This window comes from Phoca vitulina, unplaced genomic scaffold (genome assembly GCF_004348235.1).
Source record: "Phoca vitulina isolate PV1807 unplaced genomic scaffold, GSC_HSeal_1.0 scaffold41, whole genome shotgun sequence".
In the NCBI taxonomy this organism is placed as follows: Eukaryota; Metazoa; Chordata; class Mammalia; order Carnivora; family Phocidae; genus Phoca; species Phoca vitulina.
The window spans coordinates 13,841,433-13,910,273 of record NW_022589744.1 but is presented as its reverse complement, the minus strand read 5'-3'; the positions used below and the strand labels follow the sequence as shown (position 1 = coordinate 13,910,273).

Genomic DNA, 68,841 nt, shown 5'->3' with positions numbered 1-68,841 from the left:
CAGAGCAGTGCCATCCCTGCGGGCAGCAGTCTCCCTGGGCGACCCTCCCGGGTTCTCGCTGGCGGCTGCAGCCCGTGGGCTGGGCTGAGACGGGATGTGGCCTCTGCTGACATTGAGCCAGCCCTGCCACTCTGATCCGTGCACTGGTAAGGCTCAGATGATCCAGGGCTGGATTTTGACCTTGTACTTAGACGAGTGTTTTTTCTGAACCCCAGAGATTCCCACGACTCTTCTGGGCAAATGCGTGATTTTTCCCTAAGCCAGAAGCTCAGCCTCAGCTGGTACGGGGGCCTAGGGACTTAGCGTGAGTTGAGTGCATTGAAACAAGGCCACGAGGGTCTCAAAGTCATGTTTTAATATCCACAGCTTTACCTGGCTCTGGAATTGGGAGCCGGTGCCCAATTGGGAAGCGGTGCCCCATTGGGAAGTGTCCTATTAAGATATATTCGTATATGTAGCAGATGGGATTCCTCCGGAGAGCGGCCAGGCTCGCGGCAGGATAGTAAAGACGACTCAGTGGGTGTGAAATAAATGAACTCCTTAGAGGCCGTTCTCTTTCTGGGTCTGGCTCCCCACAGATTGTGGGGATGGCTTGCTATTCTCCGTTGCTTCCCCAGGAATGTCCACGGACGCAGGAGGACTCACAAGATGTCGGTGGGGTGCAGGCGGGATGATCTGAATCTCTGCCTGGGCTGGTCAAGCGTGCCCCCCCCACCCCGGGCCCAGGCCAGCCCAGGCCAGCCCAGGCCATGTTGCGTGCTGAAGACACCCTAGGTTTCCTGAAAGCCCCCTGCTCTTCTCACCCCACCCCACCCCCGCCGCCCGCCCCAGGCAGCAGTGGGACAGTCTGGCCTCCCTGGGTCTTCCCTGGGCGGGCGTCCTCTCTCATAGTCTGAACAAAGCTTGTGTTCCTTGGATCATCGTCCCCGACCTTGACTCTCCACCCACCCAGCTCTTTTCCATCCCAAATCTGGCTGGGTGTACCGGGGATTGTTTTTGCAGGCTGCTAGCAGGGGGAAGTGACATCATGTGGTGTCCGCGGCCCGAGGGGTGGGGGCAGGGGCTCTGCGGTTGCGTGTGCTTTGAATTAAGTTGACGGTTGTGCATCCCAGTAGCCAACATCTGGCGGCGAATCCATCAGCCAGTGTATCAGCCTTGATCTCAAACCCAGATGTTGTGTTAACGGCAGAAGGGAAAGAAGAAAAACAAAATCTGCGCAGCTCAGGGAGAGGCCATCATTTTTGAGCACAAAGCAGTTAAAACAAGGATCTTTATAAAGCCTCCTGCTCCCACCGCTGCCTCTGGTTCCTACAGCCAAGGGCAGGCCTGTGGGGCAGAGCCGCTCACTGCTGGGGGATGGACAGGATGTGGGCTGGTCGCCCACCCCAGGGCCAGACAGCTGGCCCAGCACATAGTAGGTGTTCAGCAAACATATGTCCATGCCTGGATTTTAATTTCCTCTCACACTCTTTGGGTCTCTTTGCTTTTCCCCAGTCCTGGCCTTTAAAAGGCCTGGGATTGAGCGGGGCCCATCCTTTACTTAGAGTGGCCTCCATCCCAGAGCTTTGGTGATGCCTGTCTCCTGGGGTGTTGGAAATGCCTTTCTGGAGAGCTCTCGGCCTCCTCCCTGTCCGCCGCTTGGGTTGGAAACGGTGTGCTTCTCTGTTCCCCTGTCCGTTGTCTGACTTCTTGCCTGGGTTGGATGCTCCTTAAAGGCCATCTCTGTTTTTCGAAGACCCTCCCTCTCCTTACGCCTTTCTCCCGTGGGCAGCAGAAGGAGGCCCACACTTTTAGGATCACTTGAAAGGCTCCGAGCCTCAACCTCGAGCTCCGAGTCTGGCTGCTAAGAAATCCCCACCCCAGCCTCATGCTGGGGGCAGAAGGCTGAGGGTCAGAATGTCTGCAGCCAGAGCTGGCTGGGGTCCACCGTGAGGCCGCCCCAGCCCTCCTCCCTGTGGGGCCCCTCCACCTGTGTCCCCCAGGTCTCCTGCCCTCAGCTTGCCTATGGGATCCTCCGGCTTTGATGAATTTATTTGCTAAAGCTTTGCTTATGCCCTTCCCCGCCTAGAGTGCTGAGCCCACACGGCCCCTGCTGCCCTGAGCGGGTCCACGGCATCTCCGTGGACAGATGAATGCGCAGCATCTCTCCTTTGTGTCCGGATGGTGTTGATGCTTTCGGAAGATTTCCATAAAGCTGCTCTTTCTTTGCTTCTCTTGATTCTCTTTCTTTCCTTCACATTCTCTCTCATTTTTCAAAGTGGGGAGGAGGTTCCCACCCCAAATTCAGAGACCCTGAAGAATCGTGAGTTCTTGTTTTGCATGGACAAGCCCAGCTGGGGTTCCTCCTGGCCCCTGCCCCCCACTTCCCTGCAAGCCGCGGGCAGCCTAGGAGCCAGTTCACATTCTAGTCTCAACCCGCAAGTCTGCCCTGGACCCTGGATGCAACCACTCCCTTTCCGATAATTTAAAAAAGGAAAGTGTGCCGTTCTGTCGTCTTGAGCTAGACGTGCATTGTGTGCCAGGCCCCTCATCCCCTACTCCTCCCGGCAGCCTGGAGGAGTGCAGGGGCTGGGGGGGTAGCTCAGCGAGGTCAGGGAATGTCCTTGGCACTACACGGCGGGGAGGGGGCTAGGGCAGGGGCTAGCCCGGTGCTGCCCCTCCTGAATACCGATTCGGACTGCCTAGGAGGCTTAGGGGCTTTTCTAGGACAAAAATGCATGGATCTGGATGCATGGAACAGAATGGAACCTGTTCACTGAGAGGAGCGTTGACTGGTGTTCTCCTCGCTACTGGCTGTTTATTGAGGACCTGTTTTGGGTTAAGCATCGTGTGAGGTAGTGGACCTCTGAAAAGCAGTTCGGAAAAGCATGCAGGACTGGGTGTATCCTAGGGAAATCCAGCAGCAGCGCTCCTCCCACAACTGCTGTCTCCCTTGGGCCTTCCTGGTTCCTTCGATACCACCAGCCAGCGACCGTGCTGACGCCCAGTGACGCCTGGGGCGTTGATCTGGGACGTTCCGGGATTTGCATCAACACTTCCCCGTGTGGGGGCACAATAGGGTATAAATGTGGCAGGTAGTGAGAGAGACCACAGACGGACTCAGCTGGGCTGCCCGGATGTCTCACGGACAGCCCAGTTCCATCTGGCAAGGACCTAGCGGGCACTGACTGGTCAGAACGTAGCCTCTGCCGGGTAGAAGCCCCCTGAGCACACAGGCGTACAGGTGTTCACGACGGGATGGACGACAGATGTGGAATGTGCCAAGTGCCACAGGAAGACAGGATCTCCCAGAGCAAGGAAAGGGCGATTTTACCTGGGTCTTGAAGGATGCGTAGAAGTTTTCCTGGCAGGGAGGGGTAGATGGCATTCGGGGCAGAAGAGCCTTGTCTGTCCAGAGGTGGGGACACCCCTGGGCAGGTTTGGGTTCAAGGGACTATTGTGGACTGGCGGAACAGCGGGACGGGAGCAGCTGGGGTAACGAGACAGCCGCTGGCTGGCACCAGGTTGCAGAGGGGTGTCCTATTATAGACGAGGGCAGTGGGCGGCTGAGGAAGACGTTTGAGCCCGGAGGGATGCGGCTATAAAAAGTCTGCTGGTGCTGGGGGTGGAGAAGGGTGGGATCGGGAGGAGCCACTGGAAACAGACCCGCTCCCAAGGGCAGAGCCCTCTGTTGTACGTGGCCCACTGGGTGGCATTTCCTAGATGTGGCTTTGCAGGTTGGGGCCTGGCTTAGCCTGGGAAATAGGAACCTGCGGCCTCTGCCCATCGTGACTCAGCTCCAACAGAAGAAGGCATAAGAATGGGGTTTGGTGGGCGCCTGGGTGGCTCAGTTGGTTAAGCGACTGCCTTCGGCTCAGGTCATGATCCTGGAGTCCCGGGATCGAGTCCCGCGTCGGGCTCCCTGCTCAGTGGGGAGTCTGCTTCTCCCTCTCCCGCTCCCCCCCTCTTGTGCTCTCTCTCTCTCATTCTCTCTCAAATAAATAAATAAAATCTTAAAAAAAAAAAAAAAAAGAATGGGGTTTGGGCCTGGGCGGGGCAGGGCGGGGGGGGGGGGTAGGGGGTGGGAGTAGGGGCCGGGGGGCGGGCAGGTTGTCTCTGGTGCCGCCTGGGGTCCGGGGGATGGGCACGGATGGGATGCACGTGCCCAGGCCTCCCTGATCTGTTGGGAAGACAGCCCCGGCCAGGGGCTTCCAAGATGCGAGTCGCCCGCCTGGGGGTGGAGGACAGAGGCGCCTCTGTGCCTGGCTCCGTCTGTTCCCTGTTGCCCTGTTTTGCTCACATCCACATTAGCATAATACTCGCCCGAGTGACCCTGCGCAGCTGGGCCGTGGGGGCCAAAGCTTTTAAAGCCATTAAAACAGGCCGTGCCACCAGCCGATAAGCCTCCGAATGAAACGAGGGAGGGCTCTGCCCCAGTGACCCGCGAACGGCTGACCCTCACCGCATCGGGGTGCGGGCCGAGGCTGGGTCCTGGCTTAATTGCTGGTAGGACGCCCTGTGGTGCGCGGCCCACGAGCAGCCTCAGGAGCTCTGGCAAACATTCCAGAACCTTCCCAGCCCAGCCTCTTCTCCTCTCCTTCATCTTGTGTCATGGTCTGGGATCATTTTCTTTCCATTTGGCCTCCTTCCTAGGCACCTGTCCCGTGGGTCTGCCGGTGAGGCCCGTGAATGTTTCCTTTGGGGGGCAAAGCACTCTGAGCCTTCCCCTGTCCTGCTCTTGATAGAATATGTATTGTTATTATAAAGAATCACCCACAGGACATTTTTCAGGGTCACTTTTAGGACAGATTAGGTGTAGCAGGATAGACCCTTCAGTTGTAAGACTCCCTAAACCTAAATATGATGGGACCTCTTGGGGAGGCAGTTACCCCTCAGCCTGAAAAAGCCCGTTTGCCAATCGGCCATGGATGGAGGCTGGGTGGTAGGAATCTGACTATCCTTCATTATATGGTGATGATTATGGCCCAGTTAATTTGCTTATCTGCTTCCCCAGCCACCAATGAATACACACTGGAGAGAATTTTCAAAAGCCCCCAAGCACTCAAGCATGGCATCAACAAAGAGCTTTCTCGGTGACTACCTCAGGAACCCCGCTGGTCCTGAGAGACCAGGCTTCTGCTTTTGGCCCCGGTCAGCATCCGTGAAAAATCCTGGGACGAGAAGGGGTCTCCGAGCTTCACCTCTTGCCCCTCCTGCTCGGCGTGTGTGGGGTGTGACCTGCTGGCTCATCTTGTCCCTCCTCAGAGCCAGGACGGCGCTGTGGGGGTTCTGCTCACCTCTGTGTCTTTGTTTCGCAGTGATAAGGGCGAAAGCGGTCAGTGTGAAGGAGGTGGACTCCGGGAATGACATCTACGGCAACCCCATTAAGCGGATTCAGTATGAGATCAAGCAGATCAAGGTAATGGGGACCACCGCCAGGTTGCTCCACCGGGCAGAGCCGTGGCAGGGTCAGGAGCAAGGTTGGGTCCTCCAGAGGCTGGAGACCCCGGGGAGGTGTCCTGCCTTCTCGAGGAACACCGTGCCCCCATCCCCGGAGCAGACACGAGTCGATCCCGTTTTCTTTAATCTGTAAATGCTTGGAAAGTTGTTCCCATTGACTAGGTTATTTCAGAAATGCGTTCTCCTCATTCTGGTGGATAGTAAATGTGTGGCAGAGCCTCAGTATCGTTACGAAGCTGGCCAGAGCTTCTGTGAAACGTTCGTGGGTGCCCGTCCTTAGCTGAGCTAGTGTGAGGCTCGAAGGCAAGAGAGCTCGGTCGTTGCGTCTGGGAGCCCTCGCTCCCCCACACTGTGCTGTGGGCTCTAGTCTTGCCTGGTCAGCTTTAAATTCTACAAGGAAGGAGGCCTGTGGGCAGGTGTGGTGGGGGCCAGCTTCCCAAAAGAGGACAAGGGGGAAGACGTGGAGACCACGGCCTGGCCGGTGGCGGGACAGGAGGGTCCGCCAGGTGGGAGAGGGACAGGCAGGCGTGGAGTTCGTGGACCGAGGGGCAGGTGGGGGGGTCAGTTTTCTCAGAACGTTGCTTGTGTTCGAGGGCGTATGGCGAGGAGCCCGTGTTTGAGAGCAGACGGCGTGGGGGAGGTAGGAAGAACAGGACCAGCCCTGGAGGAAAGTGATCATTGTCAGTAGTCACTACCTTGGTGTTCAGGAGAGAGTCGAGTCTTAGTCTCCAGCTGGAGAGACAGCTTTGTAAAGGCAGGAGCTGTCGCTGGCCGTGTTTAATTTTGTTACAAATATAAGAAGAAGGAGGAAATAAATGTTCTCAGAAGGTCCATGAAATGCTTGTTCATTGCATCCGTGTCATTTGAGGGGGTGACCTGCTCTCTCAGGACCTAGGTCTCTGTGGGAGAGAGAGCGTCTCTGTTCTTGCGGCCTCATCGTGGCGGCGTGGAAAGGCAGGACTTAACACCAAGGCAGCATTTTTGCCCTCAGCGGGAGAGGTCATTTAGGAGAGCACGTTGTCACCATCGGCCTCACCTTTCCTGGGGCGGGTTGGACCGAGCTCTTGCAAAGCTGCTTTATCATGACATTGGGATGACCCTGTTGCGTTGGGGTTTGCTTGTTGAAACAACCCCCTCCCCCGCAAGCCCCCCACTAGCAACCCTGGTTTAGGCACGGCAAAAATCCTCACGAGGTTCCAGCGGACTCGCAAGCCCGAGGGCGCCTGCGCTCTGCATCCTCTGTCTGTGGTCCCGGCGCGTGTGTGTGCTTTCCCCTCTCCACCACCTCCCTCCCCCCGCGCCCCCAGCCTCCGCTGGGCTGCACCCCCTGGCCGGGGTGGAGGGCCATCCTCCGCGCACACTCACGTCCCCGCCTGTCACTGTCCCCACCCAGTGGGGCAGCAGGAACCCTTGGCTGCGGCGGTCTTACTTCCTGCCAAGGTGTTGGAACGATGCACCCCCCACCTGGGCAGCAGGTGTGTAGATCAGTTGAGACGTCAAACCCCACTGGCCTGTGGAGTCCCATCCATGGCCACGGAGTTAAGGGTGCCTCTCCCATCAAGGAGCCAATGCTTGACCAAAGTTCCTGGCAGTCCTCAAAGGCGGTGGTCCTCCACGATGGGTCAGAGTCACCTGGAGATACACAGGCCTCTCCCTGGAGATTCTGATACGACCTTGTCGGTGGTAGGGAGAGCCCACGTGTTATGGGAAATGGGTGCCGGGGACCCCGTTGTGCCCAGCCTGCTGACAGCTGACCGGATGTGTCCAGAGAATCTCTCTGCAGGTGACCTTCTAATCTAGCTCCTCCGCTTTTCCATGCTGGGGGTCCCACAGGGGCAGGTTGGGCTGCCCCCCCAGGATGTTTTCGGGCAGGGGGGCCCCAGACTTCCTTAGCTGTGCAGGCCAGCTCTGCTCACGTCTCACCTTCGTCTTTCCAGATGTTCAAAGGCCCTGACAAGGATATAGAGTTTATCTACACGGCTCCTTCCTCCGCCGTATGTGGGGTCTCACTGGACGTCGGAGGAAAGAAGGAATATCTCATTGCAGGTGCGTATGTGGAGAGGCATGGGCATGCTCTTAGGGACTGTCCGGGGCGGAGTCTCCTGGGCTCCAGGGCTACGGCTCACGCGGAGCCTGAGACACTGTGAGGCCAAGCAGAGCCCTGACCCCGTGAGGCTGTCGGAAGTCTCCGGGCTTCCCTGCCTCTTCCCGTCCAAGAATTCCTGGTGCGTTCTTGCCTGCCCCCCACAACAGTGGAACCGGTGTGACTTGATGGGGAAACACAGTAAGCCAGTATTCACGGGAGACATGAGATCGGGTGGATGCCAAGAGTTGAGAATTTTTGCCTTTTGTTCCTGAAAGGGAGGCTCGTGCCGGACGCTAGAAATGCTCCCTAGGGAACCAGGAGTCAGCTCACAACTTGGGAGGAGACGGGGGGAGTGGAGGGGACAGCTCCCCTAGTCTGACATTATATTTTGTTATACAATCCGAATTTAATCATAAAAATACATTCTGAATCCAAATCTCTGTGACTTGGGGGATTTTCTTCTGTTTGGATTATTTGTACTTTTTCCCCCATTCACTGAGAATATTTAAAAAATCACATACTTAGCAGGTAGGTGCCCACTAGGTGGCTCGCGCTGTGCCCGGCGTGACAGGAGTTCAGGAGGAGCTACCCCGGAGGGAAGTGCACACACGCTCCCCCTGGGCGGGGCGGGCAGGAGAAGAAACTAGAGAAAATAAGACAGGGGTTTTTTTTGTTGGGGGGAGGGTACTGTGAGCAGCGAGCGAAAGCTCAGGAGGGAGAGACCGTCTCGGGTGGCAGGTGCACGGATCCAAGGATCCAGAGGATTTGGCACTGACCCCGGCTGGGCCGCGCACGTGGGGTCCCTGCCGGGGGGAGATGCAATGTGGAGTGAGTGGGACAGAGGACATGGCTGTCACCTCTCCTTGGGTAACATCCCCTCCCTCCCCTAAAACACTCTTGCCTGGCATCTGTGTCCCTGGCTCGTCGCTCCATCAAGACTTCTGTCCCTCTCCTTGGGGATGATGAGAGATTTTTTTTTCTTCTTTGATGGGCACTTCTGACCTTTCTAAATGTTTTCTTATGAGCATCCACGATTTTTTAAGTTTTATTGACTATAACTCACACAGCCTACCATTCACCCATTTAAGGGGCGCCATTCAGTGGTTTGGGTAATCCATCGGGTTGCAACCACGGCCACAGTCGGAGAACCCTGGACCCTTCTGCTCTTCCGCCTCCCCAGCCCCCACTCCCCTCCCCCCAGCTCCAGCAACCGCCAATCTATTTCTTTTTTGATCCCGTGGGTTTCCCTACTTCAGAGTCCTGTGAATGGAATCGTAGACTCTGTGGTCCTGTCTGTCTTGGCATCCCTCGCTCAGCACCGTGTTCAGCACAGCATTTTTTGAGTTCAGCCACATAGCGTGAATCAGAACGCCTCTCCTTTTTATGGCCGAATACTATTTCTTTGACAGGATAGACCACAGTGTGTTCCCCCATTTGTCATCTGATGGACACTGGGGTTGTTTCCACCTTTGGGCTCGTATGCACGATGCTGCTGTTAGCACCCGCCACCAAGTGTTTGCGTGGCTGTGTTTTCATCCCTCTCGGGCCGATGCGTAGGAGTAGAATTTCAGGGCATATGGTGACTATGTTTAATCATTTGAGGAGCTGCCAGACTGTTTTCCAAAGCAGCTGCACCATTTTACATTTGCAGTATCTACTATTTTTACAGTAAGAAAAACAAAGTCAACCAGAGAGACAGGTATGGGGACAGAATCATGAAGCAGGGACTTTCCTGACGGTGTTTGTCACCGTGACCTGGGGGAGGGCAAGGCAGGGCAGGTGCACAAAACACGGGGCGCGGGGTGCAGGCGCCCGGGGAGGGCTGGAGACGACCTGGTCCGCATGTGCCCAGGATGGACAGCATCAGTGTTATCTCCTTTTACTGCTTCCCTGTATTCATAAAATTTTCCAAATGACATTTATTGTTTTTATGGTCAGAAATATAAGCTGTGGAGAGAAGGGAAGGGAGACGAGACCTCCCATGGTTCAGGGAACTTATTGCCCTAAGGAACCAACGGCTTCCCGTTTTCAGCACCAGGTTGTGTGCTGGTCTCTGGGGAATAAACCCTTAAAAGGAGCACCTCGCCCTTGGTCTCTGGCTCCTCACACCACCCTCTAGAGGCAGCCGACCAGACTGCAGAGCTGCCGAAGCAGGCACGGATGGGAGGCAGGCCAGGGTCCTCTCCCGGTGGGCTCCTGGGAGGGAAGGTGACCTAGGTCTGGGTTCATGCAAACCAGCTTCGCCGTCTCCCTGTTAATAGAAATAGGATCGCCCTCTTCCTGGCCCTGACGGCCTCGGAAAGCTTCTCATGTGGATTCCGTTCAATCCTTATAACCCCTTACAATGAAGGCACTGTTATATGGTCCCCATTTTACAGATGAGGAAAACGGAGGAGTAGAGAGATGAACGATGTGCCCCAGGTCCGGTGGTGTGTGCCTGAACTTTCACACGTGCACTTTCCCAGGCCGATTGTTAAATTCTGGTTGATATCTCATTGGTACCTTGAAATCAGGGCACGAGCATCTGCAGCAGATTTTGGCAGGTGCCGGGCACTGCAGCTCTTTCCCCCCGGAGGGAGCCAGTTGTTAGGCATTTCTCAGCACACCCGTGCCTGGGCTGCACTGCCGGGCGTGTCTTCCTGACTCCCAGGCCCGTGGCACTCTGCTTCTTTGTTTGTGTGGTCCTGGTTTTAGTCTTGCCACCCCAGCTGCTTCGAAAGTGTGGGTCCAGAGTAAGAGCTGAGGATGGAGGCTGCACACGGCAGCTTGGTGGTGATTATCTTGTGAGTGGTTGCTTTGTGTTATTTCGGGGGACATGGTAGGAGAATCTCTTTATCTATTTTGCTCAGCCTCTTTTCTGGAAGGAAAAGGCTTCTGTGTCCAAATGAAGCATCGTGAGTCAAAGGCAGAGAGCCTGATCATCTCCGTTACTCTGCTAATGTTGATATTCTCATGCAGAAGCTCACTCGTTCATATTTGCCATCAGAGGTCATTTATCACGTCACATGTATGTGTCCTGCTCTGTTCCTACACACGGGTCCATTAAACTGTCCCCAGTCTGAACTAGAAGACAATTCTCCAAGTAACTGTAGCGCACATCTGCTAGGCTTGCTACAACTGAAACCGTCCAAATTGTAGCTCCACTTGTAAAAAAAATGAAGAAGATACATTTTGTTTGAAGATACATCTGCTTGTAACTGTGTGCCTATCATCTTCCACTGTTTCACGTTTAATACTGGAAGCAAGCAAGTGACATGGGGCACATCTGAGTTTCCTAACTGGCCCTGGAGTCTAAGATCCACAGAAGGCACGTCCAGCAGGGGCGAGCCCACCCATTATAGGGGGACCTCACTGAGCTGACTCCTTTCCCCAGCTCAGTGAGGTGGCTCTGGGTCAAATCTGGTGTTTACTTTCTGAGCACAGACTCTCCATCTTGTCCTGGAGTCAGGATGGGCCACCCAGAAATCACGGGGCACAGTAAACCACTCAGCCAGGGCTGGCAGCAGCCCCAGGAGTGACCGCATGGCCCGAGGCAGCCCACCGCCTCTTGGGCTGATGACTCAAGTTCACATGTTGAGCTGGGCACCAGGAGACGCTCATGTTCAGGAACTGTAATAGAATTGGCCCTATAGTTTTCTTCTGCAGCGTTCTCCTCCAAGAGGAAAGAGAAATCTACAGCCCTCAGTTACAAATTTTAATTAATTCCTGTTTTTCTCTCCAAGAAGGACTGTGCATTTTTCCAAGGCAGACGTAGGAAGATGTTGTAACAGATGTTCACATGGTGCGTGCCCAACCAAGTCTTAGTAACTGGACCGGTACAGAAAGGGTGTCCTTTGGAACATTCTGAGATGCTATGTCATTTATACGTGACATCCAAGGTAAACAGGAGCCCCGTAGCCAGGGCCATGGAAGACAGACAGTTTGCATTGCATCTCCGTGTCCTTCCATGTCCTACTCTCGGCGGGGAGCTTGGATTGGTGATGAAAAGATCAACAGCAAAAGAAGGTGGGTGATGAAGCAAACTGTTGGAACAAATACCCATGTCGTTGTCAGTAAACTTTTACTGAGCAACTACTACGTGCGAGGAACTGCAGATAAAAAAAGGATTCAGACTGAACTTTTACCCTTCATGCTTATGATCTGGTTAAGGAGCTGGAGGCATAAGAAAGGCAAAGACCAACAGGAAGCAGACGTGGATGGCAGCCTGGTGAGGCCACGGACGTCACTCTAGGCGTTTGGAGGGCGGAGCCAGCACGAACCCCGCCCCCCTGTCAAGCACGACAAGGCGGGGCCGGAGGAGGGCTACTGTCCGTATATACCTACTCTGGCCGTACATTCTGGAAGGAAGGAGACCCGAATGAGTTACTTGTCATCTGTCCATTTCCCCCCCCCCCCCCCCACCAGCTACTCTGAACTCATAGAAAAGGGCTGTACAGTTCTTAAAAAGAAAAAAAGAAAAAGCCAAATACTTATTTTGGAAGTATTCAGAGCCACCCGAACACTTCTCTTTCATTAGTTAGGATTCAGAATAAATGCTGCAGTAGCAATCCTGCTCCTTGATCCTTTTATTCACCTGGAATGTCATTTAAGTCCGAACAGACACAAGGGAAAATAGAGCTCCCAAAAGTAAGGGGAGTCGTTAAAACAGAAGAGAGAGCATCAGAATTCACATCCAGGGGGTGCCTCCTGCGACCTGCCCGACACACAGGATGTCCCCGTGCCCACTCGTAGCCTCAGGCCTGCCAACCCACGTTTCCCCTGGCCAGAGATTGCGGTGCGATTGATTCGATGCAGGGGTGCATTATTAGCACACAAGCAGCATTATTCACCGAACTCTGTTTCTATTAGTGGATTCTCCACGGCCGTGCTGTGCCTGAGATCATTAAGTTGGATGTCCTGGAGCTTTGTCAAGTGGAGAGCCCGGGGTGCAACCCGAGGCTCCTGTCTGCCCCTCGGGGAGCCTCCCTCTGCGGCTCATCACCCCGCCCTTGTGGCTCTTCACAAGGTGCCATCGCAGCCGGAGGGCTGAGATTTGACATGACCTCTCCAGCCCTCGTTAGGTTCTGCCATTCACCAGAATGCACTTGCCTGTCTTTGTGTCCTGCCTGGCTAATGCCAAGGCTGTCACCAGCACGAACTCTGCGGTGCAGGAGAGGGAAGGAGCAGAATCAGGAGCCTGAGGTCAAAAAGACAAACAGTGCCGCCTCCTCCCCCTGCCCTGAAGGGAATTCGGAGCCGATTTCCAATTTTATAAAATTCCGTGTTTTTGCTATTCATGGTGGAAAAACCCAGACAAGTTCAACATCAAATGGCGGAAAATGTGTGTGAAAAATAAAATGGGAAACAACATGATCTACATACAACGTGATCTCTTTTGTGCGAATACACGGGTGTGAAGGAGTATTGGAAGGAAATGCGTCTTAAGTGTTCGCTGTAATGAAAATGGGAGGTTTTTTCCAACTGTGTCCTTTCCTGTGTCTGCCAAGTGCTCTGGAGTGTTCGTTCTACTCCGCACAAACGATCCGTGATGTATCCGTCAGCTCACGGTGCTGTAACAAAGCACCACAGACCAGGGATTGATTCCCTGGCAGTCCTGGGGGCTGGGGATCCAGCATCCAGGCATGGGCAAGGCTGGCTCTCCCGAAGCCTCTCTCCTGGGGCTCGCAGGCGGCCGTCTCCTCCCCGTGGCCTTGATGCTTGTCCCTCTGTGCCTGTCTGGGTCCTGATCTCAGCTTATAAGGACCCCGTTCTTATTGGATGTGGCCCCCCCATGTGATCTCACTTAATCACCTCATGAAAGACCCATCTCCAAACACAGGCACATTCTGAGATGCTGGGGGTCAGGGCTCCCACACGGGGATTTTGGAGAGGCTGCAGCTCCGCCCACAGCCCACGGCATTGTGAGCAGTGAGCCCCCATACACCCGAGCTGCACTCGGGCACGGGGTTCGGCAGGAGGAGGGGGACCAGCAGCCTGCCTTGAGCTTGGTGATCTCTGTCTCCTCAGGAAAGGCCGAGGGGAATGGCAAGATGCACATCACCCTGTGTGACTTCATTGTGCCCTGGGACACCCTGAGCACCACCCAGAAGAAGAGCCTGAACCACAGGTACCAGATGGGCTGTGAGTGCAAGGTAAGCTGGTGCCGCCTCCTCTGGGCTTTCCCTCATCACGTCTGTCTCCAGGGAGACTGCCGGGCTTTGATCCCTGGCTTTCCAGGACCTCTCCATCCACGGGGTCCTTAGGATAGGGCTCTGGGGAGGTACGGCCTCTCCACCAGTGAGGCCATCAGGCCAGGGACAGAGCCCCAGGCATGCCCCTGCAGAGGGATATTTGGGAGGTCCGGGCAATCTAGCCGTGTGGCCTGTAGCTTCTAGGAAGGAGAGCCTCCCAGGGGGAGGAATTTTGTGGGGAGAACAAGATGCTTCTTGTGAGTCCTTTCTATGGATGCACAAGTGCAAAGACTTGAGTGCCTTGGGAAAGAACGTCCCAGCCATTTCCATGCCCTGGGGCCACAGAGAATCCTGACACCCGCCCCCTTCTTAAAAGCAGCCCAGAGGGGCCCCTGGGTATCTCAGTCTGTTAAGTATCTACCTTCAGCTCAAGTCACGATCGAGCCCTGCATGGGCTCCTCAGCGGGGAGTCTGTTTTGTCCCTCTCCCTGTGCCCCTCCCCCTGCCCACCCAGCTGGAGCCGTGCTAACATTACGCGCCGCTGTAGACGGGCCTCCGTGGCCCCAGGCTTGGGTCCTCTCTCTCCTGCCGCCCTTCGTCCCCACCGTCTGTGCCTCCGGCCCCGGCACAGGAAGCAGCGCCAGGTGCCAGGGCCGCTCTGCCCCCAGAAGTGGGTCTGGGGCCGGAAGGCTGCAGGGACTGGCTTTTGCTGATTAGCGCTCTTGCTTGTGCTGATACATCATCGCCAGCCGGTCCCTCAGCTCATTCGAAATGTGAATTCTGACCCACGGCAACGTGTATGTGGAGCAAACGGCTCCGTGCCCAACGTGAAATTAAAACTGAGTTCTTCAGCATCAAAACAAATGAAATCTTGCCACTTGCAGCGATCTGGATGGAACTAGAGGGTATTACGCTAAGCAAAATAAGTCAGAGAAGGAATTATTATATGATTTCACGCATATGTGGAATTTAAGAAACAAAACAGGAGCATAAGGGAAGGGAGGGAAGAACAGAACAAGACGAAACCAGAGAGGGAGACAAACCATAAGAGACTCAAGCATAGGAAAGAAACTGAGGGCTGCTGGAGGGGAAGGGTTGGGGGGGAGGGGGTAACTGGGTGACAGGCACTACGGAGGGCACATGATGGAATGAGCCCTGGGTGTTACATACAACTGATGAATCCCTGACCTCTACCTCTGAAACGAATACTACACTCTGTGTTAATTAGTTGAATTTAAATTTAAAAATTCAAAACAAAATAAAACTGAGTTCTTCCCTTTCCCTCTGTGGCCTGAGTTTCCTCCACTCCAGTGCTGCTTGCCGATCCCCCCAAAGCCCGTGCATGCTTCAGAGCAAGAGAGCATCCTTTTTATTTGACTAGAACCCAGCTCCAGGAAATTTAAGACCCTCTGTGGTTGTCGTTCTCCTCCCAGGAGGGTGCGGCTACGCTGAGGCCTTTGTGTCATGCTCAGAGGGGCCACCGGCCGTCGCTGGGGGCGCAGGGACAGTGCACAGGGGTCCCGCCAGAGCCCATCCCCCCCACCCAGGCAGCCTGCCTTGCTGCTGCTTAGAGAGTAGGGGGAGCTCAGGAAAGGCTGCTGATGGAATAGGTTCGACTCGAGCCCCCGTGTCCCGCCCTGCCACTGTGCTCATGTGGTCATTCATTTGACAAACCGCCCTTGAACGTCTTTGCCGGGTGCGTGGCTAGGCTCTGGAGATGCCTCCTTGAGCGGCCTCAGTCCCTGACCGGATCCGCCTCCGTGTCCCTCTTCCTAGATCACGCGCTGCCCCATGATCCCGTGCTACATCTCGTCTCCGGACGAGTGCCTCTGGATGGACTGGGTCACGGAGAAGAACATCAACGGGCATCAGGCCAAGTTCTTCGCGTGCATCAAGAGAAGCGACGGCTCCTGTGCGTGGTACCGCGGAGCGGCGCCCCCCAAGCAGGAGTTTCTCGATATTGAGGACCCGTAAGCAGGCCAACAGCACCCCTTTGGCCAACGGAAAAGCCTCCAAGAGTTTAGACTGGTCCAGCTCTGACATCCCTTCCCGGAAACAGCATGAATAAAACAGTCATCCAAGTGGGTCTAAATTAGTGTGAGTCTCCTCCCACCCCCATTTCCCTTTTAAACGTGGTCGTGGTCCCACACCCCATCCGCCAGCCTGGGCGTCCTTGGGTGCGGGCAGGGGTGGGATGCATGGGCCCAGCCCCAGCCCTGGCACCGTCACAAACACTGAGCAGGCGGCCCGTACGTAGGAGTCCCCCAGGCCTGGTCAGGGCAGAGCCTGGAAATGTGCATTTTGCAGAAACTTTTGAGGGTCGTTGCAAGACTGTGTAGCAGGCCTACCAGGTCCCTTTCACCTCGAGAGGGGCATGTCCCTCATTTCCTGCAGCTTCCACACCTCTGGCCCTACGGTGGCAGTCCCCGCCCCTGCAGGTGCCCGTCTCCTCGGTGCCCATCATGGACTCCCAGTACCTGTGACTCCCATAAATTCAGAAGCAGCCCTGGACCAGTGGCTCGCTCTCGAAGGAGCCCCAGTTAATCCTGCTAATCCGCAGACTCGCAGTGGGAGCCACGCTCCAGGGCCTTGTACGATGCGGGTGACAAGCTTCAGCTTCGGCCAAGTCCTTTTCAGTCCCCCTACCACACACCCCGACTCTCGGGCAGTCCGTGGCATTCTGCCCCAAGGGCAGACATTTGGGGGGACACTTGGCTCCCCTTGCCGTTTATTCCCAGGCTTCTGAAATCAGTCTGGCTTCCTCCTCCTCCTCCTCCTCCTGGCATCAGGCATGCAGCTGAGTTGCACACGTTGGCTTTGCAAGGGGTTGCCCGTGGCCAGTGGCAGGCTGGTTGTGCTCTGTTTGCACATCCCGAGGACATCGAAAACCGGGTCCTGCTGTGCCCCCCAGCGCACCTCAGAGCCCCTCCTGAGCAGGTGCCACAGCTTTACCGTGACACCCCCCTTCCCCCCGCAAAGACGGACAGTCACTGCGCTGGGCACGGATTTCTGGGAGTGAAGTTAGCTGGGCGTGTTGTGAAGTCTTACCTGGGAAGAGAGAAATTGGGGAGGTAGGTGGGTTCGGTGAATTTCTTTCTGGGCCTCTGGGATGCTGCGGCCAACATCTCATTTTTCTAAAGATCAATTCTCAGATAATCTGTGAACCCAAATCCCAGCTGTACCAGCCTCCACTTAGATTTGTCATATTCGATGTCTCGGTCAAAAAACATCCTAGGGGACTAGAGAACCTGTTCCCTGAGCACGGCTTTCTGCGGCCAGTAAAAAGGGGATTAACGCAAGCAGAAATCTCTCAGTAACAAAAAGTCATCTTTTTCTTCCTACTTGTATATGGTATAAACCGTTCTGAATTTTTCATGCAAATTAGGCAAACGTACATGGACACGAGCACATGCGCAAACACACGCACACACGGAAACCCAAGTGTGTCAGCCTGTGAGTGGTCCTCCTGCAGAATGCTTCCAGAGTCACCACGTTCTAAGCATTGCTGTACTCTGCGGTGACCCCAAACCACCCGTAAGACTCCTGACCCCCACGTGGCAGGTAGCCCCCCATGCCTGCCAGGACCTGGTCAGCATAGATTTTGATGACTTCCCTTTCTAGGGCAGACTAGGGGAATAGCCAGGAATCAGCCCCCGCGTTAAGGGTGCTTTCATGCTGTACAGTGATAGAAAGTTTGTAAGATGTCATGATGGACCAGTCCATGTGATTTCAGTATATACAAGAACACCAGACCCCTCCAATCAATATAACACCCCACCCCTGTTTGCCTCCTGTATGGTGTTATCATATGTAACATTTACTCCTGTTTCTGCTGATTTTTTAAGTGTTTTGGTTTGTTTCTGACATCAGCTGTAATCATTCCTGTGCTGTGTTTTTTATTACCCTTGGTAGGTGTTAGACTTGCACTTTTTTTTTTAAGGTTTCTGCATCGTGGAAGCTTTTGACCCTGAATGGAAAGCATGGCATGGTAGCTAGCCTATGATGGTGGATTCCTTCAGATCTTTTCTTTCCTTCTTAGAGTATGGTTGCTTTTTCCATCTGCTACCTTTTGTTCTCTGGTTCAAATCATTACAAAGTAAAGGATCTTTGAGTTGGTTGGTTTTAAAAGATGGCCTTTATACTCAATCCACACACATTGGTCTTCTAGCCATGCTGAGCAGAAAACAAAAACAGAAACAAAAAATTCAAGATGAAGTGCCCGGTGGCAGGCAAGAGACAGAGCCACCCAGATACCGTCAGAGTCAACAATTGCAATGTGCACGTAGTTGAAGAAGGCTCTCCATTCGGCATTGTTTAATTTATATGTTATGTTCTATGCACTGCTCATTCCTCCTTCCATTCTTGTCTTCATGCAAGCAACTCAAAATATTTAAAATGAAGTTTACATTGTAGTTATTTTCAAACCTTTGCTTGATAAGTATTAAGAAATATCGGACTTGCTGCCGTAATTTAAAGCTTTGTTTGATTGTGTTTGTTTTTGCTTGTTTTTTGGGGTTTTTTTTTTTTTTAACTTTTGGGCAATGTGTTTTTGCTGGAATATGAAGTCTGAGACCTTCCTGTGCTGGGAACACGTGAGAGCTGTTGAACGTTGACAAGCAGACTGCGCATGTTTCCGATGCTTTGTATCATTCTTGAGTGATCGCTCGGTCAATGGACAATAAACAGTATTATCAAGAACCCTGGCTCTGTGTGGCTGTATCCGATGCTCAGAGGAGCCTGTCCCGTGGAGGTGGACATGTGTCCCCAAGAGGAAGAGAGGCCTGGGTGCCTTGAGGGATCCACTGGCATCTAATCAGTGTTCAGAAGTCTCCCGTGGTCTCTTCAGTGCTTTCTTATGGTCCTCTGGCTTGCATCAGGAGCCTAATGAGGGCCATACCTGGCAATTGCTCTTGAGGCTCTTTTTTTCTGCAGGTTTTCCTCCCCTTCCCATCCCTGCTTTCCTTCTCTTAAGGTGGGAAAGATGCCCTCATCATAATTTAAACTTGACTATGTGGTGCAAATGAACTTCCCCAACATTTGTGCCCCTCTGGACCTGCAGGCCCCATGGGGTCTTAGCAAACAACCCACCAGAAGATAACTGCTACCCATTTCCTTTCTTTTTTTTTTTTTTTTTAAGATTTTATTTATTTATTTGACAGAGAGACACAGCGAGAGAAGGAACACAAGCAGGGGGAGTGGGAGAGGGAGAAGCAGGCTTCCCGCTGAGCAGGGGGCCCGATGTGGGGCTCGATTCCAGGACCCCGGGATCATGACCTGAGCCGAAGGCAGACACTTAAGCGCCCCCATTTCCTTTCTTTTATGTAATTTAGGTCAAATGTGACTTCTGAAAAACACTTCTCATTATGGAAGTTTTCAAACATATTTAAAAAATGCAGAGAATGATGTGACAAACTCCATGCACCCATAATCCGGTTATTATCCGAGCTATCTCCATCTTCGCAAACAATTTTGAATCGGTTTGAAGACCCACATATGGGGAAAGCAGACTGTTAGGGAGTCTCCAGACACCATTCATCCCCCCTCAGCCTCGCTCATTCTGTGAAAGGAACGTGCATGAGGGTTTGGGTCTGAACCCCCAACAGACACATGCAGGTTCAAAATGGAAACACGGCAACGGATACAGCAGGATCCAATGTGAAGGGTCCCGGGGCCAGCCACCAGGCCTGGTTAAAACCTCTAGAAGTTTGGGTAGCACTGGCTTTTCCCTGATCTAACTTAACGACAAAACAGTGAGCTACAGATCTTTTACTGGGGTCAGTTTTATTATGGACAACTTGCCATTACTGCAGATTCTACATGAAGACTTTGAAACTCCTGTATGAACAGGTTCTATCTTTAGCCTTGGGTTCGAGCTCAGAGCTGACCCACACAGCTCTCCTTGCCCTGCTCGGTTGCTGTGAGTCCTTTGCAGTGAAAGACAGCACTTTGATTTGGGGAAACCATCAGCTCCAATAGCAGATTTTCTCCTTTGGGAAACAAACTGGGAAAGAAGCCGTTCAGAAACACAATTCTGTTTTCATTCCATAACGACTGAGAGGAATATTCCTTTCCAATTAAGCGAAACAAAAATGTGAGGCAAATCCAAATCTGAGTCTGCAAAATGGTGGGGTATCAGGTGGGGGCCAATAACAGAGGTCGAGTGCTAAAGAGGGTTTGGGGATGGGATCCAAGATGGGGCGCAGGGGCAATGCCGCATACGGGACCTGGAAACAAAGCTGAAAGTTTCGTGTTTATTTTTAGCCTCCTCAAGATGTTTTGCTTTACCCCTTCAAGCAAAGTTGGTGGGCAAGTGGGGGGCTCCAGGTGCAAGATTCCAACCAGGGTGGCTCAACAGAGACCTGGCACCGGGGGTTTTTACTGGGTGCTCGTCATGCAGACACCCTCTGCCCAGCATGTTGCAGGATTCCAGGCTCCCGGAAGGAAAGCAGATGTTCGGCATAAACATTTGAGGCACAGGATCCATTCTTTTTTTGTTTGTTTGTTTTTGTTTTTTTAAGAAGGCTCCACACCCAACATGGGGTTCGAACTCAAAACCCCGAGATCAAGAGTTGCACGCTCCACCGATTGAGCCAGGCAGGTGCCCCAGGATCCATTCTTAGAGAATGGGGGAACCCTCCCGAAATCCAAGTTCCCAGACACCAAGACCGGACGCGGGCCTTCTGGAGGAGAGCAGTCCCAGGCCTGCTGTGGGACTCGCGTACACATCCTGCCCCTTTCCTGTTCACGACCTTTCCCCAGGCTCAGGAGACTCCGATGCTAAACCCCCATGGGCAACTGCTTAGCAAATCATTCTAATAATAATAACCCCAGTCAGAACTCACGTTGAGTCCATGCCAGGACTGACACCAAGGGTTTCACATCTGTTACCCCAGGTGACACTTGCCAACTCCAAGAAGTCTGTGCTCTCATCTCTCTTGGTTGGTTGATAAGGAGTCTGAGGCCTAGAGAGGTCAGTTTCCTGGGCAGTAAGCACTGGGGCTGGGATCAAACCCAGGCAGAGGCAGGGTCTGGCCTCCTGCAACATCCCACGAGGATGGACCACGAGGACCACGAGCCTCCTCGAACAAAGATGTGCCTTGGGTGCAAGCAGGTTACCCTCCGCAGGTTGCCTCCCACCTGGTGATGTTTGCCTTCCATCTGCACAAAGAGCTGTACAGTGCTTTCCTTTTGTTTTATATTGTTTTCAGAACAAATGCAAATTTATCCCCTTTTTATGAGATTTGAAGCAAGGATAACTATAAAATCCCAGTCTCAGTTAAGACACACCAAAACACCTGTTATAAGTGGTAATGTGTGAACTTAAAGAGGGTAAAATTCAGTTGTCTGGAAGATTCATTTCTATATAATTTATCTTCCAAACGGGGACGCTTTTGAGAGAGAAGGAGGGTGCTTTCAACGAGTGGGGTCAATAGGTATAAACCAGGACTGCCCCGAGCAAACCGGGGTATGGTGGCCCCCGTCATTGTAGGACAGCTTCCCCAGCACACTGGGTGTGTTGAACCCCCCTCCGCTGTGGTCCTCGATGCTAGGGCTTGGCGCTGGACGCAGCACCCCACAACACCCAGGCCCAAAAGACTTATCCTGACTTCCTGTGATCTGGGAGCAGAAGTACGCCAGCCACAGAGGCGCTGGGCACTGCAGCTGTAGCGAATAAACCCAGGATTTCAGGGGCAAACAAAAGGTGGGCATTCCTTGCCAAGACCAGTGAGGACGTTTGCTGGGTGACCTTCTACGGGCAATTGGGCTCTTTCCCTCTGTGTCCCCACCATCTCCTGAAGCTTCCGAGTCCTTCCTTTTCAGCCAGAAAGAGGGGGGAGGGAGGCCTGGCAGATTCTCAGCCTCTGGCTTGGGAGTGACACCTGTTACTTCCTCTCCCAGGCTCTGGAAAGAATTAGTCACTACTGAACTCACTACAGGCAGCTTCTGGCCTGGGCCCCCTGGGCCTGTACCACGTCCTTCCCAGGCAAGGCCCAGACACGGTGAGGAACAGTCTAACAGAGCCTGCTCTCTCTACCACCCTGGGCAGCGGTGGAGCTCGGAGCGTCCAGTGCAAGGTGGTGCTCACGGGATTTAAGAGAAGGTCTTGAACACTCTTGAAGAATGTATATTATCCGGTCCTGAGGCCAAACGGGTTACATTGTCTTGCTTCAAAAAGAACAGTAACAGCTCTGTGCAAAGTAACATTATGTTTCAGAGAACAACCAGTGGGTCTTAAGGAAGGGAACGAAACCGGAAAGAATTAAGTGAGAGGCGGGGCAGGGTGTGAACTTGGGGGGAGGGAGGTGGGTTTGTGGCAAGGAGACGTAGGTCTTGCGAGGACAGTGGGATAGGAATGGCCTCAGTAAAGGTTCAAGCAGGATTTTGGTGTCAGCAGCTGGGGACAGCTACTCACGTGCACACAGAGAAAATACACACCTGTGCATTTATGCCGGCTTCGTTTGTTTTTCAGAGAGAAAACTGCCCTGGGAGGGAAGGAGGAGGCAGCCCAGTGGCCAGCACAGGAATTTAAGGCCTGTTGGCTACTTTTTGGCCAAACCACCAAACACATTCATGAAAAAATAAGATCTGTATGGGCCAAATTCCATTGCGGCCATCTGTAGTCCAAGGAGAGACGGTCTAGAACGGCTCTGGGAATCTGTCACGTGGCTTTTCCTTGGTGAGCACAGCCAGAGGAGGGTAAGGACCTTCATTTGGCAGTATCTAGAAAAGGGGAAATTGTTAGGGTTGTGTAAGCCCAGCTGGAACAACTCATAGGAACCAAACTCAAAACAACTGATATAAAAGTCAGAATTATTAATTTACACTTAGAGATGTGAGTTAGGTCTCTCCAGAAATTAGCATGTATCTTTGGCCAGCCACAGGTGACTTCTGGGCAACAATACTGTTAATCTGTTAATGTACATTATTTCTTAAGGTAAATTCTCATTTAATTCATTTTGGTTATAGATTTTTTTTTTTTTTTTTGAGACTACTTTATTCTTTTATCTTCAGTGTTTCTCTACTTTTCTCCTTCAGGATTCAAAGATTATTCAGTTGTCTCATCTTGAGCATTTCATTTTCTGTTTGGTCGGGTTTCATAGACATTTATGCACAGTGTACCTGCAAAGCACTCAGATGAGTGAGACATTGTGAGAGCTTTACCAGTCATCACAGGGGAGGGAGAAGTCCAGAGAACATTCCAATTGAATGTGTAAGTGGAATGTGCAGCTGGCCCAAGGCAACACCAACCTAATGGCAGGGGTGGAGGAAATCCAGGAAGACTTCCTGGAGGAGGTAGTGCCTGAGGAGGTTGTAGAAGAGCAAGTGGGAAAGGGAATTTAGGTCAAAGACCAGCATGAGCCTGGAGCAGAGAAAACCTGATTAGGGCCTAGGGGGCATTTGGATTTAGCTAAGGGATCCAGGGCAGGGAATGGCTGGGGAATGAAGAAGAAAAAGCCTTCAAGGAGCCAGCCTCCAGGGGCCATTAGAGACCATTCTAAGGAGAGCTTGACTTTCCCATCAGCTTCGGGGGACCAGGAAGGGTTCAGACAGGTGCACAGTATTTTCAGGTAGACCTTCTAAACATATTATTCTATTTGGCAGTTCGAGTGTTAGATTTGGCCATTCCAGTAATGCAGGTGAAGATGGAGAGGCGCTGTATTTGGGCAATTAGATGGAGGGAAGAGAGTGGTTTGAGGAATATTTGAGAAGTAAAATTAGCAAAATTTGTTGATGGATGATTTACATGGGGTGAGGGAAAATAGAGGAGACCAGGATGCTGGCCAGTAAGGTGGATGTTGGGGTCTGTATCAACCTGGGTCCAATCAGGAACACCAAAACCACTCTGTACAGTCTTTGAAACAGAGGGGATTAACGCAGGCATTGGTTACATGGTGATGGAAGCCAACTAGAGAACAACGGGCAGCTGTTAGCACTTCTAGGACGGAGGGGCAGAGACAGGAGGCTGCCCTACAAGAGCCCAGGGAGGGAATGGTTTGGGGAGGTGGGAGGCTGGAACCACAGTGCACCTCTCTGGATGGAGCCAGAAACTCCGTTCCAAGCAGAGAGGGAGGGAGAGAAAGGTCCTGGCTTCCCCTTTCCTTCGCCCTCCAGTCTCGCCAGTGACCCCCAGTGGCTAGATACGCCTGGACACCAGGGTGCCTGGAAAGCAGGAAACGGCCAGGATTTGGTCTGAGCTCCAGCACAGCAGCCCAAGTGGGCAACAAGGTAGAAAAAGAGAGGCAGCTTAGGGGAGGTGGGGGGTGGGGGGTGCACCCGTTTCTGGGCATGGTGAGTTTGAAGTGCTTATGGATCCTGCAGGGAGATGACCAGCAGGCACTTCCTGGACCTACCAATCCAAAGATCAGGGGGAGAGAGGTTGGCATCTGCACACGTACAATTTACTGGACTACAGGCATAGTTAGAGTGGTGATAGCCACAGCCATGGATGCGCTCATGGGGTAGGTGTCTGTTACTTCAAAGAAACATTGAACTTTTCTTTCCAAAATGCTTGCATCATTTATACTCCCAGCCTCAGAGTCTACTTGCTTCACGTTCTCTCCAACATGTAGTCTTTTTAATTTTAGCTGTTCTAGTGGGTGTGAAATGTCCCTCAGTGTGGCTTTAATTTGCATTTCTCTGGTAACCGTTGAGATTGAGCACTTTAGGAAAGGCCCATGTGAACATACCTCAAGGAGATTCCACTCTGAGGCTTCTTTGAGAGACTCTGAAGGGGAAGTTAGGGTGGGAGTATGGCTGGCCAAAGGCTCCTCCCAACTTCTAGGTCTCAGATTACATTCTCAAGCAGGATGGAGGCCTTTCAGGCAATTCATCTGTCATCTCATCAAAATTTTGGGGTTCCTCTGAGGGCCTGAGCTATGGGTGTGAACTTGGAGCCTGACAAACCTGGGTTGAAACCCTCACATCACTGCTTGCTTGCAGGGATGGTGCACACTCAGTTTTTTCATCTGTAAAATGGGAAGAGCATCTTTTTGTAGGCTTGTCATGAGGATTAAAGCATATAATGTTGACAAAGCAGCCACCTAGGTATCTGACACATAATATCAGCTCAGCAAATGTCTTCAGTTTTGTTAAGACCAGCTGGGGATCGCCTTTCTTCCACAGATGAGTAAAGGGAGGTCTAGGTTAGTTAACTGTCCAAAGCAACCTGTTAATGAGGGCAGCTTTGGGATAAAACCCAAGTCTCCTCATTCCCCAGCCAGCTGCCCCCACACTTTTACTCATTCTCTGATACACAGTATCAGGCATGAGGCCTGTCTTTTGTTTGAATCATTGTTTTAGGGCATAGAAGGCTCACACCAGGAAAAAATCTCCATCTGAAGCTCTTGAGGATTCTCACAGGCTCAGTCTCAGCCTCCTACAGTATTGTTCCTGTTTGCTTTTTCAAGACATCAGCACCCACCCACGTAGTAACTCCAGGGTGAATGTTGTCCCAGTTACACCTCTTGTCACTCTCCATCTCCATTCCCTGCTGCAAGGACCGTGTGGGGTGGGCACAGAGACTTGCTCTAGATGGTTCACCCAGGAGCTCACCCAGCCCACTCCAGACCTCCCTGCCAAGAAAGACCTGGCTGATAGTGTTGTGTGCACAAGGTTGTGGTTTGGGGGAAAAGTCATTTATTCCCACCCTCTGCCTCCGTGAGAGGGCCGCGGGCGTCAGGCTAGGAGCCGCTCCCTCTCCCCCTGCCCAGGAGAATGGGAAGGAATGATTCAGGTGAAAAGGATTTTTTTAAAAAAATACTGCAGAAGCAATGCGTATTTGCAAGCATTCCACCAAAAGCTCAACGTCATCGTCATGGGGTAATGCTTTTGGAGGTCAGGAAGGGGGCCAGGGAATGGCAAGCGCCCCTGCACCCCGGACATTTCGAAGGTCAAACGCCACCACTCCCCCCACTCTCCCACCCTTCATCCCAACAGCTCTTTGCTTGGCCTCCCCTGCTGCCCTCAGCGCTCCCCATCCATGTCTTGGTCACTAAAGGGCCCCGGAGAGTGAGGCCGAGGCCCCGCTCCACCGGTTGGACGCGGGGCGTGCAAGGGGCCCGGGGTACGGGGCTGCGCCAGGTGCACACACGCGTTAGGGACCCGGAAGCGGACGCCTCACGTGCTCTCCGGGAACACGCCAGACTCCGGCCAAGAGGGCGGGGCGTCTCCGGCTCTGCGTGCTTGCGTCATCGCGTAGGCTGGCGGGGCCGCGGGGTGGAGGAGTGACGTATAGGCTGCGTAGAACGGCTGTGGGCGGGCCTAGGGAGCGAGGGCGCAGCTAGCCCCATCTCTTAAAGCCGCCACGACCTTTCGAGTCCGACAGCGTGGGCCACGAGTTGCGGCGCCTTTAAGCGTCGCCGTGACACGTGTGTGAGTCGCCCGAGGCCCGGATGGTGCGTGTGCAGGGCCCGGGCCGAGTAGACGCCAGCGCCGCGGCCCTGCAGCTGGGCCCGCTGAGGGCCGGGTAGGCTGGGGCCGGGTCTCGGCGGCGCGCAGGCCGAGGGAAGGCTGCGCGTCCGGCCGGGTTGGAGGGCTTCCGCTGGGCCTGAGGCGCGGGAAGGTGCGGCCTGCAGGGGGGCGCACCGGGGGAGACGGGCGCGCGGCCGCGAGGGGCTCAGGGACCGGTGGGGAGGGCCCAGGGCTACTTCGTTAGCGAGGAGTTCGGGGCTACGCTGTCTGTGAGGGGCCGGGGGTCCACGGGGAGGGCCAGGGGCGCACGGTCCCCGAGGGGCTCGGGAGTCCACGGGGAAGGCCAGGGGCGCACGGTCCGCGAGGGGCTCGGGCGTCCTCGGGGAGGCTCAGGGGCGCACGGTCCGCGAGGGGCTCGGGGATCCACGGGGAGGGTCAGGGACGCGCGGTGCGCGAGGGCTCCGGGGTCCATGGGGAGGTCAGGGGCGCACGGTCCGCGAAGGGCTCGGGGGTCCACGGGGAGGGCCAGGGGCGCATGGTCCGCGAGGGGCTCGGGGATCCACGGGGAGGGTCCGGGACTCGCGGTCCGCGAGGACTCCGGGGTCCATGGGGAGGTCAGGGGCGCACGGTCCGCGAAGGGCTCGGGGGTCCACGGGAAGGCTCAGGGGCGCGCGGTCCGCGGGGGCTCCAGGATCCGCAGGGAAGGTCTGGGGCTGCGCAGTCCGCGGGGGGCTTAGGGGGTCCACAGAGAGGGTCCGGGAGGTATGCTCTTTGCTGTTCCCGGGGAACCCGGACTGGTGGTGGATGAGAGAGCTGCCCCAGCCAGGAGCCCCAGGGAGTCGAGGGAGGCAACGGTCTGTGTCGGTCTTGGGCACAGTTGTTACCCAGAGAAGCATCACTAATGCAGGACCCAGACTTTCTCTGGAATAGCTTAAGTCAGAATCTGTTCTGTTTGGCAGCAGTGCTGAAATTTTTTTCTTTTTTCTTTTTTTCCCCCTTTTAGTAATAAATGTGGGAAAGACTTAACCCTGGAGAAGGTAACCTTCTTCAGGGTCATGGTCACGGTGAATGTGAGTGGGTGGGGACAAGATGTGGGGTTTGAAAATACCCTTATTTTAGTCGGTAGTGTTGAGTCTCTCCCCTGGGGTACTAGGAGCCGGACGGAGTAGCATTCTAAAACCCAGAGAGGTGAGAGAGGAAAGCATCGTGGCCATCCTGCTTTCTGTAAGAGATGCCTAGAATCCGGCCTCCAAGGAGAGGGAGGCTTTTCTGGCTGGAGCCTGGTGTTCTGCAGCCTCTGCGGAAGAGCCTGGAGGCCCCCTGTGAAAGTGCCCCAGGGAGGCCCGGGCTCTGTCCATCTGGGGCTCCTCCCCCACCAGCACGTGGTTGACCCTGTGAGTCTTGAGTGCATTTCATCCTGGAAAAGTGCATTTAGAGGGAGGAGGGAGAGAGAATATGCTTGAAGGGTGTTCTGCAGATGCTATATTTGCCTACTCTTGTTGGGAGAAATATGCCTGGAGAAGCCTGAGCTGTTCCTGGACCGCGGAGTGGAGGGAGCATCCTTCCCGAGTTCTGAAGAGCAGGTTGTCCGTTATGTACATCAGAGGGCTTGCTGATGATGACAAAGACATTTTCCTCTGGGTTCCTACACCTCAGAGAGAGATGATTTTTTGGTCATTGTTGAATATGTTTTGGGTGGAATTAGCGACAGAGGTTGATCTTCGTCAGAACTTGAAAAATTGTTCAAAGTCTCTGACTTTCACATTGAGGAGTGGGCTGTGGGATAGATGTTCTTTAAATTACTTCTCTCAAAATAAATTGGGTTATTATCTCCCAAGTTCTGTTTATCCTCTTGTTGTTTGGTTCCCGAACATTTGCCCTTGGACCCATGTCCATCTATGTCCTCACCTGTCCACAGTAAGGTATGAGTTTCGATTAAGACAGGGATATTGGAATCTTCACCTTACAGATTGGATTTTATTCTGAGATCATATTCATTATGCTCACCCTTTATTTTGGCGTTGGTATGATTTTATTTATGGATATGAGGAATGATGCATCTGAAATTTGCTGTCAATAATGTGGGTACAGGAGAGGAATCAGGAGTGGGCCTACATAGTAATTATTGATGCTGAATAAGGGGAATATGTGGTCCCTGTGTTGTTGCCACCACATTGTATATATTTGAACGTTTTCACAGCAAAAAATTTTTAAGTATTTTAATTTTATGTAATCATAGTGATTGTGGATGGTAGTTAAAGAAAATCTGCACTTAGCAAAGTGAAAATGTGGCAATTCTTACTGCTTCTTCGATTTTCTTTTCTTTTTTCGAAATTCTAGGGGCACCTGGGTGGCTCAGATGGTTAAGCGTCTGCCTTCGGCTCAGGTCCTGATCCCAGGGTCCTGGGATCAAGCCCCACATTGGGCTCCTGGCTCAGCGGGGAGCCTGCTTCTCCCTCTCCCTCTGCCTCTTCCCCTGCTCATGCTCTCTCTCTCTCTGTATCTCTGTGTCTCAAATGAATAAATAAAATCTTAAAAAAAAAATTCTACTGGTTTATGAAATCTGGAAGTTGGAGGTGAGGGGGTTATTACCTCTCACTCTAGAAAGTGATTTAGACTGGAGATCACTGAAGATTTTTGTTCATTGGGCTTGTCATGGGCCTGAAGGTTAAGATACCGAGCCAAGGGCAGTGTCTTCATATCACGCACGTTGTAATAACTTGTAGCTAGTCCGTTCAGTTCTTCTCCAGACTCCCTAAATCCAGCACCATCCATACTCCTTCAACCTGAATGCCGACTCTTCCAGATAGATAGCCTTCCTGCTCTGGTTCCGCGCAGTGGGGCTGAGGAAATACTGGAAGAGAGCGGCCTCACGTGGTGCTCCGTTCACCCCACAGATTCTGAACGACAGACTTGCAGCTTTGGTGATTTCACGGGGCAGAGCCGAGGAGCTCATGAATCGGAGGGTCCTGCCCTGCATCTGCCCAGTCCGGCCAAGAACCTGACCCCATGCTGCAGCAGCAACACGCCCAAGTTCAGACATCCCAGGTGAGCCAGCGGAGGCTTTAGAGTAGTTTTCCATTTCTCCAAGCTATCAGCTTGTAGCCCAGCAACAGTTCTTCAGTTGGTGGGAACACTTCGATAATTCCCCTTAGGAAAGGTTCTTTTATTTCTTCAAATCAAAGAACTTGTGCTTGCTTTTTAAAAAATAAGTTTCTTACATTTCAATTCGTTGCAAGAATTTTTTTTTTTTAAGATTTTATTTTTAACTGACAGCTGTAAATTTCAACATGGGGCTTGAATTTACAGCCCCAAGATCAAGAGGCACATGCTTTACAGATTAAGCCAGCCGGGTGCCCCGCAGAAATTTTTTTTTTTTAGGATTTTATTTATTTTTTTTGTCAGAGAAAGAGAGCACTCACACAAGCAGAGGCAGGGGGAGAAGCAGGCTCCATCCCAGGGCCCTGGGATCGTGACCTGAGCCGAAGGCAGATGTTTAACCGACTGAGCCACCCAGGCGCTCCCCTTGCAGAAATTTTTATAGATAAAGAAATTTGACCCGTGTGGGGAATGAGATGCTCCATAAGGATAAATTTGAACGGTTTAATAAGAGATCCTTTTGCTGAGTTACGGGATACACCTGCCTAATTGCTGCCCCTGGGGCAGGCTGGATGCCGGATACCTGAGGGAGTCCTCATTTTTCTGGTAAGAGTGAGCGGTTTGAGGAACATATTTTTCTAATTGTGACTCAGATTGCCCTTGAGCTCTGGCTGGGGTGGCTGAGTTGAGAGGTAGTGAGTTGCAATCAGAGGTGATGGAGGGGATTCCTGTTCAGTCCTATTTCCAGCAGCTGCAGCTCTCACCTAGGTAACCTCAGAACCTCCTTTGGTGCTGCTTTCAGTCCCTGTTTTACACAGAATAGGGAGCTGCGAAGTCACAGTGGTTTCCCCTGGAATTTTTAGCTGATAAGTGAAGGAATAAGCCAGGCCTGCCGCACTCCAGCCCTGAATTGTCACTTCCCTCTTAAAGTTTGGGCGTCTTGTGTGTACCATCCTAGTCCCGCCACCGTCCTGTGTCCCCTCCCTCACTTCCAGAAGGATCGTCTGTATAGGCACTGCCCAACAACACAGGCCGTACATATAATTTAAAATTTTACAGTAGCTGCATTAAAAAATAAAAAGCAAGTGAAACTAATTTTCACAACACGTGTTACTTAACCCAATATATGTAAAATATTATCATTTCAACATGTAACCAGTCTAAAAATTACTGAGATGTTTTATATTCTTATGCTAAGTCTTTGAAATCCTTTGCGTATTTTATACTTACACTGCATCTCGGTGTGGACTCGCATCATTTCAGTGATCACATGTGACCTCTGGCCTTCATTTTGAAGAGCACGAGCCCGAGCAGAAAGGCGTGCTTATGTAACTCACCACGCTAATTCTTTTATTATATGGATTTGTGTGTGCAACCAGCGTGTCTTATGAGCATCAGTGTTTCCCTGTTTTGTTTTTTTTTAAAGATTTTATTTATTTGACAGAGCACAAGCAGAGGGAGAGAGAGGGAGAAGGAGGCTCCCTGCTGAGCAAGGAGCCCGATGTGGGACTCGATCCCAGGACCCTGGGATCATGACCCGGGGCGAAGGCAGCCGCTTAACCGACTGAGCCACCCAGGCGCCCAGTGTTTCCCTGTTTCTGAGCAGACATTGGGACCACGTGGTCAGCTCTTGAGGGAGGTGGCATCAGGCCGAGGCCCGTCGTCCCACAGTCCCTCATCGAAGACACGCACGCCGCGGCCTCGCTGGTAGCACCTTTGTCTCTAGTGCTGTTTGTGAAAGCACCTTCTCTTCTTGGCAGGTGTGGTGGACTCTGGCCAGGTGGTTGGTAACATGTCTCCGTGCTTCACACTTCCTTTGTAGGGTTGGCATCCAATCCAGAGAAGCTTTTATGGTGGCTGCTAGCATCAATAGAGACCAGGGGATTTTCACAGAAGTGACGCTCTGTTCCTGGGACCTAGTTACTCGTCGCTCTGTGTTCCTTCTTGTCCCCACAGTGATGCACCATGCCAATAGTCGATAAATTGAAGGAAGCCCTGAAACCTGGCCGCAAGGACTCCGCTGACGATGGAGAGCTGGGAAAGCTGCTGGCCGCCTCCGCCAAGAAGGTCCTTTTACAGAAGATCGAGTTCGAACCAGCCAGCAAGAGTTTCTCCTATCAGCTGGAGTCATTGAAGAGCAAATATGTTTTGCTGAACCCGAAAACGGAGGGAGCCAGTCGCCACAGGAGTGGAGACGAGCCACAGGCCAGGAGACAGGGTACAGACACATGGTTGGCTGGCGGAAGGGGTCTCACTGGGTGTTGACCAAGTGGGTGGATGAAGTATTGACTGATCAGGAGGAGCAAAAACAGAATGTGGTCAGAGAGTAATGAAGCTTCTCTGGGGTCAGCGGCTCTGTAATTACAGAAGTAACGATACAGGGTTGGTCACAAAGAGATCTGTGTCCTTAGAGAGGCCGTGGAAGTTGTGTGTGTTTAGTAGGATCAGCAGCGGGGCTGAGAAAGAGGCAAGACAAATGGGCCGGGCTCCAGCTGTTCATGCTCTGAGGGTCGTCCTCCATGGAGGGCTCCGTGAATTCCAGACCTAAGCAGTCTGCAGGAGCCACGGGATGACTGGGTTTTCTCCTGGGCTTTCTAGTAACTTCCAGTCAGCGGGGACACCGGTTACCCTCTGACGCTGCGTCTTGGCAGGTGCCTGCCGAGTGTGCCTCAGCGATTTCTGTTTCGTGGCCCACCCGTGCATAGACTTAAGCCCTCCTTTCTTCCCTGTCCCTTTCTCTTGCAGGCAGTGAGCATGCCCACGAGAGCGGCGGTGATGGGGTCCCCGCCCCACAGAAAGTGCTCTTCCCCACGGAGCGGCTGTCTCTGAAGTGGGAGCGGGTTTACCGCGTGGGAGCGGGGCTCCACAACCTGGGCAACACCTGCTTCCTGAACTCGACCATACAGTGCTTGACCTACACCCCACCTCTGGCCAACTACCTGCTCTCCAAGGAGCATACCCGCAACTGTGAGTGGGAGCTGGTAGCCGGGGGGGGGGGGGGGGGGGGCGGAGTCGTGGGAACCAGACAGTCTCCTGATTAGACAAACCCATGTGCCCGTGGTGCTAGCAGCCTTCAGCCTGGGTCAGATGTAGGAGTGAGGTCCGTGATGTAGTAACTGATAAAACCTGAGTCTGACACGTGCCCGCTGTAGGCCGGGCCACAGAAGCCAGTCACTCGGGTAGAGCGTTGGTCCCAAACTGTTCTGAAAATGAGTACCTAGAGGGAGAAAGGTGTTTTCAAAAAATATGTTCATAACATGTACATTCAATGACTACACATCCACTGTTGTACCAGTGTTTTATGTACGTTATAAAACGTGCCCCGGAGGAGAAATGAAACATGGGTAAAGATGAAATAAAATGTCACTTACCAAACTGAAGAAAGTAGAAAGCCTTTTAACTACTAATAAAAGAAATTAAATTGATGGTCAAAAATCTTCACATGAAGAAAATACCAGGCTGAAATGATTTATGGGTGAGCTTTATGAACATTTTGAGAAATAGATTGTTGCAGTGCTTCACAGGTTCTTCCCAAGAATAGAAAAAGAGAACCCCCAGCTCATTTTATGAGGTTCTTATAACTTGGGTAACAAAATTAAACAAGTACAGTAGGAGAAAGAACAATTACAATCCCATCTTATTCATGAGTGTAGTTACAAACTTCTAGACAGAATACTACCACGTTCAAGAGTCTCTTAAACACTGTGAGCAACTCGTGTTCGTCCTAGTGATGCAGGGATGTTCTAGTATCAGGACCTCTCTAAGTGTGACCGTGGAGAGCGCCCAGCACGGCTGGTGAAACCGCTCCTTCGGAGGTGGGCCTGCTGGGTCCTGTCCTGGCTCTCCCCCGAAGTGCTGTGATCCCTGAGAATGTTACCTAACCTTTTAGAAACTTCCTGTTACTCATCTGCAGAGTAATAATATCATCTCCCTGATAGAGCTGTTGGGAAGCTTGAAGGAGTTACATAAAGTGCTCAGAATAGTACTTGGCACACACGGAGTGCTACGTAAGAGACTGCTAATTTTGCTTCCTTAATTACTGTATCAACAGATTAAAAGAGAAAGGTCACCTAAAAATAATGCCCCCAAAAAGAAACGTATGATAAACTTTTAGCAAAGGAGCAACAGGAAGGAGTTACCTTGTCTTGATAAAGGGTATCTACCAAACACTACAAAAAAAGCATTCTAGATAGGAAAATATCGGAAGCATACCCTTCAGAGTCCAGAGTGAAACAAGGGTCTCTCTCACCACTCGTGTTGAAGATGTGTCGGTCCTAGCCAGAGCAGTGACCAAGGACACAAAGGAAGGAGCGCACTATTGTTCCTTGAAAATGACATTCCTGCGTTGAAAAAGCAAGAGAATCTATAAATAAGAAATTTGGCAATGTGACTAGATACAACATCAACATACAAAAAGTTAGTTGAATTTCTCTACACCACACGACAAGGAGTTTTTTAAAAATTTTGCTACTATAAAAAAATTTTATGAGAAGAGGGGTGCCCTACTGACTATGTAGTCTTGTCAAGTTAGAGAAATTAAAGTGTCATAGTATTGGGTCAGGGAGGGGACCCACTGACCAGTGGAATGGAATAGAGCCCAGAAACAGACCTGCGTACATCTGGAGGTGTGTTACATGTTGGTTCTTCATGTGTCTCCCATTTGAAATTAATGGAACTTTAAAAGAACTCGGGCTTACATATGGAAAAAGCAAAATAGGGTCCCCATTTCACAGCATACCTGTGCACAAAAAATGCGTTAAAAATTTAATATCAAAAGCAAATTTTAAGCTCTTAAAACAAACATTGGCCAATCTTTTTCTGACCTTGGGATGGGAAGTTTCTTAAACAGAGCTCAGAAAACACCAACTCTAAAGGAAAAATGACAGATTCAGCTGCATCGAAGTTAACATTTGTTCCCAAAAAAACACTTAAAAGGCAGACAGGGAGCTATGAGCTGGAGACAAAACCCGGGACACATAACCAGCAAAGGATCGCTACCAAGAATGTGGAAAGAATACAGACCAACGAGGGAAAGACAACCCATAAAAAGGTAAAATTATGAACCAGCATTTTACAGAAGAGGAAACTCCTGGTCAGAGTATAGGGAGAGGTGTTCAGCCTTGCTGAAATCAGGGAAGTGTCATTAAAACCACGACAACAGCAGTGACGCGACACACCTTTGTGATGGATGCACGTTCAGAAGCCTGGTGGGACCGAGTGTCAGCATGAAGATGAGCGAGAACCTTCTATGCTCGCTGAGCTGGCCTTACCTTCCAAATAACGTGCCAGCCAGCAGTACTCCGCCTGCAAAGGAGCTCGGTGCGTGCCTGTCAGGACCCCTGTGTAAGCATACCTGCACGCAGCAGATCGTGAGCCGCTCCGGTGCCCGTCTGCAGACGGATGCGCGCGACACGGCGCGGGCCCGTGAGGAACAGCGTGCAGCAGGGCAGGGGAATGAAGGACCGCTCGTGCATGGGGCTGAAGAATCCAGTGAAGGAAAAGTCCCAGAAGGTTGCGGACAGCGTGAATTGCTATTTATAAAACAGAAAAACAAGACGCTATAGTGTTTAGGTATACACATATGGGGTAAGACTTAAAAAATATATATATATTTTTTTTTAATTGGTAAACAATGAAAATAAGTCAGGGAATCAGGATAGAACCAGAGGCAGGACCAGATAGGAGCAAGTGAGGAGCAGTGTTTTAGGATAAAAGTGGATTGTGTGATGTGTTCAGGGAGATTCGTTCTATTTTTTTAAATCCGTGAAAGGTGACATGTGATGGAAATAGCATTTTTTTTTTTTTTTTAAAGATTTTATTTATTTGACAGAGAGATAGCGAGAGCAGGAACGCAAGCAGGGGGAGTGGGAGAGGGAGAAGCAGGCTTCCCGCCGAGCATGGAGCCCGATGTGGGACTCGATCCCAGGACCCTGGGATCATGACCTGAGCCGAAGGCAGATGCTTAACGACTGAGCCACCCAGGCGCCCGGAAATAGCATTTTTAATAAAACATCTTGCGATTGTGATGGTTCTGTGGTGGCCAGAGTTCACACACTGAGGCACCGTGCCCACTGCAGGTGAAGTTGGTTATAAATCTCTATTTCTGGTAGTGACCTTGGTGATGTCGAGGGGGTTCTGGGTGGACTTTTAGAAAGACTCAACTGGGCTGTCTTTGTGGTTTTTTGTCTTTTTAAGCCATTTTTTTTTTGAGAGAGAGAGAGAATCTCAAGCGGACTCAGATGCTGAGCGCAGAGCCCAAGGCGGGGCTCAATCCCACAACCGTGAGATCATGACCTGAGCTGAAATCAAGAGTCAGACACTCAAGTGACTGAGCCCCCCAGCACCCCGGTGCTCTTGTTTTTTTCTCATGACTTTGGTGAGGAGACCCTACTCTCCAGACCTAGGTAGCTGCCTTTTTCTTGTTCACCCTGCTTCCCTGTGCAGCTGCCCTCCGGTTTTGCTTCCTCGGCAGGCCCCTTTGTCAGCTTCATTAGGGTTAGTGTAGGTAAACTAGGTGACACCCGGGAATCCCGTAATCCGCCACGCGTATCCTGCAGCCCGTGGGAGCGAGGGCGTGAGGCGGGAGCAGCCAGGATCAGCCCCTCTTGGCAGCGGGACGTCTCGCCCTGGCTCAGGATGCCTCTCCGGTGAGCGCCCCAGTGTCCGTCTGCATCACTCTGAAATGCTAACCTTAGTGTCTTCCTTTTTTTCAGAGTAAAAGTATTAAGTTTAGTATTTGTTGGCCTATACCCCCTGGCTCTCTGAGTGACCCCAGCTGGGCTCGGGCTGTCCTCTCTTGCTCCTCGAATGCCCGCTGTTTGAAGGCTCTTGAGGACTCCGAAGTATCACCGGGGCTGCCGTACGTGTGGCCTGGAGCGCCGAGTCCTGCTGCGTACTAGACCGCTTCCGCACCGGCACTGAGCTGGAAAAGAAACACTTGATTTTTAAGTGCTCTCCACACCCAACATGGGGCTCGAACTCAACCCTGAGATCGAGTCACACACTCCAGCGACTGAGCCGGCCGGGAGCCCCGAAAAGAAACACTTTATGTAAAATTTGCAGGAGGATTAAATTCTATCCTTTTGCACATTCTTCTCCAAATTGAAGTAGCAAGGTCCCAAAAGTCAAAAGTCATGGATTTGACTTTTATGTTCTTTTTTTTTTTTTTTAAGATTTTATTTATTTATTTGACAGAGAGAGGGCAGCGGTGGAGGGAGAGGGAGAAGCGGACTCCCCACTGAGCAGGGAGCCCGATGCGGGGCTCGATCCCAGGACCCTGGGACCATGACCTGAGCCAAAGGCAGACGCTTAACAACTGAGCCACCCAGGCACCCTTTGACTTTTATGTTCTATTTTTCTTAATTACCTGAAGAAAGTGTTTGTCCACATGCCACTTAAATCAGTCTTGCATATTGCCAACGATTTGGGAATCCCTGTTTCAGGAATTTCTGGCTAAAATTGTTCCTGGCCCTATTTAGGAGTGATGATTTATCAGGCTAACGGTCTGCAGTGTTGTACGTGATCATTAGAGATGTGATTCCCACACAGCTGACAGAGTCATGTCCTCACCTGAGTTAGATTGGGAAGGTGGGCACTCTCTGTTCAGCATTGGTGATGAATGCATATGTTTAAGTTATTTTAAATAACATGTTTTAGTTTTTTGCCTAAATTTGAGCCCCCTCAGCCATTATTGTCATTTTAAAAATAAAAGAAATAAATGGCTATGGTTAGAAGAGTCCAAAAAGCTCTAAAATGAGAAGTAAAAGCCTTCCCTTTATGTAAAGGTGCTCACATAAACCGTTTTTCCAAGATCCCTCCAAAGGGGTAGTGTATATAGTAGCATTTTTTTTAGATAAAACCTTTTTGTACTGTGGTATGTAATGTAAAATTTACCATTTTTAAAGATTTTTTTAAAGTAATCTCTACGCCCAATGTAGGGCTTAAACTCATGACCCCAAGATCGAGTCGCATGCTCCACTGACTGAGCCAGCCAGATGCCTCAAAGTTGACCATTTTTGAGTGTACAGCTCAGTGGCATTAAATACATTCACATTATCGTGCAACCATCCACCTCCAGACCTCCTTCCTCTTCCCGAACAGAAACTCTGCCCCTTAAACACTAACTTCCTGTCCCCCTCCCCTAGCCCCTGGCGCCCACCATCCTACTTTCTGTCTCTGTGAACCTGACGACTCCAGGTACCTCGTTTAAGTGGAATCATACAGTATTGATCTCTTTTTTTTTTTCCGGAAGATTTTGTTTATTTATTTGACAGAGAGACAGCGAGAGCAGGAACACAAGCAGGGGGAGTGGGAGAGGGAGAAGCAGGCTTCCCGCTGAGCAGGGAGCCTGATGTGGGGCTCGATCCCAGGACCCTGGGACCATGATCTGAGCCGAAGGCAGACGCTTACCCAACTGAGCCACCCAGGCGCCCCCAGTATTGATCTTTTTGTGACTGGCTGACTTCATGCAGCATCATGTTCTCAAGGTTCATCCATGTTGTGGCAGGTGTCAGATTTGCTTTTCTTTTTAAGGCTGAGTAATATTCCACTGTGTGTACATCCTACATTTCTTACCCATTCATTTGTTGATGGACACTTGGCTTCTGGGTTTTAGTTCTTGTGGATAATGCTGTGAAAATGGGTGCACATACCTGTTCAAGACCCTGCTTTCATTTCTTTCAGGTGTAAAACCAGAGGTGGGATTGCTGGATCATATGGGAATTCTGTTTTTGATTTTTTGAGGGAGCGCCCTGCTGTTTCCCACAGGCGCTGCTGCAGTGTGCATCCTCAGCAACAGTGCGCAGGGAGGGGTTCGCGTCCGTCCACGTCTTTGCCAACACGAGCTGTGTTCTGTTTGTAAATACAGTGAGCGGCTGCATGCTGCTTCGTTGTTGGCTTTGAGATGGGTCAGAGTAACTGGGTAAGGAGGCTGTTGCACAGGGGAGAGCGGTTGGTTTGTGGTGCGTTTTGTGTTACGACTGGTCTGCCTGGGCAGGTCTGGAGCATACCTGAGACAGCAGTAGCTTGCAGAATTGAAGATGTGCTTGCCCTTGGACCCAGAGGCCTGTTGTGGGGGTACACCTTCAAGAAGGTTCGATACAAGGAGACAGGTGCAGGGTTGTTTGCGATAGAAACATGCAAGGGCCCATGTGTGTTAGTGGGGAACACGTGAGTGAACTGTGGTCTCTCTGTTGGGTGAGGTCCTCTAGTCTACCAGAAGGACCCAGAGCTGCGTCAAAACCGGTCGCTGAGCAGTGCGTACTGCATGGCGTAATTTGTGTAAAGTAAGCTTAAACACACCGTGTGCGAGTATACACGTGGGTCAGCGCAGGAACCATGTTAATGGGAGCAGTCGGGACCTGGCTGGGGACAGCAGTACTTCCGGTGGGGGAGTGGGGGCAGTGCGGGCAGGAGACTTCACCGTGACAGCAGTGTTTACTTGCAGAACACCTCAGCTGGGTTGGAGCTCAGTGGTATAGGCTTTGTACTTCTCTTTGCTAGTTAAAGGGTCTCCTAATTTGCAGTAAAGGTTAAATGTACTGCTCTCCAGCCTGTGCCCAAGTAGCAGCAGAGAGTTTCAGACATGGCAGGGGCTGGCGGACCGAGGCCCGCTGGACCCCGTTTCCGTATTGTCTGTGGCTGCGTGGCGAGGCTGCCCGTGCTCTCCGGACGCAGAGCCGTGTCGCCGGGGACTGTGTGCGATGGGGCAGTTCCTGGAGCCGGACGCCCTTACCTCGTGGGTCTGTGTGCAGGAAGCTTGCCAAGCTTCGAGGTGCAGCAGCGCGGTGTTTCCTAGAAGCAAGAGTGGAGGTTCCCCCGTTGGAGGAGCAAACTCAGGGTTATCAGGAATCCCTAAAACATTCTCACTGACCACGTGACACAGGTTAGAGGTTAGAGAAAATTGAAAAGCAGACTTACTACTCTTCTTATGAGTAACTAGCACCAAGGGCATGCGGAGAGAGCTCACACAGGTCAACAGCGCGAACCCGGGGCGGTGGGGTGAGTGTTGGGATCGCAGTTTGGATGGGAGCTGTGTGGGGGCAGGGCATCAGGAGTGTGTCGGGAGCTCTGACGAACCAGGCCCCCTCGTCCCGCGTGCAGGTCACCAGGGCAGCTTCTGCATGCTGTGCGTCATGCAGAACCACATGGTCCAGGCCTTCGCCAACAGCGGCAACGCCATCAAGCCTGTCTCCTTCATCCGAGATCTGAAAAGTAAGAGTCGACTCCTGGCCGGATGACAGCTAAGCCCTAGTCTGCGGTGGGTGCGGGGAGGAGTCCTGACTCACGTCACAGTACTTCGGCGCACGTGGTAGTGCAGACTGAGAGGCTGGTGTGGGGCGGGGGCGGGGGGAGGGGAGTGCTGACCTCCCTTTGAAGGGTGGGGAAGCTCGGGCTAGCTGGGGGGCAGGAGCCGTGTCTCAGGGAGGAGGGTGAGGCCGGGGCTCTTCTGAACATGCCAGGACTGGTTAGCGCAGATTTCCTGTTCACTCGGTAGAAGACATGGGTCAGTTGGTTTCTGAAACCCTGTGCAGCGTCCTTGTGACCCGCCTGTGCTCTGTGCCGGCTTCTGGAAAACTGGCTCATCGGTGGGTTTCCCATCCTCAGTGCCCGGTGGTGTGCGGCACCCGTGCTTCGCTGTTAAGTCTGGAGAGTGTAGGCCCTCGGGTCTCACTGAGAAAACACCTGCCGTGTGGGCGGGGGGCTGGGACACACAGTTCACGCCGAGCTCTTGATCCCCTCACTTGCCGCTTACCCCCGGCACAGCGGGGGGTCGGTGATAAGCACACAGCAGTGGGTGACTGGGGGAGAAGGCATGAGCTCTTCCCTGCCAGGCTGATGCTTCTTTCTTTCTTTAGAGATTGCTCGGCATTTCCGCTTTGGAAACCAGGAGGACGCACACGAGTTTCTCCGGTACACAATCGACGCCATGCAGAAGGCCTGTTTGAACGGCTGTGCCAAGTACGTGCCTTCCGTTCACCCACTTTCCTAAGGGGCTTCAGACCCCGCCGCCGTGGAGGCGGCCACCCCTCCATTCCCCCGGGCGTTCTCTGTAGATACCTGTGTCCAGGTCCTGCACCTGCTGAAGCTCGGATGCGGGGCCGCTCCTGCTTCCCCGGGCACGGCCTCCCCCGCACACCCTCCTCACCAGGGGCGGTTTGGCGGGGCCAGGCGCTGGGGGGAGCCCTGTCCCAGCAGCCCCCTGCAGGAAGGATGCTGGCAGATCTTTCTGAGGGCCTTCGGCTGTTGTCCTAGACTCTTCCCGTCTTTTAAAAATCACCTGACTTTGATACAGAGGATGGGGCGGTAGGAATTCCAGCATCTTCATGAAAGCACTTGAAAGCACGCAGGGACGTTTGAGGGTGGGAGGTTTACAGTTTTTGAGGCTGCGTTCTGTGTGGTTACGTCTTCATTTTCGATTTGAAAGCAGAGACAAACACATATGACAGGTTGCTGACTTCGTGCTGTGCCTCCCCTTTTGTGAAACAGTTACGGTCAGGGATGGTTTTGTACCACTCCTGGCTCCTGGGTTCAGACAAAAGGAAATAGGCCGAAAATGCTCCCTGTTCCGAGGCTGTTCCCTGGGCTTAGGGTAGAACCGGATCCTGGACTCTGGAAATACCCCTTAAACAGCTTAAGAAACATCTGGAACGTCCTTCAGCAAAGTCGAGTTGTAGCAGTGATCGTGGGCAACCTCTGGTGTCAGTGATGCGATTCTTTTTAAACCCTGAGAAAACTTTCCATGGGTTCCTCTGGCGTCTGTCCCTTGCCGTGCTGAGATGTGCAGCGAGGTCCCTGCAGGCAGATAGACGCTGGTTCTGCCCTTCCCGTGCCTCTCCCCGCCCCGGGCTGCGGCTAACGATCTGAGCTCTCTGCTGACGCCCCCTGCGTGCCAGGCACTATGTTCACACTGGGTACTTCCAGGGAAAGACTGGGTTCTCGAGTTGGAGGAGCTCAGAGAGTGAGGGGGGAGGCAGATACTGGCCCGTGTCTACAAGGTCACGTAGTAAGTACTGTAGTGGACGGACTCTGTGGGAGCCATTCCCAGAAGAATTGTGCTGCGCTCCTACCCGCAGGAGGCCTCCTTCCTAGGAGGAGTCCCCACAGGGCTCAGATGAGGGGAGGGAGGAGGCAAGGAATGTGGCCGGTCCTAGGCAGGGCCTCCCTGCCATGCAGGTGGGTACAGCACGTCCCCGGCAGGGGTTCCCAGCCTTGGTCCCGCGGCGGAAACCCCTGGGAGGTTTAGGACGGCAGCTGACCCTGCTGCCATGCCAGCCTCGTTACCCAGACTCTCAGGGATGGGCCGGTAGGTGTGGTGGATGTTTGGGGTTTGCGTCCGGGTTTGTGGTCTGGGCAGCAGGGTGGGTGGCGCTGTGCCCTTCGTGGTCCAGGACACAGAAGTGGCCGTGCGTTGGAGGAAGGATGAGCGCGTCTGACGTCAGGTGAGCCGTTGCAGGGCGTTGTGGGATGCTTTCCACACACCCCTCCGTGAGAAAGGTGTCGCTGCTCTTAGTGAAATGAGAAAAAACAGGGGCGCTCAGGTGGCTCAGTCATTAGGCGTCTGCCTTCGGCCTGGGTTCGAGCCCCACATCAGGCTCCCTGCTCTGTGGGAAGCCTGCTTCTCCCTCTCCCGCTTCCCCGCGTGTGTTCCCTCTCTCACTGTGTCTCTGTCAAATAAATAAAATCTTAAAAAGAAAAAAAGAAGAGTCGCATCAGCTGAATGATTCAGTTTGATTTGCGGGTGGAAGTGGCTTTTTTTTCCTTTTGGTTTTGTTAGACATTTTTAGTTGAACTTGCGAGCAGAGAGTATTTCTAGTGTTTCTACTTTGTGGACCTTGCTGGAACCGGCTTTGTGACCCGGTACACGCCGGTGTTCGCACGTGTTCCCGGCGCCCCTGACGCGGCGTGCTGCCCTGCTGGCCGGGTGGCCGGGTGCGCGTCTGCTGTGAGACCTGCCGGCTGCCTTCCCTGCCCGTGCTCGCTTCCTGCCGCCTCGGTCTCGCCGGGACAGTGCTCGCTGTCCCGTCACTGGCGGGCGCCCGCCTCCTTGTGCCTCCTGGAGCTTTTGCTTTGTGAACGTGGCTGTGGTCATTTACCCACAACTATCATATCTTTGTTGAAAGCCCGTTTATTTCATAAGCAAGTTCAACTCCTTCGCATTTATTGTGACGACTGAGGTTTGGTCTTGACCTGGCCGTGATGCTGAGGTTTTTAATTATCACACACGGCGCATTGGCTGTGTTTCTCCCTCTCTCTGGTTTCCCTTTACACGTTAATTTTTAAGCTTTCGTGTGGTGCTCAGGAAGACCTGTATCTCCGTTCGGGTGACGACTCTCCACGCACCCTTGTGCATGGCCTTGCTCCTCTTTTCTGGTTCTGTTTGTCAGTGTTTGGGGGGGCCCAGCACCTCTGTCCTTCCCTCTCCTCTCTCACCCGCCTCTTAGTTACATTATCTCTTACCTTACCGTTCTCCCACGTTTGTCTCCACCTTTGCTTTAGTCTTTCCCCCATTAAATAGGCCTGGGGGGGGCCTGTCCTCCTGCCTGGGCGTCCCAGGCGGCCTGGGCTGGGCAATGCAGGGTTTCGGAACCCAGAGGCCAGTCCCTCTCTTGACCTTGCAGGGACCTTACTGAGAGGATTCAGGATCTTTTTTTTACTCTTTAAAGTCTGATGGTTTCACTAGGAACGTCTTTCGAGCTGATCGTTGTCAGTCAGTTTGGTAGACACCTGAGCAGTGATGAGAGCTTGAATCTGCGGCACATGCCGACTCCAGCATCGTGTGCACAGAAACGGTTTCTGCCGGCTCGAGCACTAGCATCCGAACGCCGTCACCTCCCTATCAGCTCGGCTTGAGTATCGTGGCTTGAGAATGCACGACGATGAATTAGGCAGACGTACGTCAGCATGTCGTGCTTGCCACGCGGTTTCCCACCTGTCATCAGCGGTGACACTCATCACAGAGTCCTGTCACCCCCAGAGCACATGATGGTATTGGTTCTGTGTTAACGGCCTGTGTCAGGGTCTCCAGTCACTGGCGGTCTCCTGCGGGACCCCCTTCTCTCTGGCAGCTCTTTTCCTCGACTTCCCCTCCGGCTGCTTTCCTGCTGTGTCGCTCCCCTCCCCCGTGTTCACTTGAATCTCTTCTCCCTTGGGCCCTTTGGAATTCCCACTTCATTCCTGGCGTGATTTCATCTTTTCCCTCCATGTTAGTTAACTTTCTCCATTTGCCCTTTTTTATTTTTAGTTTGAAACTTCATACGGTGGTCTTTCCTTCCCCAGACGCTTGTCTGAGGGTCTTTAGGTCAGCTTGGGATCCCGTATTGCTCTTTTCATCTGCCTTGGGCTTGCTTTCTAGGGGCTAATCTTCACCAGCTGAGGTGCTGTGATTCTCGTTCACTGTTTCCCTCCAGCAGTGCCCGTGTGGGACTGAGAACACTTCGGCACCGCCCCGGGCCTGGTGGCTCGCGTGGTTCTCAGTCCAGGGCGCCTTCTATCCCGGAGCCCGAGCGCTGGACGGCCCCTGGTGTGACGTGTGTCTCAGGACCTGGCGGGCTCCTCCTGCTGGGGATACTGGGTGACTCCGGGGTCACCTCTAGTCCCTGGTCTCTGCCTCGGTGCTCCCCAGACCGGCCTTAATCTCCAGCAGGGCTCCGGCAGGGGTACGGAAGACGGCTTGCTGGAATCTGGCTTTATTTCCTCCCTACGGCTGGTTTGAGCTTGGAGCTTGCTCTGCCTCGGGGTCCCGAGAGCGGGTTCTGTGCGGTGGTTTGCTGCTCCTGTTCTAACAGCCGGGCTGGCTCAGGGCCACCTGGACCTCAGCAGCCGCCGTCACGTGTGGCTGGCCACAAGCTTCCAGTTTGTGCTGAGATTATATCCCTCCTCTTGACAAACGGTGGTGAAAATACATGGTGGCAGTTGGTTTTTCATTTCCTAATTTTGCAAAACAGAAACTTGCCCTTGTGTTGGTCCCCCGCTGTGTGGAGTTCCGCTCCTCAGTGAGCTCCCGGAGTGTGGGCAGCACCGTGGTGGCTGGTCCTGTGGCCATTGGCTCACGCTGCAGGGGGGCCTCGCGCAGGGCGCCGCGTGGTGTGTGCAGGGGGTGGGGAGGAGAGCGCTGGGAGGCGGCACCGCCGAGCACCTGGCAGGGCCCGGGAGTCAGGGCGTCAGGAGAAGCCCCTGCAGAGCCGGGGGCGCAGGGGACCGGCCTGGCGGAGGGGGGAGCGTGCCCGCGACGGAGCGGCTGCTCTGTCCGCGGCTGGGTTTGTGTCCCCGAGGAGGACTCTGAGGCGAGAGTCAGAGCCAGACTCGGTGGGTCGCAGGCGGATGCCAGGAGCAGAGGCTCGAGACAGGGTGGTGTTCCCAGAATCTCCGTCACATGAACAGCTGTGGGGTGCGGGCGCTCAGCTTAGCAGCTCTGTGGGGCAGGTGAGCAGGAGCAGCTAAGGCCTAGGGCGGCCTCAGCTCCTGGTTGGTGAACCGGGCTGGGGGATTCGAGTACAGGCCGGCCTGACCCTGGAGCCCACGCCGTGACAGCTCTTGTCCTGCCAAAAGATGCGGAGGCGGGGCTCTGTCCTGCTCGCTCCCCCTCTTCAGATAAGAGGCTCGGGCGTGTGACAGCCAGCAAGGAGCGGAGCTGACCGTGCAGGACTGAGGCGGGGTGAGCTGGGGGGTGGGCGGCGGGTGCCAGGTGGGGGGGCGCTTCTGTCCTTGGGACTGGGTGGGCACTAGGGGCGTTTCTCCAGCCTCTCGTTTCCTGTGAAGTGCAGGGCGAGGTGCCTGTGGAGAGCACGGGGGTCTTGAAGGCCTGAGGGGGCAGCGGTGGGGTGCGCCCGGGCCCATCAGAGCAGCGGGGCACAGCTGGGGGTCCGCCGAGCGCCGGAGGGAGCACGTCAGACCCATACTTACGTGGTGGGATCTCCCCAGGGTGCGCTGGGCTGGGGATGAAAGGGGCAGGGACTGCCTCCTGGCCTGCCCTTGAAGGCTGTGGTCTCCTCTCCAGGTTGGACCGTCAAACGCAGGCTACCACTTTGGTCCATCAGATTTTTGGAGGCTATCTCAGATCGCGTGGTGAGTGAAGACGTTTTCTCTACCCTCTTGTCAAGGATGAGAACCTTAACCAGGAAAGACTAGGAGTTCATGCCCAGCTGGAGCCCCTTCCTGACGGGCAGACCTGGGGGAGCCATGGAGGCCCCAGCCTCCTCTGAAACACACCCTTGCCCATGGGCTCGCTGTTCCCGGGAGGAAGTTTGGAGCAGAATTTCCAGCACGGGTAGAGGAGGGTGGCATTATTTTTCTCTGAGTTCCTTAGTTCTTCACACGTGGCCTCTGCCCTTCAGCTGGGAACTGGGGCCTGTCACTGGGCTGGGCAGCAAGGCGCTGGGTTGGACAGATGTCCCCTTGTGAACTCTGGTTGTCAGCGAGCTCTCTCCCCAGACACCGGCGTTCACGAGGGGCTGGCTAGATCTTAGAGACCTGGGGGTGGCGCGCTGGGGGCACCTGCACCCGCCCCACCACCTCCGTATTTCGTTGCAGTGAAGTGCTCGGTGTGCAAGAGCGTCTCGGACACATACGACCCCTACCTGGACATAGCGCTGGAGATCCGGGTATGGCCCACAGCTCTGCTGTGTCGTGTTTGCCTTCGGCCGGGGAGGCTGGGGGGCGGGGAGCAGGGGAACCAGTGAGGGCATATTACCCAGGTAGATAAGGAAAGAAATACTGGCAATCCTACTGCCTTAAAGTAGGGGCCACTGCTTTTGCGCGTTGATTTCTAGCCTTTTCCCTGTGCGCATTCCTCTCGTTTAACACAGGAAGATACAATGCAGCTTTGTGTCCCGAGGCATGAGGGGTGAGCACACCGTAGATGGAGGGCGCAGGGCCGCTCATACGCATGCCATGGGGAGGCCAGCCCCCGTCCTGTTCCAGCTCTCTGTGGCTGCAGCCGCGGCGGGGTCCTCGGTGCCTGGGGTGCAGGGGAGCCCTGCCAGGCCGGGCCCCGTGTCTGTAGAACCGGCTCGGCCGCCCGCTCCCTGCTCCTTTGCGGGACGGCCTGTGAGGGCCCGAAGGCAGCAGCCGGTAGGCCGGTGTGGATGCGGGCCGATGGCTGGGATTTGCTGCCTCAGCCTGACAGAGACCTTACAGTTGGCATTTCTTGAGTCAGCCTTTTTCTTCCGTTGACGCGATTCCGTTTTTGTCCTCCTCAGCAAGCTGCTAATATTGTGCGTGCTCTGGAACTTTTTGTGAAACCAGATGTCCTGAGCGGAGAGAACGCCTATATGTGTGCAAAGTAAGTTTTGTTTTGCTCCCGGCAGAGCGAGCCCGCCGTCGGGGAAGACCTCGAGTAAGCCGCCTGGCCCACGCTGCGGCCGGGCCGTCCCTGCTCAGGGCCACCGTTAGTCCCTTGCGGAGCTCAGACGCTCTCAACGGCGCAGATGAAGGGCAGCCGCGGTTTTGCCAGCTGACATCTATTTACGTCGCCCTTGGATGCGCCAGGCACCATTCTGAGCGCTCCTCACCGGGGACGTAGGTCCCAGCGGCGGCACAGAGCGGGGAGGGGACCGCACCTGGCCGTCGGCTCCAGCCTCTGTCGGCCCGCGTCCCAGATGAGCCGCCTTCGGTGGCCCAGGTCTCCTGAGGGCCGCACAGACTTAGCGTGTGGGGGCTGCAGTTCATGCGTAGCCCCTCCAGAAGCTGCGGCCACTAAAGAATAGTTTTCTTTATTACGCTTTTCAGATTGATTATCCCGTGCCAAAACACTGCTTTTCCCCCTCTCTGAGTTCGTCTCTCCGTGCCCTAGAGGCTGTTTGCTTTCCTTCGTCTCTCTCCCCCTCACTTCTGTGTCTTCCGGCTTCACTCAGTGATTTCACTCGGCCAGCCCCGCTCCAGGTGTTCCTTCCCGTGTCCCAGGGCTGCTTCCCGTGCATTCAACCTAGTGCCCTCCGTGGGAAAGAGCTTCCTTGTTGCTCTACGGTCTCCAGCTTTCCCCTGGTCCTTGGTTCCCTACGCTGGCTTCCCTTCACTTAAGTCGCGGGGGTTCACGTCTCGGGATGCAGACAGCACATGCCTCAGCCAAGGAGACCCTGTGCCGACAGAGCAGGTGTCACTGCTGTGGGCCCGCGTGAGGACAGCGTTCCTCAGAGCACCAGCTGATCCCTTTCCTCTCACCCTCCTCACAGATGCAAGAAGAAGGTCCCAGCCAGCAAGCGCTTCACCATCCACAGAACATCCAACGTCTTAACCCTTTCCCTCAAGCGCTTTGCCAACTTCAGTGGGGGGAAGATCACGAAGGTGAGCCTTCGTCGTGGTGTCCGATCTGCGTGGTCAGCAGCCTTTAAGGAATACAGGTTCCCAGCACCACCCCAGAGCCAGTGACTGGAAATTTCTGGAAGACAGGGCTCAGGAGTCTGCATGTTTGCAGAATCCCTAAGTGGTTGTCACGCACGGTCAACTTCAAGACCCACGGTCTTACTGGGTTCTTCTGCCAACCTCTGCCTGTGTGTGGCATGTTCCCCATGCAGAAGCTCAAGGTTTCCTTCAGAATGAGCGAGACCACTGCACTGTGGGGCTCTGATCCACCACGTGCTGTTGCGTGGCTTTTTGTGGGAGGTAGAATAAAAACTTACTCTTGTACAATGGCATTTTATTTTATTTTACTTCATTTCTTTAAGTTGTCTCTCTACCCCCAACATGGGGATTGAACTCATGACCCCGAGATCAAGAGTCGGACGCTCCCCTGACCGAGGCCGCCAGGTGTCGTGCACAGTGGCATTTTAATAGAAGATGCCGTATCATAAAAGTGGTTAGAGCCGACTTAGATGGTTTGGGGCAAGGCGCTGTCAGAGCCTCAGCTTCCTCACTGGCAGTGATGGGGCTTGCTTGTGTCAGCATTTCCCAAACTGGTGTTCCGCAGAATGTTTGTGCTGTATGTTTATAAGATGGCGTATATTGTAGGTACAGCTGTATTGTATTTTGAAAGTGGTCTGTGCTCAGCTGAGTTTGGGAACTGCCAAGCTGAAGTTCAGCAGTCCTTTTTAATTGCAGGCCTTTTCAGAGCCTTTATTAATAAGCTGTGTTGTATTTTGAATTTCCAGGAGGGAAATTTATTGTGAAGAATTTTTTTTTTAAAGATTTTATTTGAGACAGAGAGCAGTGGGCATGCACAAATGGGGTGCAGGGGGCGGCAGAGGGAGAAGCAGACTCCACTGATCAGGAAGCCTGACGTGGGACTTGATCCCAGGACCCCAGAATCACAACCTGAGGCGAAAGCAGATGCTCAACCGACTGAGCCACCCAGGTGGCCCTATACACGCTGACTTTTTAAAAATGAAATACAGGGGCACCTGGGTGGCTCAGTCAGTGAAGTGTCTGCCTTGGGCTCAGGTCATGATCTCAGGGTCCTGGGATCGAGTCCCGCATCGGGCTCCCTGCTCGGCGGGTCGTCTGCTTCTCCCTCTGCCTCTGCCCTTCCCCCCACTTGTGTGCGTGCACTCTCTCTCTCTCAAATAAATAAATAAAATCTTAAAAACAAACAAGAAGAATTGTCAAATTTTGAAATAAACTCTGGCATGACTTTCGTCCTGGCCCACGCAGTTACAGTTTTGACTTACTGTGACCGTTGGCTCCGTGGAGTGAGCACCTTTTTCTCGGAAGACCCAGACCCGGGCGTTGCCTCCCTGTTCCTTACAGTGGCAGGGAGGGCATGAGCTATTCCTCTCATCTTACACGTGGGGCCCACGCAGGGCGAGAGTGGCCTTGGACGCGGGGCAGAGATAGGAGAGATTGTGAAGCCTTCACAGGTTGATAAAACAGGGTTTCACGTCGGTTGGTTGGTTGGTTGCCTCCTGTTCTTTAACCTTGACCGGGGGATTGTTGGAGCGCTGCCGCAGGCCCCGTTGCCCCCAGATTGTCGAAGACCAGCCGAGGAATTGTGCATTTTATGTGGTTGTGGACGGAGAGGGTGAATTGACCCTGTCCCCCGTGGATGAATTTTCATTGCCTTACCCTTGGCTTTTTCTCCAGGACGTGGGCTATCCGGAATTCCTGAACATCCGTCCGTACATGTCCCAGAGCAGTGGGGAGCCTGTCATGTACGGGCTGTATGCGGTCCTGGTCCACTCGGGCCACGGCTGCCACGCGGGCCACTATTACTGCTATGTGAAGGTCAGTGCCCCCGCGTGCGGCCGCGCTTGCGTCACGTGGCGGTGCCCGTTGGTACAGGTCCAGGCGTGGCCTCCGTGGAAAGTAGCCTTGTTTGTCGTCGTGTTCAGGGCCTGTTGTTGCTTTGGGGAATGGAGGGCAAAGATGTCTTTGAAGCCCATCCCACTAGGAGCTCTAGGGTCCTTGCCCTTGGATGGGACCCCAGAGGGGCTGCCTGCAGGGCCCAATGCTGGAGCCCTGGTGGAGGCTCAGGAAGGCTGCGTATTGGTGGGAGATGCCGTGCTGCTCAGACCCGAAATACCCTTCAGAGGGGAAAGCTCGCATCTGCTGGGGCAGCAGGAGGGAACAGGGATTCAAAGCACACTTCGTAGTCACACTCAGAGCCAGACGAGCATTAGACATTTTAACGTGAAGTCCTTGCTAGTTCATTAGCACATGGATAGATGCAGCAGTTAACTGCAGGTTTTATTTCATTCTTTAAAAACTAGGGATTATGGGATGCATGTTGATTGACCCGTTTTGTTTTCTACTACACCCTGTGCTCCTTCAGGCAAGCAACGGACAGTGGTACCAAATGAATGATTCCTTGGTCCATTCCAGCAACATCAAGGTGGTTCTGAACCAGCAGGCCTACGTGCTCTTCTATCTGCGGTGAGTAATGCCTGCCCCCGCCCCCGTGAGCTCGTTCCCTCTGTTCTCCCTGGCCTGTTCCTGTGTGCACATAATGGAGAGCTCGCCGGGGTTGGGGCGGGGGGCGTCCACAGGGAAGTGCTCCTCTAGACCAGGCCAGCCCGCTGCTGAGGAACAGCCAGCGCCTCTGGGAAGGTCCGAGCACGATTCCACCTGCGTGCTCCACACCGAGCTGACTTTGAGTAGAAACGGGAAAGTTACCTCTTCTTCTTGCCTGTTGCCCCAGATGAGATGTGTGTGGGCGTCGGCTTGCTGACGCACCTTCCTCTGGGCAGCGAAGGAACCTGTCAGAGGGTAGAGGCCGCAGCCGGGCACCTTCTCTTGGGGCCAGTTGTCACCGACCTGGAGGTTGGAGGATGTGGAGACTGGAGGCATTTTTGCTGCTTTGTGGCTGTTCGGCTGAATTTGGGCGCAGTGACTGAGGGGTCTCTGGCTTCCTGGTAAAAACGAGAGTCTAGTCTTGGAAGGTTCCGCCTCTGCTGGGCTCTCTGTTCATGCTGAGCAGATCCCCGAGGCTCTGTGACAAGCCTACATTGTTGTGGGGGCACCGTGGGAATTCAGAGAAGCACGCTCGGGCATCGGGGTTCTCTCTGGGGCGCCTCTGGGGCTTCACTAAGACATCCCTGACTGGTTCCCTTCCTTCCACAGAATTCCAGGCTCAAAGAAGAGTCCTGACGGCTCCCTCTCCAGGACTGTCTCCTCCGTTCCCGGCCGTCCAGGCGTGGTTCCAGACCACTTGAAGAAGAACATTGGCAACGGGGCCGTTGGCTCCCCGCTGACTGGGAAGGTACGTGTTTCAAAGGATCCTTCCTGCCTGTGCCTCTCGGGACCATGGAGCCCCCCCCCAGACCTCTTCATGCTCAGGAACTTAGCTCGATGGAAGGAGAGCTCTGTGTGTCCTGTTTTATTCCATGTTCTCTCTCAAATTGGTCACGAGCTGACATTGGGGGAGGAGGAGGGACAGTGATGAGAAAGCCTGACCCAGCGAGCAGATCAGACAGTAACTCGGCGTGCCCGTGTCCTAGGCCAGCTGCCGTGCACCCTCGACCTGAAGCATCTGGGGAGAAGTGCTTTCTATCCTCACAATTCAGTATTGAAAACATGGATAGTTTCTAGCAGTGTTAATCTCCTGCTTTTGATAATTATGCTGTGGTTATGTTAAAACATCTTTGTTCTTAGGAATATACATGGACATATTTAGGAGTAAAGGGACATCGTGTCTAAAATATATTCGGATGCTCAGGAAAAGAAACATCACACATACATGCGTAGACACACATACGTGGAGTGAGTGAGCGAGAAAGCTAATGTGGGAAAATGTTAGCAATTGGGAAATACCCTCGTTTTCAAGTTATTTTTGTGTGTATTTGAATTTTTCTACTACAGATCAGTTTTATTAGCAGAGTAGTGAGCAGTTTCCTTACTACAACACAGTTTATGACTCACAAACAGGTCGGTCCTTTCTGTTGACTGCGTTTGTCATCCTCCCCCTTCAGTCTGAAGGTCACATCTGAAGCATGCTGTGGGGCCTTCACGGTCCACAGGGCGTTGGTCCTTACGCAAATCTGCATTTCCCTTCCAACGTGTGAGAAATAGGGGCATTGGGGTTGACGTGGCAAGGAAAAGCCACGGCCTGATGGCCGGGGGGTTGTCACCGTGGCCCAGGCCAGGGGTCGGTACCACGGGGCCACGCTGCTGGCCAGCCACATTCGCACCACAGAGGTAACGTGCCACACGTACTGCAGTCGCTTCCACAGACTTAAACGTCCAACGAGAAGGTCTGAGCGCAGCAGGAAGATGCGTTCTCTTTAGAGAGAACATAAGTAAAGGGTAAGTTATTTTTAAACGTAGGGAAAAAGAGAAGAAGAAACTCGGAGGAAAGTAGAAGTGAATTCTCAGCAAGCCTCCAGAAGAGAGAAGACTGTAAGACAGAAAGTATAGAAAAACAAACAATAAATTGGATAAATTAAAATTTGAGTTTCTGTGTGTGAAATATTAGAAATAAAAAAACTTCTAAAAATATTTGCAGCAAGTACAACAAAAGGTTAATGTTTCTAGTACATAAAGGGCTCGTCCAGATGAGCTCAGATCACAGGGTGTTAGGGTTAATGTAGTAAGAGCCAGCAATGGTGTTGAATTAGCAAAGATTTTGAAAAAGAGCTGCTTGTTGCCGGTGAGAGTACAGCGCGTGCCCTGCGCAGGGTGTGTTGGCATCCGTGGGAGCGTCCATAGGCTGGTAACCATTCCCGAACACGAGCGGGGAATTTCCTAAGTAGGGAAAAAGGTTTAGTCTGTTGGTTGGTCGTTCATGGAAGTGTTCAGCAACCAATCAGGTGGTTGTTAAGCTCTGACTCTAGAAGACCTCGCACTAGTCGGGAGGCAGGAGCGGGGAGCAGCACAGCCCCGGGCCGTGTAGAGCATTTAAACAGAGCCAGTGATTCAGACCCGGCAGTGAGGCGTCTGTGGAGGAGAAGGATGGGGTACTTGGTCGGGCGCTGTTCATTTCCGCGGCAGCTGGAGACAGCGCAGGTTGTAGAAACTTCACGCAGCGAGGCGGGTGCTGGTCACACGTTAAAGACCTTCGCCAGGTGCGTACGACGATGCTTCAGGCAGTGCGTAGGTGGAACTGGGCGCACCTGTGCAGGCCAGAGCTGTCCCGGAGATCAGGGCCAAACAGAAGGTGCACTTACGTTTGGGCAGTGGGTGGAACTCTGGTACTTTTTTTTTCCTTTATACTTTTTTGTATTTCTTCACTCGTGATGAAAACATCCTGCTTTCAGTAAAGGTGACCGTAAAGATACACACCCCCATGTACCCAACTCAGAGAATACTGAAAGTGTTCAAAGAAGCAGCAGTGTCTTTACCGTGTGTCCATGTAGATAATCTGTCTTGAGTTGCTCGGCAGAGACCCTGCCTGCTCAGAAGGTGCTCTGACCTTGTGTGGGAACCGCCAGCCTGCACTCCCTCCAGGGTGTGACCGTGTCCTCTGCTCTCCTCCAGCGACTGGACTCTGTGCCGATGAAGAAGCTGCCGGCCACTGAGGAGCTCGGCGTGCCCATTTCCAGGAACGGCTCCGTGTCGGGTCTGAAGTCTCAGAATGGATACGTTCCTCCAAAGCCACCCGTGGGGTCCCCTTCCCCCCGATTCTCCAAAACACCCTCCCACGCACCAACCGTTCTGGATGAGCCTGGAAAGAAAGTTAAGAAGTCGACGCCCCTGCAGCGCCTCTCCCCGTCACGCAAAGCTTCTCAGGGGTTCCATGGGACCAGCAACGGGAGCGGCAGCAGGAGTGAGAGCCTCAGGCAGGGCTCCTGGGACGGCAGGGGTGCTGCCCTCTCTACCTCACCCAGGCTCCCGGCCAGAGTGACTGCCAACGGGCATGGGCCCAAGGCGGGTGGCGAGAGCCCCGAGCTCGATGGGAGGGATTCCAGCAGCTCCAGCCCAGAGCACTCCTCCAGCAATGACCCCACCAAGGCCCCCCAGACGCCCAGGAGCGGAGCGGCCCACTTGGGGGATTCTCAGGGAACACACTCCAGAGCGCTGCCGGATGGAGACGACCCCAAGGTGGTGAAGCCCAAGTCCCCTGTCCTGAGCAGCACCACCACCGAGCCCGCAAACATCATGTCTCCTCCACCAGCCAAAAAACTGGCCCTTTCTGCCAAGAAGGTGGGTGTGTGGGAGTCTGCCCGCCGGAAGTGTGTCTCTAGGGCTCACAGAGCAGGTTTGGTTTTAGTCTGGGGAGAGTGGGGGAATTGTGTTGAGGCCTTTGGCCTCCCCCGATCAGGGCAACGAAGCTGTAGGCATTTGCAGACTACACAGGGCTGTCCTGGGGCCGAGGCAGAGTTTGGGGGACCCTGATGTGATACACACTCCATACAGCTGCTGGGGCTTAGGGAGAGGCGGCAGGTCCCCATATTTGTCCATAGACAGAATCTCCTAAAGAAGCCTCAAGGGGAAGACGGGGCAGGTGCGGTGGGCTTTGCAGGGAATCCAAGCGTGGGGGGCGCACAAGACACGGGCTGGCTGGCACCGCTGTGTGCGGCACGAAGCTCGATGATGTAACTGTGCTGAGATTTTTGTTTAAATTTCCTTCCTTTTTTCCTTTTTGTTTCTAACCAAAAACACTTCTGATTCTTCTTCTACCATTCCCCTCCCCCACCTCCCCCCTTTTTTTTCTCCTTCTGTCCCCTCATCCTCCTTTCTGGGCTCTTTCATTTTTATTTTTATTTTTATTTATTTTTATTTTTATTTTCCCTCTTCACTCACGGCAACCTCTTTTAGACCACCAAGTTTTTATTTATGTCAATAACTGCAGGCCAGCACCCTGCGGAGGGCAGCCGACAATGACCTCCGTCCACCCCTCTCACCACTGTCCGACCTCACCTACCCCAGGAAAACCACTCACCCTGTCGCCGCCTCCTCCTGGCCTGTCTGTGCAATCAGGTGAGCCGCGGGCGCAGGCCCCCCGGGCCGGCCGCTCCTCCCCTGTGCTTAGCGTGTGCTTGGCTGGCGAAGATGCACATGGTCTCCAGCCTTGCGGGATGGACAGTGGTGTGCGGCTGGACAGGTACAGGGCGGATCCTGCACCGACTTCCTGTTTTCTCTCTCTCCATCCGGTAGAGGAGCTCCGGCTGGTCAGAGGCAGCCTGGTCTCTGCAGTCCTGATCTTTTCACTTTTGTCTTCATTTTCCATCCACCTGCTATGTCCATGTGGGGACGGGGATGTGCCCTGGGTCCCTCCCCAGTCTCGTGACAGGACTCCAGAGTAGAAGAGAAGGGCAGGAGTCCCAGAAGGACCCTGCGTGAACCCAGAGTCCTGTGACCCTGCTGAGGGGTGTCTTGCTGCCAGGATCATTCTGTATCTCCCACCAGCGCTCCCCGGGCTCTTCTCCGACTCCTTAGCCCTGCACAGAGCCTCCCTGCATGGGCTTCCCCTGGCTGTCCCCTCGTACTGGCTTCCGGAGCTTCCGGCAGCCGTCCAGAGCGGGGAGGTGTGGTTCTCTGGGAGCCCTGTTCAGGCTCCCCAATAGGCACACCTCCCGTCCCGTGACACACGGGGTGCTTATATCCCTTGGGGTGTTGAGTAGCAGACAGCTGAGTTACTGACACCTGCTTGCCCGGTGGCTGACGGAGCCCCTGGCAGCTGGGGAGGGAGGGAGGAAGGAAGCTGGGCGAGGCCAGGAGGTGGTTTGGGTGGTTTGGGCGCTGATGTGTCCTCCCCACCCTCAGCTGCTCCGGGCTGGGTGCTGGGTTCACGCTCCCATCACCCAGCCTCTCCCACCCTCACAGTCAGCCTGGACCCAGCACAATATTTTTGCATGTGGAAGGTCCTTAAGCGTGCAAGGTATTTACTGCGGGGTTGTTTTTTTTTTTTTTTCCTTTTTTGACGTAGAGACTTTTTTTTAAAACTTCCCAGAAGACGGTAAACGGAGTGGTAGAGCGGTTTGTGTAGGCGTCTGTCCTGGTTTCGTAACGGTAGTCCTGTTTGATTCCATAACCTTTCGAGGTCGGCATTATGGTCACTCGGTCACGAAGGAGGAGAGTGAGGCCTAGAGCAGAGGGTTAACTCTTGCAAGGTCACATCGCTGGCGGGAGGCGGGTCAGAGAGCCTAACCTGACGGAGCTCCTAGTCCCGCCCCTTCCTTGTCCCGCTGTATGATCAGCTGATTGTCCGGAGCCCCCAGATCAGAGGGAGATCCTAGTGCACGATGTACGGGCCTGCGCTGGCCCTCCTCGCAAGGCCGGTGTCACGGGTGTAAACGCCTTGGGGCTTGTGGGCAAATTCAGAGAAGTTTCTCGTAACAGACTCGTGTTGAAAATTAATAACGTTAGTTAGGGGCGCCTGGGTGGCACGGTGGGGCGGCCGACGCTTGATTTCAGCTCAGGTCATGATCTCAGGGTTGTGAGATCGAGCCCCGCGTCAGGCTCCGTGCTCAGCGGGGAGTCCGCTTGAGATTCTCTCCTCTCCTCTCTCCCTGTGCCCTTCCCCCGCTCACATGCATGCTCTCTCACTCTCTCTCTCTAAAATAAATAAATCTTTTAAGAAAGATAGTAATACAAGTTTGGAAAAATACTTTGAACTGCTTGGTGACAGGAAACTAAAAGGTTCTGATTTTTGGTTACTTTGATTTTCAGTAAATTTGCATTTTGTTGTTTTCCGCTTTTTTAAGTCAGTGGAATTTACGCGTACCTGAGATTCACACGGGGGGCGGGGGAGGACCATGGGAAATCCTCACCTGGGCGGGCAGGGGGCTGGGGGCGGGCAGGAGGGGCCTGCCTGTGCGTCAGAGCAGCGTGTCCCCACAGGGCACTTTCACCTGCTCCCCCACCATCCAGCCACCTGAAGCTCCCCGTCGGTGCCCGCTCCGCGTCACTGTCCAGTAGCCCCCGACCTCCCGGGACGTCAGACCCACAGAGCTGCTCCCCCGCCTCTGCTCTCCTGCCTCAGGTCAATGGGGGCTCCCAGGCCCCTTCACACCAGCTGCCAGAGGCCAGCAGGTCCCCCCAGAGCCTCGGTAAGAAGAGGAAAAGGAACCACAGGGGAGAGAGCCAGGGGCAGGGCTCAGAGACGAGCGCAGCAGCGGCAGCCTCTCCGGGGAAGAGGAGAAGGAAGAAGAGGAAGCGCGCGGGGGCCGTGGACGCCTCCCCCCCGCAGGAGGGGCAGATGCAGAGGCAGCACTGGCGCCCCGAGCACAGGATGGAGCCCCGGGCAGAGGTGCCCGCCGACAGACTGGAGGACCAGGGCGGACGGCAGCAAGAGAACGGCCGGCAGGCGGGGAGCGGGACCGACGGCCGCCCCGGGAGCAACAGGAAGAGGAGACGGAAGGGAGCGGAGGGCCTCGGTGTGGAAGACTGCCTCCCGCGGGACCCACCGTGGCACAGGTGAGGGCGGGAGCCGGGCCGCCCGGCACCTTCCCCAGCGATGCGCGGCCCGTCCCCGGTGGGGGGTCTGGAAACCCAGTGTGCTGGCCAGCCTTCCAGGACAGGACCGTGTCCTACGTGTCTCGACGGGCACGTGAGTGGACGGCAGTGAGTGTGCAGGTGGCCACGTGCCCCCGGGTCGGCAGGCGCTGCGGCATCCGGCCTGGAGGACTCGCCCGGGTTAGGTGCAGTTGTGGGCTTTTCTCTCAGGCTTGACTGTCGCCCCGGAAGCTGGCGTGCTTTGTCCTGCTCCCGTCTGCGGGGTGTTCTTGGGGTGGCTCTTCTGTGGGCTTGCGGCACGTGCCAGCTGGGAGTTCCGGGGTATCGACCTGAACCCCACTCTCACCCTCAGTTTGCCCGGAGCTCACTGTTGACTCTGACTTCCCAGGAGCTGCTCTCCCTTGGACGTCGTCGAGCTAGAGGCCACTGTGGCATCTCCGAGGAAAAAGAAAAAGAAAAAAAGACAGCAGGAGTCACGGCAGGAAGTAGAAGAGAACGAGCACCCTGAAGCCTGCAGGGGCGAGAGGCAGAGGGGCTCTGCTCTCCCTGGGAGCCCGCCCTCCCCGCCTGTGAACGGCAGGCGTCCCAGGGACGGAGCAGGTATGCGCCCGCGAGGAGCAGGGGGCTGGGCCCGGGGACCGCGTAGGTGTACGCGCTGGAGGGGGGCACCCGCGAGCACACCTGTGCCCAGCTCTGCCCTCAGTCTGTCCCCTTGGGCAGGCTGTCTGCCCTGTGGGTCACAGCTTCCCCATCTGGCAAAGCAGTCAGCCCAAACTACTCTTACATATTCTCGGAATACAGTGTTTCTTCTGATTCAAGGCTCTTCCTGCCTAAACTTTCCCCTAAAAACTCAGGGCCATTCAGCCTGGAGATTTTTTGTGATTCTTGAACTTGAAAGGTCGGGTTCAGAAGTTAACTTTTCTCTGCCTGTTTTTATAGTTAAGCTGTTTTTGTTTTGTTTTGTTTAAGATTTTATTTATTTGAGAGAGCAGCAGCAGAGGGAGAGGGAGAAGCAGACTCGCCGCTGAGCAGGGAGCCTGATGCGGGGCTCGATCCCAGGACCCCAGGATCATGACCTGAGCCGAAGGCAGTCACTTAACCTGCTGAGCCACCCAGGCACCACAAGTTGGGCCTTTCTGAAGACAATGTGGCCTCTTGCCTTTGGGGTTCCCAGCGCGTCGGCTATTCCCCAGGGCTTGGGTGCCCATGGCTAAGCAACTTCTCCTGGTTCTGTTTCCTTCAGGGCTGGCCAGGCTCGGCTGGGCTGTCCTGATACAGCATGTCCATTAGCGAAGGGGAGAGAAGGTCACACCTGCTTGGGAAGGGATCCAGCATGGCGGCAGATTCTGTGAGGTCTGCTCTGCAGCCTGGGGATCCAATTATGTTTGTGCTTTTGGGGGTGAACAGGCTGCTGGGGATGGTTTATGTTTGTCAGACTCCTGATAAATGAGTCTGTGACTAAACATTAATCCCATGACAAGGGGCGCCTGGGTGGTGCAGTCGGTTAAGCATCCAACTCTTAGTTTCGGCTCAGGTCATGATCTCAGGGGCCTGGAATCGAGCCCCACGTTGGGCTCCAGGCTCGGCACGCAGTCTGCTTGGGATTCTCTCTCTCCCTCTCCCTCTGCCCCTCCCACTTGTGCTGTCTCTCTCTCTCTCTCTCTCAAGTCTTAAAAAAAAAAAAAAACCCATGAGAAAACACTACCACTGGGCAATGAGGAGGGCAGCCAGTACATTGGAAGAAAGGCTCCTCAAAGGTGGTGACAGAGCAGGCTGGCGGTGGTCATCAGGCCACGGGGCTTGCTTTGTTGGCACACTGACCAGATGGAGATGCTCCCCGGGCCTCCCGGCCCACTGCCCGGTGCAGGTGCTAGGGCTGCGGCGGCCCAGCCCCTGCTCTGTTTGCTCTCCATCCTGATTATCGGAAGAGTTGGCTCTGTAGGGAAGGGCATTCACAGCCAAGAGATGGAGAGAGCGATGTGGGTGGCCCTGCCCGACCACTGGGCCGGGCTATGCTGTGGAGCGAAGGGCAAGAGGCTGGAGAGGGCGGCAGGGACCGGGCTTGAAGGTCACAGCGTCATTAATAAATTGGAGGCCTGGAGAGCAAGGGCAAGCTTGTGCTGAGGGAGGGGAGTGCGTTCCAGCAGTTGTAGATGGTTAGAGGGGGCCAGGCAGAAGTTTCTAGAAGCCTGAGGAGGGTGGTCTCTGCTGTCACCATGCAGCTGTCCTCGGTGGCCAGGCTCTTCCAGGATGCGGCTGGGAGGCAGCCTCCCCAGAAGCTGTGGTGACAGCAGCACTTGGCCATTCCCGCCAGTTCCTGCCATATCTCGTTTCTGGCCGTCTCCCTGTGGGAGGGGCGGGTTCCCCCCGGAGCTCCATCTCACCCGTCCTGCATCAGACCGAGGGCTCACGCTGCTGCTTGCAAGTTTTCAGTCTTGTTTGGGGGGTGGGTTTTTAGTCTTTTCCAACAGTTGATTTGGACGGTAGCTCCTCTCGAGAAGTAATCAAGTACCTCGTCCGAGGCGAACGTATGTAAGCGGTTCTCTGATTGCAGGGCAGGCCCCGGCTCCTCTTGTGTCCTGGAGCAGAGAGAGGGAGTCCGACGTGCTCCAGGAACTGCTCAAGTATTCGTCAGATAAAGCTTACGGGAGGAAAGGTACTGGTTTCGAGCATGGACTTCTGTCCTACGGTTCGCTCATCGGGCAGCAGAGGTCTGAAGTGGACCCGCTGTGTCATGATCCTGGGGCGGGGGAGTCACTGGGCTTTACGGGCGGGCAGAGGAATGTCAGCCGTGATCCTCCCTGAGCTTCAGCCATTGCACAAAGTCCAGAACCAGTCTCTGTGGGAGGATCCAGAATGCTGCCTCCCCGGGGGTGTGAGCAGAGGCGGGGAGAACAGATCTTGGGCCTCGGGGTGGCGTGGGCCGGCTTGGGAAGGGCGTGGATGGGACTCACCCAGCACCGGTGCTGTGCATCCTTAGTCTCAGAGAAAGAACGTGAGACCTTTGTCTCTCAGGTGAGGGCACAGGCTTGAAAGGAACTAAACTGGGGGCTGGTGGGACAGAGCTAACGTTTGCGCTTAAGGGACGGACCACTGTCCACGCTGGAGACCACTCTGCCCTCCCTCATCCCTCCCTGCATGGTCCATTTCACTGGAAGGTGGCCCTCGAACATGCTGAATGTATCAGGAGTAGGCCAGTCTGGGTCGGAAACACCATTCTGGAAGCAAGTGCACAAAGGTGCCGACGCTCAGTGTCTGCTTTGTAGTGTTGACATGGGGCGGCGAGGTGTCGGCTGTCAGTCAGGATGCCATTCGGGACAGCAGATGGGCCCGCGCCGCCACGGTGATCGACGACTGGGATGAAGAGTTCGATCGAGGGAAGGTATGGGGTGCACTTGAGGCTGGCGTGAGAGGGCACTCGCGGTGGCCCCGCCGAGGGCCGGGCAGGGAGGACTTGACCCTTTGGGGCAGTTTGAAGCGGCAGCGACATTGTAAAGTGGTCAAGTACAACAACGGGCGGCGGGCTGCTGGGCTCGGATGCCCACCGTAAACGTGTGGTTGCTTTGTTCCTTCCTCAGCAAGGTGGGGACAGTGGGGACACCTCCCTCGGGCCACGTGAAGAGTAAGCTGGTTGGTTCTGTAGCAGATTGAGACTCGTGTCCCCCACCCAACAAGCCTTCACGAGGAGCCACAGGGACCAGGGGAGAGCCCTCTTTGGGAATTGTGACGCCTGGGGTTTCTTTATGTAGGAAAAGAAAGTGAAAAAGTTCAAAAGAGAGAAGAAAAGAACATACAACGCCTTCCAGAAACTTCAGAGTAGACGGAACTTTTGGTCTGTGACTCATCCAGCTAAGGCTACCAGCCTCAGCTACCGCCGCTGACTCTGCTGCTGTCAGATGGGTTAGTGTGCGGGAGGTGTAGGGGGCGTTAGTGTGCGGTTTGTATCTCAGAGGGGGGTGGGGGGTGTCTAGTGCATGTGCGTGTGGTGTGTGTGTGTGGTGTGCGTGCGGTGAGGTGCACGTTAGCGTGTGGTGTGCGTGCGGTGAGGTGCACGTTAGCGTGTGGTGTGCGTGTGGTGTGTGTGCGTGCGGTGGGGCGCACGTTAGCGTGTGGTGTGTGTGTGGTGTGTGTGTGTGTGTGGTATGCGTGCGGTGAGGCGCACATTAGCGTGTGGTGTGCGTGTGGTGTGTGTGTGCGTGCGGTGGGGCGCACGTTAGCGTGTGGTGTGCATGTGGTGTGTGTGTGCGTGCGGTGGGGCGCACGTTAGCGTGTGGGGTGTGTGTGGTGTGTGTGTGCGGTGTGCGTGCGGTGGGGCGCACGTTAGCGTGGTGCGCATGTGTGTGTGGTGTGCGTGTGTGGTGTGCGTGCGGTGAGGTGCACGTTAGCGTGTGGTGTGCATGTGGTGTGTGTGTGCGGTGTGCGTGCGGTGGGGCGCACGTTAGCGTGGTGCGCATGTGTGTGTGGTGCGTGCGTGTGTGGCGTGGCACGTGTGGGGCAGGACCGGGTGTTTTCAGAGCGCCATCTAATGGTGCGTGTCGTCCGTGCGGACGCGCACTCCGGGGATGGCGGGACTCCCAGGGTCTCCCTGTCTTCAGGAGCAGCGTCCTGTGCCCACAGCCTCGGGAGACAAGGTGTCCCTTCCTGGGCCCTGTCCGTCTGAACTGAAGAGCGGCCTTGCGGAGGACCCCGCTGCCCCGTCGCTCCAGGCCCACGCTGTGAGCCAGCTGCAGGAGGACGGGACCTCCGGCGTCACCGCACACACCGTGACAAACCCCACGGTGACGCGGAGAGCAGGTGGCAGCGCGCCGGCCGGGAACCGGGACGGCGGTATGCGTGGCCTGTGGCCGAGAGCAGGGGAAGACGGCGGCTGCAGCCCTCCCGGCACACCGCCACGTGAGCAAGCGCCCCCAGGGCGACCGTGTGCGCTGGGCTCGTGTCGGGAGCCGTCTGTCCCCTGCTGTTGGCGGCCAGCACCGCCGTCCAGTCCTGCCGTCCCCATTTCCGCGGGGCAGGGACTCTGTCTGTATGCCTTACGTGTCCCCCTCAGAAAGGAAGCCGAGGCCGCCCCGCACCGCACCTGTCCCTTTCCTGGCATGGGGGGCGGCCCTGCCGGTGCGTCCCTCCCTTTAGAGGCCCTAGCCCATCTCTGGAGAGAGACGGCTCTTGGGTGGGGCCGTGACACGGCGTGCTGGCTGCCCTGCCAGCGGCTGGTGATCCCCAGCTGGCCTTGCCATTCCTTCCCTGCAGCTGCAGCGGCCCGCGGGTCTGTCTCGAGGTGGTGGTCTTGGGGTAGAATCCTTTTATTTGACTACTTAATGGAGACCTGCATCTTGACCAGGTCTGCGGCTTCCGTTAGCAATACGTTTCCTTCCCCTGATACCCGAGACTGGCTTTATTTGCTCCATTTTGTGAGTGCTTTTGAATTTAGATGATTGTATGACTCAAGAAGATCACTTTTTATCTTGCTCAAGCTGTGCCTGCGGACTTGTAATTTCATAAATACGGGAAACCCTCAGTTAAGGTGACGTTTCCGGAGAACCGACACATGACCCAGTAGCAGAAGGTGCAGAGGTCACTCCGAAAGTGACCCCGTGGATGTACGTCTCCGCTTCCTCTTCTCCAGAACGCCACACGCAGAGATGGACTGACGTCTGATGTGGACGTCCGTCCTCCACGGTGGCTCTTCGTGGCCTGAGGCCCACCGATGGCCCCGTCTGGCACCCCTTGCCGCCCGAGCCTTGCCGCTTGCTCTGGGGCCTGGGGGGGATCAGAAAAAAGTGTTCCATTTTCAGGGTAGGGGTGGGGAGATATGTTAATTTTTTCACGTAGGTAGTTCTTTTTGATTTTTCTTCCTGTTCTTACATTTCTCTTTGAAAAAGGTGGGGAGAATAATGACGCCCATGGCCCGAACTGGGTCTGCCTCTGGTCCCAGCAGGAGGGGAGCAGGGCACTGGCTGCATCCGCCGGTCTGGGAGCCTTTTGCTCTTTTCTCAGAGGACAGATTTCTCTGTTAACCACACCTTGTTCAAAGATGAGGGTCGTGTCCCCCCTCCCCCCCCCCCCCCCCAGCAACCCCTCGTGCCCTGTGGCTTTGTCATCTGCCACTTCGGGAGGGAAGGCAGGTGCCTTTATGGACAGGCATTTTTTTTTCCTCTTCTGGTGTTGACCTTCATTCCTGTACGGCCCTACTTTTCTGTAACGTTCTGCAGTTGGAAAGGGAAGTTGTTGTCTGCAGCACAGAGTTCATCTCTTTTCTTGCTCCCTCCGCTTCAAACCAGGCTCTTCCCTTTTCACTATGTAATTATGAAACCTTTTCCTGAGGAAAACATGCCCGCCGTGTCTTGGGCGGCGCTGAGCCCTGGCCTGACTGTTGGCAGCATTTGTCACTGTTCCGTAGGGGCGAGCCCTTCCCTCCCACACCCGGCCATCGGCCAAACTGGGAAGGGAAAGGATGGGCCCAGAAAATCAGTCCAAACTCTAGGGGACATGTAAATATATAAATATATATAAATAACGAAAGAAATTTATAACAGCAGTCACTTGGTTGACTTAGAACGTGGGTTTAATTTAACTTTGTGTTGGGGGGGTCGCCTCTCCCGGTGGTCCCGTGTGGCCTCACTCACCTGCCTTTTCCCGGTGGGCTTAGCCCACCACGTCCCCATGCACTGTGCCTCCGCTCCAGGGGCTGAGGCGCCCCCGATGTTGCCAAGATCCTGGTGCAATAAAACAGGTTTTTGTGAGCCCTGCCTGTGTCTTTGTGTTTTTCCCTTTGATTTTTAGGAGTTCGCATCCCAGCGTCCAGTTCAGCTGAAGGGTTCCCCATGGTGCACTTCCGGGTAACCCGTCAGTACGTGGGAAAGTTTGGAGCAGGCCTTCCTTAAGGATAAAGAGGAATAAAGAGATTTATTTAAATGTATTAATAAATACATTTCGTTTGAATTTAAGAAGACAGAGGGACCCTTTGAAGTGGCCCGCGGAGCTTGGTGGGTGATTCGCAATGAGCACTGTGTTGAGGAAACTTGGAAACCGTGTTCCACTGAGGTTTGCTGTTTGAGTTTTTTTACTGAATAACATTGGGATTTCCATAGGGAAAGTGAGAGGGGAATGGTAGGTGTTACTAAACTCTGAGTTTTCCTCACAGTCAGCAAGAACAACCCAGGCTCCGGTGTGAGACCCTCCCAGCTTGGAGGTGCACCGCCGGGAGCTGGGGCGGCCACGCGCGTCACACCCGCCGTCAGCCCCTGCTGCCCCGAGCAGACGGCCCGCTGCGTCTCCCGCCGCACGCTGGAGGGCGTGGTGAGCAAGACTACAACCCGGGGCCCACACAGGAACTTAATTTGGGCTCCTGGGGAATGTTCCGGTCTTGTCAGGCCGGGCCATCTGCTGGGCGGGAGGGTCAGGGTCTGGCTGATAACGTGTCCTCCAAGTTGGGTGAGGGCAGCAGGGGCAGCAGGTCCCTGCAGGGATGCCCGTGACAGGGAGGTTCCGTTTGGCCAGAGCAGCACCCTTGAGTGGGAGACGGAAGCGAAAGCAGCCCTGGGCAGCGGCAGGTTTCCCATGGGTGGGTTCTGTTCCGAATACTCCACGGGCACCACTGGGCAGGCCCGCCCCCCAAGTCCCACTGCTCCTTCCCTCTGCCCTTCAGTGTCTCTGAGCTCCCACCCAGTCGTGCCCCTCAAACCTGGGGACTCTGCCCCGTCACCGTGGGCGCTTGGCCAGACAGCAAAGTAGGAACAGGTGAGGTGAGACCACACCTGGACCCAAACAAATGGGGTGCCCGGTGGGGTGGGAGGGTTTGGGGTGGCAAGCCAAGCTCGTGTCCACAGCGTCTGAATCAGGCTGGGCAGCGGTAGGTTGGGGACCCCCTTCAGCCCCGTGGCACAGTGGTCGTGCAGGCAGGACCACGGCCTTCTGGTGGTTACTTTTCCAAACTTCCCCACTCAATCGTGGTGCTGGGTACACGTAAAGAAGAACAAGGCTACGTTTCTCAGGCAGGCTGCGGTCTCCAGGCCGGGACTGGGTGCTGTGGGTGGGAACCACGACGAGGGTGTGGCAGGGCTCTCCGGCGGCACCAGCCAGGCCGGGCTCACTCGAGGGTCCCTGACAAAGGCAAAGCACAGGGTATGTTTTGGCTGATAATTTAAGCGTGAACCGCAATTTGCCGGCCTCTGTACGTTGAGAGTTCCTGCGAGCTCCTGCATTATTTCTAGCAATAGTTGACAAGGTCTGATTTGGCCTTTAGACTCTGGAGGCCGACAGCAGTGCGTGAAGGCCCAGGAGGCCGAGGAGGAGGGAGAAGACGGGTGAGGATGACCAGTCCACAAACCAGCCAACCATTGCTCCGGCCCGGAGCTGACGTCGGCAGAGCAGTTGGGAGGTGGGGTCACCTGGGTATTTGGAGGCGGAATCGAGAGGTAACAAGTGGAAGGTCCGGGGTGGGGTAAGACAGCTCCTGGCTTGGGTGGGCAGGTGAGTGGCAGGGCCAATCAGTACCAGAGACGCAGGTGGGTGACAGATGCACCCCCCCACCCCCAGCCGTGCAGCCAGGCCTGAGGAATGTGCATGTTACTGGAACGGGAACGGAGGGAGAATCACAGGTGTGAGATGTAGGAGAGCCATAAGCTTGGAGTCTTGGGATTCAGAAACGTCCCGGTGTTTGCCCCCCGTCCCCCAGGACCAGCTGGGATCGTTGTGGCAGCCAGCGTGCCCTCCAGCCCAGAGAAAGGCCAGAGCACTAATCCCTGCCTTGAGTCTTGGTAGTGCGCACAGCCTTGGTGGAGACAGGACATGGCTAGAACGAGCTCTGGGGGGCACTTGGTAGCTGCTCGGCAGTGTGGTTTTACCCCGGCCCCCCCTTCAACCACCCGCATGCTCGGAGGGGCCCCTGCTGCACTCTCCTCGAAGCCCCTGCAGTCGCTGCATCCTGCTCCCCCCTGACCTGTGTCTGGACCAGCTAGCTGCCTGTCTTCTTTAGCTCTGCTTGCCCTTGAGATCGGTGCCTCTCCCAGCCGCTTCACTGGTTATTCCAAACACGTTGGCTCTCCTCCCTGTGTGCCACTTACTCTTGGCAAATGGTTTCTAATCCCACTACAGGAATCCCCTCCCACTCCAAAATAAAACAAAGCACGAGGAACCACCTTCTCTCCGTCTCCATCTGCTCCTTTCTCCCCCTAACCTGATGCTTCCAGCGCTCTGTGGAGCGGCAGAATCAGCTGGACGAGTTATTTAGGACTAATATGAATGAAATTGGAATCTGGGGGAGAGGCTTGGGCATCGGCATTTAAAACCTTTCCATGTGATTCTCCTGGGCAGCCAGTGCGGAGAAGTGCTATTCTGGTCCCGTGCCTCAAATGAGAGCGAGCATCAGAATCTCCAGGGGGTCATTCCAACACCCACGTCTCTGGGCCCCATCCCCCGCCCAGTCTGATTCAGCAGGTGGGCTGGGGCCTGAGAGTGTGCATCTCTCATGTTCCTGGGGGGCTGGTTCTGATCTAATGGTTTTCGTATGGAGGGGTCAGCAGGGGTGGGAGCCTAGGAAGGCAGTCAGAGGTATAGACGGAAGACTTAACCCTCAACCTTGTGGGGACTGCTGCAGACCATAGACACCAGAAGATGTCCCCCCTCGGCAGGGCTGGTACCCCACCTGCGCTCTTGAGGCCAGCCTCTTCTACCCCTCTGCGGATGTGTCTGCCGCCTTCTCTCATGACATGTTCATGTGTCTGCCACCCTAAAAAAGCCCCTTGTCTCTGTGCCCCCCACCCCCAGCCACTGTCTCCCTCAGCCAAGCCTGAGCTTGCTCTCTGCTCCTTTCTCGTGGTCAACTCCATCAATATCCGTCAACTCCGATCAATACATCTCACTGCCTGAGCACTGTAATCTGCTGAACTGCTTTTCCTGGGTATCCTACTGGCAAGTTCTTGGCTCAACATTTATTTGCGTCCTCTTAGTGTGTCCCACCATGGCTGGGGGCCTGCTGCCTACCCCATTGCCAAAGCCAGAAACGTGGCCACCACCCTGCACACCTCCCTCCCATCACCCCCGACCCCCACGCCAGCAACAAGAGTCTCCTCTCCCCAACTTCCTGTCCCCACCGCCGCCTGGCTCTCCGTTTGAGTCCTCACCACTTTGTCCTGGCCCCCCATAATCAAAGACCAGCTCGACCTCCAGTGGACCTGCTTCCTGCTCTGCTCTCCTGGGCCCAGGACAATCTGTCAGGACTGGAAACCCTAGGCAATCACCCCCCACAAAGGTTTCCCACCTCTGTTGGCTAACAGGCTCCCGTGTGTAGTCCTGTAGACCGCACCTGCCCGAAGGGCCTCTGGGCAGCGGAAAGCACTCGGGAGCCCAGGAAATGGGCCTCTGCTTGGGGCCCCAGGTATGGCATGCTTCCTCTGAACGCAGTCTCCTCCTGGCTTTCCTCGAGGATCAGCTGCTGTGTGTTGTTCCTGCTTTAAAGACTCAAAGAGGAGTCAGTCTGGGTCAGACTGCCTCGTGGCTCACTGTCACGGAAGTGCTGTCCCTTAGGCAGGTCCCAGGTAGGTAGGTGGCCCCTGACCGTTGCTGGGCCAGAATTTAACTGACAGGTGTATGGGGAATTCAGGTGTATAGGGAATAATTTAAATGACTTTTTCCCAGCTGTGTTGTTAAATGAATGCATCCACCTTCATCTGCCCGTGCTAACAGCTGGTATGACTAAAATGTGCTCTTTTGCTCTTACGGTCTTAGAAGCGATCTGGGTTGAATGCACTTTTTCCTCCCCTTTCACGTGTGTGCCTCTGCGTCCTGTCTCACGTGGCTGCCGTTAGGTGCTTCCGGTCGGCGGGAAGTGGCGGTCACTGTCTCCAGCAGGGCCCAGGAAATCCTTGTCAGGTGAGTGCCCTGGAAAAGTCACTTGAGGAAGTGTCCTTGATGACTGTGGCCTCTGCTGGGCAAGCGGGCAGCCCACCCTCCGTGGACGTCACTGGCTTGACATTTGACATGCATGCACCACGTGGCCACGTGGCCCTTCCCTGAGCCCAAGCCCCTGTCCAAGCCCCCTTTGTGTCACAAGTGAAATCATTCGGGCAGAGTCTGGTGGGAACAGGAGCATCAGCCCCCCATTTGAAGTGGGAGCCTGAATCGCGTGGCCCGTGGCCAGCTCTCTTTTGGGCTGCGCGGGAGGCGTGAGTGACAGCTGGATACAATCCAGTTCCATCACACACAGATTTTAAGTGCCATTCACCCAGAAGAAATTGCAAGCTTTAGCAAAATAAAATGTGGGGGTTTTCAAAGCAAGACAATGCCCCAATCTCGGCCTGCGTGAGCGATCTCGTTCATGGTCTCTCCCGTGTATGAGGCACCGTTTCTCCCCCCGTGCGCTGCCTCCCCTGAGAGCAGACCTGGGGAGCCGGGCAAGCTCTGGGGCCAGCCGCTTGGCTCTCCGCCTTGTGTCTGTTGAGGACGCTGGATCGAATGCCGGTCTCAACACTGTTCTGCCCGCTCACCTGGGTTGGCTGCTTTTTTTTTTTTTTTAAGATTTTATTCATCCGTTTGAGAGAAAGCAAGAGAGAGAGAGAGCGAGAGCACGAGCAGGAGGAGCTGCAGGGGGAGAGGGAGAACACAGATTGTTTCTGAAGAAGTTTGAAAAACCACAGTATAAATACAAGAAAAAAAATTTTTTGCTTAAAAACCTTCCTTCATAATTCTAATTTTTAAAAAAGGTTTTATTTATTTGATAGAGACACAGCGAGAGAGGGAACACAAGCAGGGGGAGTGGGAGAGGGAGATGCAGGCCTCCCACTGAGCAGGGAACCCGATGTGGGGCTGGATCCCAGGACCCTGTGACCACGACCTGAGCCAAAGGCAGACGCTTAACGACTGAGCCACCCAGGCGCC

General features: G+C 54.3%; 2 protein-coding genes across 5 annotated transcripts in view; both read left to right on the top strand.

The window, feature by feature from the left end:
* The window catches only part of TIMP2 (TIMP metallopeptidase inhibitor 2), a 44,821-nt gene extending 26,428 nt beyond the window's left edge, over positions 1-18,393 (top strand). Inside the window, exons 2-5 of the mRNA XM_032429469.1 lie at positions 5,298-5,398; positions 7,377-7,485; positions 13,532-13,656; positions 15,472-18,393. Coding sequence (XP_032285360.1) covers positions 5,298-5,398; positions 7,377-7,485; positions 13,532-13,656; positions 15,472-15,669 — 533 coding nt within the window. The 3' untranslated portion in view covers positions 15,670-18,393. The remainder of the gene's footprint in view (positions 1-5,297; positions 5,399-7,376; positions 7,486-13,531; positions 13,657-15,471) is intronic.
* A 7,627-nt stretch (positions 18,394-26,020) lies between these two features.
* On the top strand, positions 26,021-63,702 carry USP36 (ubiquitin specific peptidase 36). 4 transcript variants are annotated; one of them, XM_032429533.1, is made up of 21 exons: positions 26,021-26,161; positions 29,004-29,154; positions 31,162-31,423; positions 31,951-32,172; positions 39,307-39,417; positions 40,062-40,164; positions 45,203-45,270; positions 45,736-45,806; positions 46,404-46,486; positions 47,376-47,487; positions 49,219-49,359; positions 49,907-50,007; positions 50,695-50,833; positions 53,047-53,712; positions 54,362-54,489; positions 56,353-56,928; positions 57,356-57,567; positions 59,522-59,623; positions 60,234-60,349; positions 60,717-60,867; positions 61,585-63,702. In XM_032429533.1, exons 3-20 carry the CDS (start codon positions 31,171-31,173, stop codon positions 60,846-60,848), a joined length of 3,336 nt encoding a protein of 1,111 aa, XP_032285424.1. In that variant the 5' UTR covers positions 26,021-26,161; positions 29,004-29,154; positions 31,162-31,170; the 3' UTR covers positions 60,849-60,867; positions 61,585-63,702. The 4 variants fall into 4 exon arrangements, with proteins under 4 accessions (XP_032285424.1, XP_032285422.1, XP_032285423.1 ...); XM_032429531.1 differs by having other exon boundaries at positions 26,021-26,257; XM_032429532.1 differs by having other exon boundaries at positions 26,021-26,257; positions 61,563-63,702.
* Positions 63,703-68,841: the final 5,139 nt, after the last annotated feature.

What these genes read in the sequence shown, in the direction of transcription:
- USP36 (XM_032429533.1), top strand. Translation starts at nt 31,171, where the DNA reads ATGCCAATAGTCGATAAATTGAAGGAAGCCCTGAAACCTGGCCGCAAG. An exon ending in TGTTTGAACGGCTGTGCCAA is followed by an intron (nt 40,165 to 45,202) that starts GTACGTGCCTTC and finishes TCTCCTCTCCAG; the next exon opens with GTTGGACCGTCAAACGCAGG. An exon ending in AAGAGTTCGATCGAGGGAAG is followed by an intron (nt 60,350 to 60,716) that starts GTATGGGGTGCA and finishes TTCTTTATGTAG; the next exon opens with GAAAAGAAAGTGAAAAAGTT.